Source organism: Nicotiana tomentosiformis, chromosome 12 (assembly GCF_000390325.3).
Source record: "Nicotiana tomentosiformis chromosome 12, ASM39032v3, whole genome shotgun sequence".
In the NCBI taxonomy this organism is placed as follows: Eukaryota; Viridiplantae; Streptophyta; class Magnoliopsida; order Solanales; family Solanaceae; genus Nicotiana; species Nicotiana tomentosiformis.
The window spans coordinates 71480446-71552534 of record NC_090823.1 but is presented as its reverse complement, the minus strand read 5'-3'; the positions used below and the strand labels follow the sequence as shown (position 1 = coordinate 71552534).

The 72089-nt window shown below is 38.2% G+C and overlaps 1 protein-coding gene across 4 annotated transcripts; it reads left to right on the top strand.

Moving 5' to 3' along the window:
* The first annotated feature begins 33770 nt into the window (after nucleotides 1–33770).
* On the top strand, nucleotides 33771–54446 carry LOC104096302 (vacuolar sorting protein 3). 4 transcript variants are annotated; one of them, XM_009602660.4, is made up of 14 exons: nucleotides 33771–34844; nucleotides 35363–35638; nucleotides 39329–39525; nucleotides 40729–40870; nucleotides 41382–41654; nucleotides 41730–41802; nucleotides 48078–48126; nucleotides 49631–49919; nucleotides 50044–50099; nucleotides 50373–50441; nucleotides 50530–50641; nucleotides 52386–52475; nucleotides 53227–53397; nucleotides 53698–54446. In XM_009602660.4, the coding sequence occupies exons 1-14, from the start codon at nucleotides 33795–33797 to the stop codon at nucleotides 53788–53790; spliced, it is 2940 nt and encodes a 979-aa protein (XP_009600955.1). In that variant the 5' UTR covers nucleotides 33771–33794; the 3' UTR covers nucleotides 53791–54446. The 4 variants fall into 4 exon arrangements, 3 of the variants coding, with proteins under 3 accessions (XP_009600955.1, XP_070048158.1, XP_070048159.1); XR_011412964.1 differs by lacking the exon at nucleotides 53698–54446 and having other exon boundaries at nucleotides 50373–50419; nucleotides 53227–53274; XM_070192057.1 differs by lacking the exons at nucleotides 50530–50641; nucleotides 53698–54446 and having other exon boundaries at nucleotides 50373–50419; nucleotides 53227–53369.
* Nucleotides 54447–72089: the final 17643 nt, after the last annotated feature.

The window sequence follows — 72089 nt, the reverse complement described above, 5'->3', positions numbered from 1 at the left end:
GCTGGAAATAGCCCTGCCTGAGTCATCGAATCCATGAACCGCAGCATACGCCCCATGACCTCCTGAAATCCCGGTGCAGTCATAAAATTCGCCGGGGCGGCTCAGCTGCAAGCGCCACATCCTACTCCTCAATAACAGGATCCTCCGCTGGAGAGTTGTGGCCCTCCCTCGGCCTCTAACAACCTGGAGAGTAGCCCCTCTGCCACTAGGTACAGTCGGAGCGCGCATTCTCACCATATGTAAGAGAATAAGAGAAAGATACTTAGCACAACATCAACTGCACGATGGAAGATGAAGAAAGGGAAGTTTCCTAACACCCTATAGCCTCTCGAAAATAAGTACGTACGTCTACGCACTTATCCGCAAGACTCTACTAGGCCTGCTCATGACTCGTGAGACCTATGTGAACCTAGTGCTCTGATACCAAACTGTCACTGATACCAAGCTGTCATTGATACCAAGTTGTCACAACCTTAAACCCACTATAGGCCATGATGGCGCCCAACGACGCCGTTAGGCAAGGCAACAGTGAACTATCAAATTAATTATTTATTTTATTAATTTTGAAATCATAATTATTAATTTTTATATATATATATATATATATATATATATATATATATATATATATATATATATACACGTGTGTAGTCAATTATTTATACAAAACAACAAATTAAATCTTTAAAGAATTATATAAAAATAAAAAGATTAGCAATCAACATCTTATTTAGCTAATCGATATATTCATTTCTATTAGCTAAGATAACTCTTTCAGATATGTATTTTGTACAACCTACATTTTTATTTAGTGATGAAAATATATCTTTCATTAAAAAAAATCTTCATCACTATTATTACCATTGGACTTGAATGCCAATTGATTTGAAAAAAGACCAAGTCATCTCTAATTGTATGCTCATCTCTATAGAAGCACTAAATTCATTGGATGTTTAATTTGTTCTTGCTCGCATATTTTTTTTTGTTAACCGTTTATTTAATACCACAAATTTAATTTTATAAATCTAGCATTTAGAGTCTATATTTTTATCAATTTTGGAACTACTAGTAGTATTTAATGAAAATCACCTTCAAAAAGCATTTCTTGATTAAATGGTTCATCAACGTACGTTATATTCATAAAGCTCATGACAATTGTTTTGATCATCTAATATTTCACTATTGGTTCTTCAACCCAAATTATTAACTTTGCTTTTCTTGTTAATTTAGTATTATCACTTTGCTTTTACATATTTATGATGGTGTCTCAGCTATTTAAAAAGAAGTGTCAAATTTTGAATGAGTCGTATAACCCCTGATAAAATCGCTATTGCTACATTACTTGTTGATATTGCTAAGGCTATCATGCCTCCTGATTTTGCAACTAAAGCAAGATGTAGGAATATTTTCTAGTTCCTTCAAGTTAGTTGACAAAGAATAATCATACTCTGCCACATTCAACTTTTTGTATTATAATCTTGAAAACTTACTTTTTGATAAGAGTTTAATTTGATAGTGCGTTGAAAATTTTTACATGTAAATTTTTTTATATTCTAATGGAACATTATCATCTAGCACCTGATCAAGTTTAGGTGTATCATATTTTTCTACACTCTTATTGTACTCTCTAAGAAATAACTAATGCTTTTCACCACGCATTAAGTTATAGTTAATTATTATATGAGTCGTATTTTTCTAACTTCTAAAGTCGTTTGGCATGTTTGCCTATGATGTTCCTACAACTTTCTAATATCAGTTGAATTACGGCACCAACATAGTCGCAGAAAAATTTTGGAGAGTTTATAATATTTTGAAAGATCGAGGTTCTGCCTCACGTAAGTATCCAGAAATGCTATTATCTAATTCTAATAATCATCTTTTCTTTGCATTTTTTTTTAAGTTTTGAAAAACTCTTCCATATACTCATTGAACATGGTTCGATTTATATTTTGTGATGTCAAATAATTTATCAAAATTTTCTTTTATAGTAGTACAGTTGTAACTATAGATATTTTGTTTGAATTATATATTTGTTACTTAATAAGTAATATAATAAAATTAACTATTAAATATAAATATTTTACTCAATTGTTGATTCAATCTCAAGATTTTTAAGATTTTATGACTACATAAAAATAATATTTCAAGATTTTATAATGAAAAACTAATATTGAAATATTGCACTATATTTGAACGGTCTTGGTAAGAGGATTCTTCATTTTGTAATTTCAATCTTTTCCTTTTATTTCCTTAAAAATTAAAAGCAATAATCTATTGGTGGTTTTAAATAACTAAAAAAAGTTATGAGTAATTGATATTTATCTCTTTTTTTTGTTCGTTCATTTTTCTCATTTCCCTTCGTGAAGTGCTAAGTAACAATCTCATAGCAAATCTACTGTTACTTTTCTTTTCTAAACATCTCTAGACACCACAACATCTAAAAAGAAATAAGATAAATCTAGGGGACACTTACCTCTAGTTTTTCCCCTAATTAAAAGAATAAAAGTAAAATAATAGCCTTTTAAATCTAAAACAATAATGCCATTGTCACGACCCGAAATCCCCACCTTCGGACCATGATGGCGCCTAACATTTCACTTGCTAGGCAAGCCAACATTAGAATAATATTAATTAATTTTTAAATAATTTTTAAATTATTAATAATCAAAGAAACAAATACGGAAGCAAAGTTTGAAATATAGTGAATAATCCATAAAAACAACAGTGTCTAAATATCATTCCAGAATTGGTGTCACAAGTGCACCACCTTCTAGAATAATATAAATAAAGTTCTGAATAAAATGAAGATGTCTGGAAATAAACACACGACTAAAGTAAAATAGACGGGGACTTCAGAACTGCGGACGCCATGCAGTTATACCTCAAGTCTCCTCAGAGTAGTTGAAATCTGAGAAAGTCTATGGCACGCCGCTGGGACCAACTCTGAAATCTACACAAGAAGTGCAGAGTGTAGTATCAGTACAACAGACCCCATGTATTGGTAAGTGATGAGCCTAACCTCGACGAAGTAGTGACGAGGCTAAGACGGTTCACTTACATTAACTTGTACGCAATATTAGTAATAACACCAATAATAGAAATAAATCAGGTAACTCATTTATAATGATTGAAGCCAACTCAGCAGTTATAACCAATTATCATTTCCATCAATTCTGTTGCAGCATGCAACCCGCTCTCACAATATATTCACATTCAATTCTGTTGCAGCGTGCAACCCGCTCTCACAATATATTTATTTTAATCAAGTCTGTTGTGGCGTGCAACTTGATCCACCAATATATATATATGTATGTCGACTTTTAAATAAGTCTGTTGCGGCGTGCAACCCGATCCTCCAATATGGACTTTTAATAAGCCTGTTGCGGCGTGCAACCCGATCCTCCAATATGGACTTTTAATAAGTCTGTTGCGGCGTACAACCCGATCCTCCAATGTGGACTTTTTAATAAGTCTGTTGCGACGTGCAACCCGATCCTCTAATGTGGACTTTTTAATAAGTCTGTTGCGGCGTGCAACTCGATCCTCCAATATGGACTTTTAATAAGTCTGTTGCGGCGTGCAACCCGATCCTCCAATATGGACTTTTAATAAGTCTGTTGCGGCGTGTAACTCGATCCTCCAATGTGAACTTTCTAATAAGTCTGTTGCGGCGTGCAACCCGATCCTCCAATGTGGACTTTTTAATAAGTCTGTTATGGCGTGCAACCCGATCCTCCAATATGAACTTTTAATAAGTTTGTTGTAGCGTACAACCCGATCCTCCAATATGGACTTTAAATAAGTCGGTTGCGGCGTGCAACCCGATCCTCCAATATATTCATTTCAATCAATTCTGTTGCGGTGTGCAACCCACTCCTCGAGTATATTCATTTACCAATTCTTATAGAAGGAATTTCCCCAATAAATGCAATAATTAATATGAAATTATAAGACAACAAGCATACAATAATTATGATTTAATCATGAACCAGACAATGTCAAATAGCAAATTGTTATAGAAATTAGGGCGAAAATAGGCAGTTTAATATTTAATATGCTAAATGTCAAATAACAATTAAGACACATAATTCAAGTAGTATGTAACAATTAATGCAGGAATTCAAGAATTAATATTTGACAAAGAATAGGAGAGAAATAATTATTATAATAATTAATTCATGATTTAAAATAATTTATGATTTTTCAAGTAATTATACAAATAATTAATTTGACGATGTATAGACACTCGCCACCTCGCCTATACGTCGTTCACATGCATTTCACATAACAAATAATTTAAGGGTTCTATTCCCTCAAGTCAAGGTTAACCACGACACTTACCTCGCTTTGCAAATTCCAATCAATTACTCAACCATAACTTTTCCTTTTAAATTTGTCTCCGAAAGATTTAAATCTATTCACAAACAATTAAATATACTCAATACGAATCATAGGAATTAATTCCATATGAATTTACTAATTTTTCGGATAAAATTCGAAATTCAATAAAATATTCAGCAGTGGGACCCACATATCGAATCTCGGAAAAACTTACGAAATCTGAACACCCATTCCGAGACGAGTCTGGATATACAATTGGTTTTGGAATCCGACCTCAATTCGAGGTCTAAATTCCCAAATTTCAAAATTCCTAAAGTTCTACCCAAAAATCCTAATTTCACCATAAAAATTCTAGATTCTAGGTTGAAATCTTGTTATAAGATGTAAAAGATTGAAAGAGACTAGTTTAGAATCACTTACCTATGGTTTGGGGAAGGAATGGTCTTTGAAAAATCGCCTCTTAAGGTTTAGGGTTTTGAAAATATGAAGAATGAATAAAAAATCTTGTCTAAGCCCCTTTTACTCAACTGTAGGTGTCGCAATTGCGACCTAAATGCGAAGCTCGCAATTGCGAAGGAACAATCGCAATTGCGATGCCCTTCAATATCCCGCTGCCTTCGCAAATGCGAGGAAAGTGTCGCATTTGCGACCAGTGAACCTCGCAAATGCGAGTAAATGTTCGCATTTGCGAACCTGCCCTTCCCAGACTCCCTTCGCAATTGCGAAGGTAACCTCACAAATGCGAGAACTGCTGGCCCAGCCTTCTGATCACAATTGCGATGAAAGCCTCGCAATTGCGGACCCTGTTATGTTCGCATTTGCGATGCCTGATCTCGAAATTGCGAGATCAGAAGCCTGCAACAGGTTCAATTATAAAGCAAAATTTCTAAGTTCAAAACATTCCGTGGCCTATTCGAAACTCACCCGAGCCCGCGGGGCTTCAAACCAAACATGCACACAAGTTTACAAACATCATACGAACTTACTCGCGTGATCAAATCGCCAAAATAACACCTAAAACTACGAATTTAGTACCAAATCAAATGAAATTCTCAAGAACACTTTAAAATTCATATCTTCTCAATTGAACGTCCGAATCACGTCAAATCAACTCCGTTTCTCACTAAATTTCACAGACAAGTCTTAAATATCATAATGAACATGTATCGGGCTCCAGAACCAAAATAAGGACCCGATACTAACAATGCCAAATATCAATCAATTCTTAAAAATAAATAATTTCCAGACTCTTAATTTTCATCAAAAATTCATAACTAAAGCTAGGGACCTACGAATTCAATTTCGGGCATACGCTCAGGTCCCATAATTCGATACGGACCTACCGGGATCGTTAAAGTACGGATCCGGACCCGTTTACCAAAAATATTAACCGAAGTCAACAAAAATTAACTTTTAAGGTAAAAATTCTTATTTTCATTAATTTTTAATATAAAAGCTTTCCGAAAACCTGCCCGGACTACGCACGTAAATCGAGAAGGATAAAAATGAGATTTTTAAGGTTTAAGAGCGCAGATTCGAGTTCTAAAATATAAGATGACCTTTTGGGTCATCACAGCCATGTTCGGAGTTGCCACGTAAGTCTAGGGGAAAGTTGTATATTATACTAAATGTCACCATTGTAGTCAAATAACAAATTTTTAGTTGATTATTAGTTGAATTAAAGGTCCTTGAGTAAAATCTGAATTATTATAATTTTATTCAACATGAAATTAATCTTTAATTAAATAAAACTTTATTATAAATTTCAGTATAAATTCTTAAAAACTTTGTTATTAGTTAACTTTAAAGCTTTAAATGTTATAATTTTATCCTACATGAAGTTATTTATATAGAAAATACTTTAGCTTTCGAAGATTATAAAATTAGTTGGTTACAATTTTGACTTGACAGAAATAATAAATTATTTTACTTTGCTATATTTTCTTTGATCATTTTATTATTTTAGTTATCAGATTATTTTTTGCTTTATCAAAAATAAAAACAAATAAACGTAAACCTAAAATAACACTAAACAAATTAGGGGGGGAAATACTAAACAAAGCACCGGAAAGACCTAACTCACGGCTAAACCAATTTTGATAAGAAGTCTATTTCATCCGGAACTATTTATTTTGTTAGAATTTGATTTTTATTCTTTTGACAAAACAACAACAACAACAACAATCCAGTATAATCCCACTAGTGAGGTCTGGGGAGGGTAGTGTGTACGCAGACCTTACCCCTACCATGAGGTAGAGAGGCTATTTCCAATAGACCCTCGGCATCCTTCCCTTCAAGACTCCCTAGCTTGCTCTTGGGGTGACTCGAACTATTGTAACCTATAAATCTATTGTCAAGAATAATGTTAAAAGGAATATTTTTGTCCATCAACATTATATTCGTGCTTTTATAATAATACTAGTATCTATGAACGTGCGTTGCTTGTTGTATTAGATGATTGTTGTATTATTATACATAAAATTTCTCTCATTAATTAAATTTTGTTGCTCCTTCATATAAATAAATATTTAAATCATCATGTGCTTTTATAATAATACTAGTATTTATGAACGTGCGTTGCACGTTAATAATAGCACATGATGATTTAAATATTTATTTATATGAAGGAGCAACAAAATTTAATTAATGAGAGAAATTTTATGTATAATAATACAACAATCATCTAATTGCCGAAAATTATTATTACATTAGCATAATACATAAATTTAAAATAAAAGGACATTATCAAAACTTACACAAATAATCAATTTTGTCATGTCAGTTGGATAATTATGTGTTATAGTTTAAAAGTATTTAATGTGATGGTATCTTAACGAACACTTCTTTGTGGATAATATTTTTTTGTGTATGTTTTCACCTAATGCTTTGGTCACTCTGTCTTAACCGGAACTCTTGTTGTCGATCTTGATATCTCTCTTCAAAGTGCAACATACAGTTGTACATGCAAGAAAATACATTGTGGTAAATATAGTCCAATAATTAGGATGTTTGTCCTTGTGCTTTATTTATTATATCTACAAAACATAAACATACTAAAAATTATTTTCACACAAATTTAAAAGGACATTCCTTAGTTTCGGAAGACGAAAGTTGAATTCAGGGATAAGAATATACTTAGAATCACATTGACCAGTATCATAATCTTTGTATGTATGACGTTATTGTCAAAACTTTTATATACCATTTGTGTGCTATTACATAAACTATTCGAGGTATCTAAGTTTTTCAGTAGCATGACGAGCATATTTTTCTTCAAAATCAACTTATATACAATGGAAGATCAATTTTAACTTAGTCTATTATCTAAACGGTGACACTAACATACATAAGAAATAATAAATTGACAACAAACATGTTTGGTAGAAGGTCATTTGGTATTAAAGTATTTAAGTATTCTTCTTTAGTAGTAATTATTTGTATCATTTTCTGGTGAGTCAAAAATAGAAAAATATTTTATTTTTACTATAAAATTTTGCAATCAACCTTTTATTTAGTTGATCAACATATTTATTTCTGCTAGCTAAGATATCTTTTTAATTCTATCATGCGATTTGCACAAATTGCATTTTAACTAATGATAGAAATATTTCTCTTATTAAATGCACTACTATTACTATTGGGATTGATAATCAAGTGTTTAGGAAGAACCAAATCATCTTTTATTGGATGCTCTTCTTCGTTTCTGACGCGAAGCAAGAAGACACTGAATACTGAATTTGTTCTTACTTTATATTTCTTGTTAGTTGAATCTATTTCATTTGAGGCTAGAAGTATAACTTTTACAAGCTAGCTTTTACAGTCTCTGCTTTTGTCGATTTTTGGAACTACTGGTAGTACTCGACATAAATCACATCCCAAATAATTTTTCATCAAATGGTTCATTAATATCCAATATATCTCTAGAACTCCAGGCAATTATTTCGATCGTTTGACACTTAGCCATAAGTGTTTCATCTCATATTATCAATTTTGTTTTCTTTATAAATTTAGCACTATTGCTCTGCTTTGATATATTTGTGATGGTTATTCAAGTTGTTTGAAGAGGTATATCAAATCTATAGTGACCTCACAATAAAATCATTGTTGGTATACCACTTGCTATTATTGCTAACAGTGCAATGCCTCTTGATATGATATTTACAAGTAATGTGTGACATAGAAATATTATTTTGATTCGCCGGAGGCATTTACAAAGAATAATCCCGTTATAGGAGAGTCGACTCTTTATAATATAGTCTTGAAAGCTTGTTCTTGTTTTTAGCTTTGATTATGCTTCCTCAGACATTTGTATGGCATTTTGATTCTTAATAAAATACTAACATTTTTACTTTGTGTTCTAACACTCTTTTTATGGAATAAATTTATGTAACATAATAATATTTTTTTAACTTGAATAAGAATTTTACTCATATGATGAATTTAAAAATTAATTGAATTGGATTCTCTTGCTAGATAATTAATTAAAAGATTTAATTATTTGATTTTAACATAAAAAATAATTTATTCTATATTGATTCTGTCACGACCCCAAATTCCCTCCGTAGGAGGTCGTGATGGCACCTAGTCTCTAAGACTAGGTAAGCTTATCAATGCGGAATAATTATAAATATCTGAAATAAAGAAATTATAATTCAAATAATTACAACTCCCAAAATCCGGTAGAAATAAGTCACAAGTTTCTAAAATTTTATTCTCAATATTTCTATGTATCAAGGTCTAAAGAAGAATAAGGAAGCAACATAAAATGATAGAAGGGGACTCCGGAGTCTGCGGATGCTGGCAGATATACCTCAAAGTCTCTGTGCGCAGGTAACTCACTGACGTCTAGACTGGTAAGATGTACCTGGATCTGCACAAAAAGATGTGCAGAAGCGTAGTATGAGTATACCACAGCGGTACCCAGTAAGTGCCAAGCTTATCCTCGGTAGAGTAGTGACGAGGTCAGGTCAGGCCCTACTGGAGAATAGATAATGACATGAAAAAATATTTAAACAATTTAATAAGATAAAATGAATATGGAAATGAATTAAATATTATATCACATTTAATGACACCAAATAATTGCAAATAATATCTCGTGGAATCAAAACAGAATTCCTTTCAACTTTATGAAAATCACAATAATTAATCGAATGCAACTATGGCCATAAATCAATATCAACAAGGGCACTACCGAGGTACCGCCTCGTAGTCCCAAATCATAAATAAATTCACAATATCTCATTTTCTTATCTCACCGCGGGAGCCTTCACAATTTATTTTAAAGAAAATATTTTTTCCGCAATAGCATCTCGCGTTTTAGCCATCCTTATCACACCGCATGACTTCTAGTAGTTCCCCCTACTAGCCACGCATATCAAGCCACTCTTATCTCACCGTATGCGTTTCAATACCCAGACCTTATACCACCGCATGTGTATCAATATCACAATTTGCACATCAAGTGCCCAAATATTTCAATTTGCCAAAATAAATCAACAATGTTTTCTACAATAAAGAGCTCACGGCTCATGCCAACATAAATCATCAATAATATTTTTTTTACAATAAAGAGCCCACGACTCCATCATAATGAGTACAAAAATCTTACAAAAATATTCAGGAATAAATAATTTAGCAAAATAATATTTCAAAATCTTTAATACGTTGCTTCAATACCAAATTTAAAATGTCAAATACTTCATATTAATAATATTTAATTTAAAGAAAATCAATTTCAAATAATGCACAGAATAAAAGAAACCAAGTTTCAACCAAATAGGTAAAACAATTTTCAGGAAAAGGTCAAGCAAATTTAAAGTATACAAATCAAATCAATGATGGAGAATATAACAAGATTTAATAAATTAATTAATATGCAACAGTGATCTTCACAATTTAAAAATATAATCCTTCACATTTAATCCGTGTACACACTCGTAACCTCGTGTACACGACTTTCATCACATTACAATTAATATCAATTCTAGAAAAAGTTTCCCCCACACAAGGTTAGACAAGTCACTTACCTCGACTTGCTTCAATTTAACCTAGTATGTTTTTTCCTCAATTTTTCGATTCCGGTCGACTCGTATCTAGTCATAATTAATTTGATAAAGTCAACAAAAATTATAGAATTAATTCTGTAAGAAAATACTACATTTTTTAATAAAAATCTGAAATTAACTCAAAAATGGTCGGAACTCGACAAAAGTTACAAAATGCGAAAGCCCATTCAACCACGAGTCTAACCATACCAATTTTATCAAAATCCGACCTCAACTCGACCCTCAAAGCTTCAAATCTTATTTTCAAATCCCTAAGTTTCAACCCCCGATTTACACCTCAAAAACATGTAATCTAGTCAGATTATTTGATGATAATTCAATATTATGGAGTAGAAATGATCACAAGGGACTTACCTCAAGTTTTCCCGTGAAAACCTTGCTAAAAATCGCCGAACCCGAGCTTGAAATGCCCAAAAAATGGCAAAAGCTCGGAACCCCTCTGTTTTTTGTATTGTCCAGGGATTTTCGCATCTGCGGCAACTTGGCCGCTTCTGCGCCAACCGCATGTGCAGAAAAAGTCCCGCATCTGCGCCTTTGCCCGCATCTGCGCGCCTGTTTACACTCCTGCGCAGGCCATTTCTGTGCGCGTCCCTCCGCATCTGCGCTCACGCAGGTGCGGAATTTCCTCGCACATGCGACCATTGCCCCATAGTCCATTTGCACATCTGCGCTTGCTAGGCTCGCTTCTACGAGCTCGCACCTGCGATAGAATTTCCGCAGGTGTGGATGCAATAGAGGGAAGAAACTTCAGCTATTTCTTCTAAGTCCGAATTTGATCCGTTAACCATCCGAAACTCAACCGAGGCCCCCGGTACCTCAACCAAATGTATCAACAAGTCCTAAAACATCATACGAACTTAGTCGAGCCTTCAAATCACATCCAACAACACTAAAACACGAATCACACATAGATTCAAGCCTAATGAACTTTGAAATTTCTAATTTCTACAAATGACTCAGGAACCTATCAAATCACGTCTGATTTACCTCGAATTTTGCGCACAAGTCATAAATGACATAACGGAGGTACTCAAATTTTCATAATCGGATTTTGACCCCTATATCAAAAAGCCAACCCCTCGGTCAAACTTCCCAAAAATTTAACTTTCGGTATTTTAAGCCTAATTCCACTACGGACTTTCAAATAAAATTTTGATCACGCTCCTAAGTCCAAAATCACCATACGGAGATGTTGGAATCATCAAAATTCTATTCCGGGGTTGTTTGCACATAATTCAACATCCGCTCACTATTTGAACTTAAACTTTTAATTTTTCATCAAAATTCCATATCTCGGGCTAGGGACCTTAGAATTTGATTCCGGGCATACACCCAAGTCCCAATTCACGATACAAATCTACCGAAATTGTCAAAACACTGATCCGAGTCCGTTTGCTCAAAATATTGACCAAAGTCAACTCAGTTGAGTTTTAAAGCTTTAATTCATATTTTAATCCATTTTTCACATAAAAACTTTCTAGAAAATTTTACAGACTGCGCACGCAAGTTGAGGAAAGATAAATAGCATTTTTTGAGGTCTTAGAATATAGAATTAATTATTAAATTTAAAGATGATATTTTGAGTCATCGCATTCTCCACCTCTAAAACAAACGTTTGTCCTCGAACGGAGTTAGAAAAAGTACCTGAGCTGGTGAATAAGTGCGGATAACGGCTACGTATATCGTGCTCGGTCTCCCAAGTCGCCTCCTCGACCGGATGACCCCTCCACTGAACCTTCACGAAAGCAATATTCTTTGACCTCAGCTTTCGAACCTGCCTATCTAAAATAGCCGCTAGTTCCTCAACATAAGATATATCCTTGTCCAACTGAACCGAACTGAAGTCTAACACATGAGACGGATCGCCGTGATATTTCCGAAGCATAGAAACATGGAATACCGGATGAACTGCAGAGAGACTAGGTGGTAGCGCAAGTCTGTAATCCACCTCTCCAACTCTTTCAAGAATGTCAAAATGCCCAATATATCTAGGGCTCAACTTGCCCTTCTTCCCGAACCTCATCACACCCTTCATAGGCGAAACCCGGAGCAATACCCGCTCACCAACCATGAATGCAACATCACGAACCTTCCGATCTACATAACTCTTCTGTCTAGATTGGGCTGTACGAAGTCGATCCTGAATCAACTTAACCTTTTCCAAGGCATCCTAGACCAAGTCTATACCCAATAGTCTAGCCTCGCCACGTTCGAACCAACCCACTGGAGACCGGCACCGCCTACCATACAAAGCCTCATACGGAGCCATCTAAATGCTTGACTGGTAACTATTATTGTAAGAAAACTCCGCAAGTGGTAAGAACTGATCCCAAGCACTCCTAAAATCTATCACACACACATGAAGCATATTCTCCAGTATCTGAATAGTGCGTTCGGACTACCCATCCGTCTGAGGGTGAAATGTTGTACTCAACTCTACCCGAGTACCCAACTCATGCTATACTGTCCTCCAAAACCGTGAGGTAAACTGTGTACCCCGGTCAGAGATGATAGATACCGGTACACCGTGAAGTCTGACAATCTCGCGAATATATACCTGAGCCAGCTGCTCTGAAAAGTAAGTAGTAATCACAGGAATGAAATGAGCTGATTTGGTCAGCCTATCCACAATCACCCAAACTGCATCAAACTTTCGCTGAGTCCGTGGGAGCCTAATAACGAAATCCATAGTGATCCGCTCCCATTTCTATTCTGGAATCTCTAACTTCTGAAGTAATCCACCCGGTCGTTGATGCTCATTTTTCACCTGTTGACAATTTAGACACCGAGATACATACCCCACTATGTCTTTCTTTATCCATCTCCACCAATAGTGCTGTCTCAAGTCCTGATACATCTTTGCAGCACCCGGATGAATGGAGTACCACGAACTGTGAGCCTCCTGGAGAATCAACTCACGCAAACCGTCTACATTAGGCACACATAGCCTGCCATGCATCTGTAATACATTGTCATCTCCAATAGTGACTTCCTTGGCATCACCGTGCTGAACTGTATCCTTAAGGACAAGCAGATGGGGGTCATCATACTAACGTTCCCTGATACGATCATAAAGAGAAAGCTGAGAAACCACACAAGCCAAAACTCGACTCGGCTCGAAAACATCCAGTCTAACAAACTGGTTGGCCTGGGCGTGAACATCCAAGGCTACCGGTAAATATGTTAAGTTACTCAAACTCTCTGACTTACAACTCAAGGCATCGGCCACCACATTGGCCTTCCCAGGATGATAGAGAATGGTGATATCATAATCCTTAAACAACTCCAACCATCTCCACTGCCGCAAATTAAGATCCTTCTGTTTAAACAGATGTTGTAGACTTCGGTGATCGATGTAGATCTCACAATGGACACCGTACAAATAATGCCGCCAAATTCTTAAGGCATGAACAATAGCTGCTAACTCCAGGTCATGTACATGATAATTCTTCTCATGCACCTTTAACTGGCTGGACGCATAGGCAATCACCCTACCATCTTGCATCAACACTGCGCCGAGACCAATACGCGATGCGTCACAATACACAGTATAAGATCTTGTACCTATAGGTAATACCAATACTGGGGATGTAGTCAAAGCTGTCTTGAGCTTTTGGAAGCTCTCCTCACATTCCTCGGTCCATCTGAACGGAGCACCCTTCTAGGTCAATTTGGTCATAGATGCAGCAATAGAAGAGAAACCCTTTACAAATCGGTGATAATACCCAGCCAAACCAAGGAAACTCCGGATTTCCGTAACTGAGGACGGTTTGGACCAACTCTGCACTGCTTTAATCTTCTTTGGATCTACCTTGATCCCCTTGAACGAAACTATATGACCCAAAAATCCTACTGAATCAAGCCAGAATTCACACTTTAAAATTTTTGCATATAACTTCCTTTCTTACAAAATCTGAAGCACAGTCCTCAGGTGTTGTTCATGATCTTCCCGACTCCGGGAATATACCAGAATATCATCAATATACACAATGACGAAGGAATCAAGATAGGGCTGAAATACATTATTCATTAAGTGCATAAATGCTGTTGGGGCGTTGGTCGGCCCAAAAGACATCACAAGAAACTCGTAATGACCGTACCGAGTCCTGAAAGCAGTTTTCGGGATATCTCGCTCCCGAATATTCAATTGATGATAGCCTGAACATAAGTCGATCTTAAAGAATACTCTGGCACCCTGAAGCTGATCAAATAGGTCATCAATACATGGCAATGGATACCTGTTCTTCACGGTAACCTTGTTCAGCTGGCGGTAATCAATACACATCCGCATAGAACCATCCTTCTTCTTTACAAATAAGACAGGAGCACCCCAAGGCGATACACTGGGCCGAATAAAACCCTTATCAAGCAACCCCTGTAACTGTTCTTTTAATTCTTTCAACTCTACTGGGGTCATACGGTATGGTGGAATAGAAATGGGCTGAGTGCCCGGTAACAAATCAATGCCAAAGTCAACATCTCTGTCGGGTGGCATACCCGAAAGATCCGCTGGAAATACATCAGGAAAATCCCTTACTACAGGAACTGACTCTACAGTAGGAGTATCAATACTAACATCTCTCACATAGTCCAGATACGCATCACACCCCTTCTCAACCATTCGTTGAGCTTTAAGAAATGAAACAACCCTGCTAGGAACATGATCCGAGGTAACTCTCCACTCTATCCACGGTAGACCTGGCATAGCCAACATCACCGTCTTGGTGTAACAATCAAGAATAGCGTGATAGGGTGACAACCAGTCCATGCCCAAAATAATATCGAAATCCACCATAATGAGTAATAATAAATCAGCTCTGGTCTCAAAACCACTGATAACAATTAAATACGACCAATACACACGATCCACAATAATAGATTCACCCACGGGTGTAGATACATAAACAGAAGAACTCAAGGAATCACGTGATACGCCTAAATACGGGGCAAAATAAGATGACACATAATAATAAGTGGAGCCTGGATCAAATAAGACTGACACATCTCTATGACAGACCAGAATAATACCTATGATAACAGAATCAGATGCAACAACATCTGTCCTAGCAGGAAGGGCATAATATCTGGCCTGGCTTCCCCCTCTAGGGCGACCTCTACCTGCCCGACCTCCACCTCTAGCTGGATATGTAGGTGGAGCGGCAACTGGTGCAATAATCATGGCCTGAGAAGCCTGAGGACCCTGTGGAATAGGTGGGGCCTGAGAAATCCGTGGAGGTGCACCCCTCCTAAGTGTGGGGAAATCCCTCATGATATGACGAGTGTCACCACACTCAAAACAAGCCCTCGGAGGAAGTGGCTGCTGGGACTGGCTCGGGCCTGATCGACTATACTGTTCGCTGAAAGCACCCCGTGCAGGAGGTACAGAAGACACTGGTGGTGCATAATATGGAACATGAGGTCTGGGAGTAGTCGGAATACCATTGGAAGCGGGAAGTGCTAAAAGAATAGAACGGCTCAAATAACTTCTACCATGACGGGCTGCAACTGGGGCACGAGAATTATTATATGTGCCAGAATCTCGGGGTCTCTTAGCTTCCCTCTCTTCCCTCTCCCGAGTCCGCATACCTTCTAATCTCCTAGCAATTGACACCACATGTTGGTATGTGATGTCCATCTCTAGCTCTCAGGCCATACTGTATCTGATACTAGGGTGAAGACCCTCAATAAATCTGTGAACCCGCTCTCGAACAGTAGCAACTAAGGTTGGTGCATGCCTAGCCAAATCATTGAATTGGACCACATACTCTGACACGGTCATAGAACCCTGGTGCAACCGCTCAAACTCTGGGCGCCATGCATTCCTAAGACTCTGAGGAACATACTCCCTTAAGAACATATCTGAAAATTGAGTCCAAGTGAGTGAAGATGCCTCAGCGGGACTATCCAACTCATATGCCTGCCACAACTGGTAGGCTGCTCCTCTAAACTGGAATGCCGTAAAAGAAACCCCACTGGAATCCATAATACCCATAGTACGAAGGATACGATGACATTCCTCCAGAAAACCCTGAGCATCCTCTGAAGCTAAACCGCTGAAAGTGGGAGGGTGGTACTTCTTATACCTCTCGAGCCTGAGCTGCTCCCCTCTGAAACTGTTGTCCTAATCTCAGGCCGAACTGGGATAACTGGCTGCACTGGTATAACCTCTGGGGCATGGTCAACTTGGGCCCGTGGTTCTGGAGTACAGGCGGCGGGAGTCTGTGCTCCTTCCCCGACCTGAGATGTGGCAGGAGCAAGTGGAATTAACCCTGCCTGAGCTAGAGTGCCAAACATGCTCAAAAACTGGGCAAGAGTCTCCTGAAGTGCAGGAGTAGCAACAGGCGTCTCAGGTACCTGTTCTCCAACTGGAGCTACTGGTGGCTCTGGTGCAGCAGCTCGTGCAGGTACTCTGGCTGCACCACGTAGTCTTCCTTGGCCTCTGGCTCAGCCTCTGCCCCGACCCCGGCCTCTTGCGGCTCCAATAGGGGGCATGGGTGTCTAATCATCAGATCCAGTTGTGCGTGTCCTCACCATCTGTGAGAGAATAGAAAGACAATTGTTTAGAACTTTGAAATCAACAAAGGCGCACGATAAGGAATCAAAGAAGTGAATATTTCCTAACAGTTCTATAGCCTCTTGAAGATAAGTACAGACGTCTCTGTACCGATCCGCAAGACTCTACTAAACCTGCTTGTGACTTATAACACCTATGAACCTAGTGCTCTGATACCAACTTGTCACGACCCCAAATTCCCTCTGTAGGAGGTCGTGATGGCACCTAGTCTCTAAGACTAGGTAAGCTTATCAATGCGGAATAATCATAAATATCTGAAATAAATAAACTACAATTCAAATAATTACAACTCCTAAAACCCGGTAGAAATAAGTCACAAGCTTCTAAAAATTTATTCTCAATGTTTCTATATATCAAGGTCTAAAGAAGAATAAGGAAGCAACATAAAATGATAGAAGGGGACTCTGGAGTCTGCGGACGCTGGCAGATATACCTCGAAGTCTCCGTGCACAGGTAACTCACTAACGTCTAAACTGGTAAGATGTACCTGGATCTGCACAAAAAGATGTGCAGAAGCGTAGTATGAGTACACCACAGCGATACCCAGTAAGTGTCAAGCCTAACCTCGGTAGAGTAGTGACGAGGTCAGGTCAGGCCCTACTGGAGAATAGATAATGACATGGAAAAATATTTAAATAATTTAATAAGATAAAATGACTATGAAAATGAATCAAATAGTATGTTACATTTAATGACACCAAATAATTGCAAATAATATCCCGTAGACTCTAAACAGAATTCCTTTCAACTTTATGAAAATCACAACAATTAATCGAAGGCAACTATGGCCATAAATCAATATCAATAAGGGCACTACCGAGGTACTGCCTCGTAGTCCCAAATCATAAATAAATTCACAATATCTCATTTCCTTATCTTACCGCGGGAGCCTTCACAATTTATTTTAAAGAAAATATTTTTCCCTAAATAGCATCCCGCGTTTTAGCCATCCTTATCACACCGCATGACTTCTAGTAGTTCCCCCTACTAGCCACGCGTATCAAGCCACCCTTATCTCACCGCATGTGTTTCAATACCCAGACCTTATACCACCGCATGCGTATCAATATCACAATTTGCACATCAAGTGCCCAAATATTTTAATTTGCCAAAATAAATCAATGATATTTTCCACAATAAAGAGCTCACGGCTCATGCCAACATAAATCATCAATAATATTTTTTTACAATAAAGAGCCCACGGCTCCATCACAATGAGTACAAAAATCTTACAAAAATATTCAGGAATAAATAATTTAGCAAAATAATATTTCAAAATCTTTAATACATTGCTTCAATACCAAATTTAAAATGTCAAATACTTCATATTAATAATATTTAATTTAAAGAAAATCAATTTCAAATAATGCACAGAATAAAAGAAACCAAGTTTCAACCAAACAAGTAAAACAATTTTCACGAAAAGGTCAAGCAAATTTAAAGTATACAAATCAAATCAATGATGGAAAATATAACAAGATTTAATAAATTAATTAATATGCAACAGTGATCTTCACAATTTAAAAACATAATCCTTCACATTTAGTCCGTGTACACACTCGTCACCTCGTGTACACGACTTTCATCACATTACAATTAATACCAATCCTAGAAAAAATTTCTCCCACACAAGGTTAGACAAGTCACTTACCTCGACTTGCTCCAATTTAACCAAGTAATATGCTTTTTCCTTGATTTTCCGATTCCGGTCGACTCGTATTTAGTCATAATTAATTCGATACAGTCAACAAAAATTATAGAATTAATTCTGTAAGAAAATATTACATTTTTCAATAAAAATCCAAAATTAACTCAAAAATGGTCGGAACTCGACAAAAGTTACAAAATCCTAAAGCTCATTCAACCACGAGTCTAACCATACCAAATTTATCAAAATCCGACCTCAACTCGACCCTCAAAGCTTCAAATTTTATTTTTAAATACCTAAGTTCCAACCCCCGATTTACACCTCAAAAACATATAATCTAGTCAGAATTTTTTATGATAATTCAATATTATGGAGTAGAAATGATCACAAGGGACTTACCTCAAGTTTTCCCGTGAAAACCTTGCTCAAAATCGCCCAACCCGAGCTTGAAATGCCCAAAAAATGGCAAAAGCTCGGAACCCCTCTATTTTTTGTACTGTCCAGGGATATTTGCATCTGCGGCAACTTGGCCGTTTCTGCGCCAACCGGGATCGTTTGTACATAATTCGACATCCAGTCACTATTTGAACTTAAACTTTTAATTTTTCATTAAAATTCCATATCTCGAGTTAGGGACCTCGGAATTTGATTCTAGGCATACACCCAAATCCCAATTCACGATACAGACCTATCGGAACTGTCAAAATACTGATCCGAGCTCGTTTGCTCAAAATGTTGACCAAATTCAACTCAGTTGAGATTTAAAGCTCTAATTCATATTTTAATCCATTTTTCACATAAAAACTTTTCAGAAAATTTTACAAACTGTGCACGCAAGTCGAGGAATGATAAAATAGTGCTTTTCGAGGTCTTAGAACACTGAATTAATTATTAAATTTAAAGATGATATTTTGGGTCATCACAGATTCAGATCTTAATATTAATGGTATTGACTCTTACCAACCATTTCTTTTTTATTTCTCACACATTTATATTCTTAAATATTTTCTTAGTTTTGTTTAATAATTGGGTATATTTCAATATTACACGAAAAATTGATTTAAAAAACTATTATTTTAGTAAGAAAATATTTTAAATATAATATAAAAACATATTATCGTGGGGGTATTTTTTTTCTCAATTTCAACTCTTTATGCAGTTTATTTAATATTACTTTTTTTTGGTATTGGACATTATAGAGTGATAATTTATTGCCAATACAGAGAATTCTTATGAAATTGATTTTATTAAACCTTTCTACATATTTTTAATAAGAGTTTAATAGACAAATTTTATTAATTTTAAAATCTTAAATATTAAAAATTGGCATAGAATGTATTGTAGTCCAAAAAATAGGTTATTGCAGTTATGTCATCTTCCTATGAGTTCTTCCGTTTAATAATTTAGGTCTATTTTGGTATATTAATATCGTATTTATGATTTTATAAAAATACAGGCTTTCCTTTTTCTAAATGAATTTGGACAATATAATACATTCACAAATTAAATTAGTAATAGGACACTATAATACGTCTTCCATTTAAATCAGTAATAGAAATTTTTAAGAATTATATCCTGAAAGTAATAGAATTACATAACTAAAGATATTTACTTGTTCAATTTTATATGAATTAGACAGTCCAAAAGTAATTATACTAATAGGATTCCTAAAGGTAATCATGTAGGATTTCTAACATGTGGTATTATATCCTAAAACTAATAAGATTATTGTAACGACCCGGCCGGTCGTTTTGAGAGTTAGAGCCCTAAACCCTATTAACTGCTTTTCCCATATCTATTTCTGCTATTGTCACATGCCGGGATGATTGATTTTGAGTTTCGGAGCGTTTTGGGACACTTAGTCCCTAAATGAGAGCTTAAGTCTTAAAATTTGGACCGTAGTCAGAACTGTGTGAAGACGATTCCGGAATGGAATTCTGTCGGTTCCATTAGCTCCGTTAGGTAATTTTGGACTTAGGGGCATGTTCGGATTGTGTTTTGGAGGTCCGTAGCTTATTTAGGCTTGAATTGGCGAAAATCGAATTTTTGGAGTTTTGGATCGGTAGTTGAAATTTTGATATCGGGGTCGGATTCCGATTTCGAAAGTTGGAGTAGGTCCGTAATGTTGAATATGACTTGTTTGTAAAATATGGGGACATTCGGACGTGGTTTGATAGGTTTCGGCATCAGTTGTAGGAATTTTAAGTTTTAAGTTCTTTAAGTTTGAATTGGAGGGTGATTCGTGATTTTAGCGTTAGTTGATGTGATGTGTGGGCTTGACTAAGTTCGCATGGTATTTTAGGATTGGTTGGTATGTTTGGTTGAGGTCCCGGGGGGCCTCGGGTGAGTTTCGAGTGCTTAACGGATCAAACGTTGGATTTGAGTTGCTGTTGAAGTCTTCAGGCATCTGTCATTTTCGCACCTGCGGTGGAGAGACCGCAGGTGCGTGATCACACGTGCGGAGAGGCAAGCGCAGAAGCGAAAAAGTGGGGGAGTGCCAGGGGTCGCAGGTGCGAGGTGAATTCCGCATCTGCAATGCCCGCAGATGGTCAGGGTCATCGCAGGTGCGCAATGTCCGCAGAAGCAGAAGGGATTCCTACATGCGCGCACGCGCAAGTGCGGCCCTTTCATCGCAGGTGCGAAGGCAGAGGGGGTAAGTAATTTGTGCAGATGCGCACATTTTTCCGCAAAAGCGCACCCACAGGTGCAAGCCCAGGCTCCGCAAGTGTGGAAATACCTATGCAGTGGTTAAAATCGAAGAGCTTCACGATTTTTGTCATTTTTGGACTTTGCAACTCGGTTTAGGGCGATGTTTGAGAGCATTTTCGAGAGATTTCTTGAGGTAAGTCCCTTGTGCTTATTTTTGATCAATAATCTTGCTTCCCCGTGTATTTTTCCACCTAGTTAGTGTGTATTTAAGGTAAAAATTGGGAATTGGAGGCTAGAGATTTGGAAGTTTGATTTGTGGATTTGGAGGACCATTTGGTGTCGGATTTTAGTAAATTTGATATGGTTAGACTCGTGAGTAAACGGGCTTTCGTATTTTATGACTTTTACTTGATTCTGAGACATGGGCCCCATAGGCGATTTTTGAGTTAATTTCGAAATTTTCGTTAAAATGTTGATTTCGTTAATTAGATGAGTCTATTATTGTTGTATTTATGATATGTAATTGCTTTTGGCTAGATTTGGGCCATTCGGAGCCGGATATTCGTGGAAAAGGTATTGTGACCATTGATTGAGCTTGGTTCGAGGTAAGTGGCTTGCCTAACTTTGTGTGAGGGAAATCCCCTTAAGATTTGGAACTATTGTGATATGTGAGTGCCATGTATGTGAGGTGACGAGTACATACACGGGTCACGGGCTAGTTGTGGTAAAACTCGATTTTCTTACTGAGCAGCAACATGTTTTCCTGTTATTTTGAGTTATACCATTTTAGTGAGTACTAATCTATTTTCATTATTAATTGAGTTATTCAAATATGTGTAGCTATCATGTTTAGTCTAATACAACATGTCTACGTGTCTTAATTGTTTATGTGAATTATGTGCAACATGCTTAGTGAATTTCCTGCTTCTTCCCTGACTAGTACTTAGTATAAATTGTAAGAACTTCGTGATGTAGTTGTATTTCTATCATTTGCACTGCATATTTATTTTGGGACTACGGAACGGTATTCCGGGAGATCCCCCTATACTGCATATTTACTTTGAGACTACAGAATGGTATTCCGGGAGATCCCCCTGTCTTGCATATTTACATTGGGACTACGGAATGGTATTCCGGGAGATCCCCCTACATATTTACTTTAAGACTACGAAACAGTATTCCGGGATATCCCCCTGCACATTTACGTTTGGGACTACGAGACGGTATCTCGGGAGATCCCTTGTTGTGTTTCTGTGTACTAAACTGTTACCTTCTATGATTTCATTGTTGTTAAATTTTAGCCTTTATTGCGGTATTACACATTATATTGTTTTATTATATATATTTACCAGTAGGGCCTTGACCTGACCTCGTCACTACTCGACCGAGGTTAGGCTTGGCACTTACTGGGTACCGATTGTGGTGTACTCATGCTACTCTCTGCACATGTTTTTCGTGTGCAGATCCAGGTGCACCTTATCAGCCGCACTATCAGTGAGCCTGGACAACTTTGGAGACTTCAAGGTATATCTGCCGCGTCCGCAGACCTCGGAGTCCCCTTCTACTCTTTCTCATGTCCATTATCTTCTGTATTTTTTCTTGTTAGATTCTGATGTATAGGGACACTAGATTTTTCCTTCTGTAGTTTGTGATTCACGATGTTCCATTTTTTGGGATTTGTTGCGTATTTTTGAATAGTTGGTTAAATTTATATTTTTATTTCATTATTTCGCAAATATTTTAGGCTTACCTAGTTGTAGAGACTAGGTGCCGTCACGACGTCACACGGAGGGGAAATTGGGTCGTGATAAGTTGGTATCATAGCTCTAGGTTCGTAGGTGTCGTGAGTCACAAACCGATTTATTAGAGTCTCGCGGATCGGTACGGAGACGTCTGTACTTATCTTCGGGAGGCTATGGAACTGTTAGAAAAATTTCACTACTTTGATTCCTTGTCGTGCGAAAATTGTTGACTTCAGGGATTCTAAATTCTGTATTATATTCTCTCACAGATGGTGAGGACACGTACAAGCGGATCTGATAAACATGCACCCGCGCCCCCTGCTAGAACCGCGAGAGGCCGGGGCCGGGGTAGAGGTCGAGTACGTCCACGTGGTGCAACCAGAGAACCCCGCACGAGCTGCTACAGAGGAGCCCCCAGTAGCTCAAGCTGGAGGGCAGACACCTGAGATACCTGTTGTTGCACCAGCCCTCCAGGAGACTCTAGCCCAGTTTATGAGCATGTTCAGTACCTTAGCTTAGGCTGGATTGATTCCACTTGCTCCTGCCACATCTCAGGCCGGGGGAGGAGCATAGACTTCCGTCACCGGTACTCCAGAGCAACGGGTTCAGGTCGACCAGGTTCCAGAGATTGTACCAATGCAGCCGGTAGCTCCAACTCAGCCCGAGGTTAGGGCAGCAGCTTCTGAGGCGGAGTAGCTCAGACTTGAGAGGTACAGGAAGTACCACCCACCTACTTTCAGCAGATTGGCTATAGATGATGCTCAGAGTTTTCTGGAGGAGTGTCATCGTATTCTCCGTACTGTGGGCGTAGCAGAGACGAGCGGGGTTTCTTTTACCACATTCCAGCTTAGAGGAGCAGCCTATCAGTGGTGGCGTGCTTATGAGTTGAGTAGTCCAGTTGAGGCAGCTTCACTTACATGGACTCAGTTCTCGGACATGATTTTGAGAGAGTATGTCCCTCAGAGCCTCAGAGACTCATAGCATGCGGAGATTGAGCAGTTGCGCTAAGGTGCTATGAATGTGTCAGAGTATGCAGTTCGTTTCACTGATTTGGCCTGACATGCACCGGCCTTAGTTGCCACAGTTCGAGAGAGGGTTTGACGGTTTATTGAAGGTCTCCATCCTAGCATCCAGAGTAGTATGGCTAGGGAATTAGAGATGGATATTTCTTATCAATAAGTTATGGGTATTGCCAGGAGATTCAAGGGCATGTTTGCCCGAGCTGGTTAATATTCTGGAGCTCATGCCCCAGCAGCTCGCCATGGTTGGGGTTATGTGAGCCGCCCCGTTCATTCAGCTCTTCTAGCCTCCAGCGGTGTTCCAGCTCCTTCTAGACCCCAGGAGCCTTATTATGCACCGCCAGTATCTAGTGTGCCTCCTGCACTGGGTGTTCCTAGCGGCCAGTCCAGCAGACCTGGCCCGAGCCAGTCACAGCAGCCACGCCCTCCTAGAGCTTGTTTTGAGTGTGGCGACACTCTCCACATGGTGAGGGATTGTCCCAGGATTAGGAGGGGTGCACCTCCATAGACTTTTCAGCCACAACATGCTCTACCGGGTCCTCAAGCTATGATTACAGCATCAGCTGCTACCCCACTTGCTCAACCAGCTCGAGGTGGAGGTCGGAGAGGTAGAGGTCGCCCTAGAGGGAGAGGCCAGGCTAGATATTATGCACTTTCTGCTCGTACAGAGGCAGTTGCTTCTGATTCTATCATTACAGGTATTGTTCCGGTCTTTCATAGAGATGAGTCGGTATTATTTGACCCAGGCTCTACATATTCTTATGTGTCCTTTTATTTTGCTCCGTATTTGGGCGTATCTCGGTATTCTTTGAATTCCCCTATTTATGTATCTACTCCTGTGGGAGATTCTCTTGTTGTGGACCGCGTGTATCGGTCGTGTTTGATTGCTCTTAGTGGTTTTGAGACCAGAGTCGTTTTACTATTGCTCAACATGGTAGACTTTGATATTATTTTGGACATGGACTGGTTGTTGCCCTATTATGCTATTCTTGATTGTCACGCTAAAACCGTGACTATGGCTATGCCAGGTTTACCACGATTAGAGTAGAGAGGTACCTTAGAGTATACTCCCAGCAGAGTTATTTCTTTTCTTAAAGCTCAACGAATGGTTGAGAAGGGGTGTGACGCGTATCTAGCTTATGTGAGAGATGTCAGTATTGATACCCCTACAGTTGAGTCAGTTCCTGTAGTGAGGGACTTTCCAAATGTGTTTCCAACTGATCTTCCGGGCATGCCGCCCGACAGAGATATTGATTTTAGCATTGATTTGTTGCCGGGCACTCAGCCCATCTTTATTCCTCCATATCGTATGGCTCTTCCTGAATTGAATGAGTTGAAAGAGCAGTTACAAGAATTGCTTAATAAAGGCTTCACTTGGCCAGTGTGTCACCTTGGGGTGCTCCTGTCTTATGTGAAGAAGAAAGATGATTCTATGCGGATGTGTAATGATTACCGCCAGTTGAACAAAGTCACAGTGAAGAACATGTATCCATTGCCTCGTATTGATGACTTATTTGATTAGTTACAGGGTGCCAGAGTGTTTTTCAAGATTGACTTACGTTCAGGTTATCATCAGTTGAAGATTCCGGAGCCGGATATCCTGAAGACTGCTTTCAGGACCAGATATGGTCACTATGAGTTTCTTGTGATGTCTTTTGGGCTGACATATGCCTCAGCAGCTTTTATGCACTTGATGCACAGTGTGTTCCGGCCCTATCTTGACTCATTCGTCATTGTGTTTATTGATGACATTCTGGTATACTTTCGTAGTTGGGAGGATCATGAGCAGCACCTGAGGACTGCACTTCAGACCTTGAGAGAAAAGAAGTTATATGCAAAATTTTCAAAATGTGAGTTTTGGCTAGACTCAATGGCATTATTGGGTCATATAGTATCGAGTGACGGGATCCAGGTGGATCCAAAGAAGATTGAAGCAGTGCAGAGTTGGCCCAGACCGTCCTCAGCTACAGAGATCCGGAGTTTTCTTGGTTTGGCGGGGTATTACCGTCGCTTTGTAGAGGGATTCTCATCTATTGCAGCATCTATGACCAGGCTGACCCAGAATGGTGCTCCGTTCAGGTGGATAGAGGAATGTGAGGAGAGCTTTCAGAAGCTCAAGACAACTTTGACTACAGCTCCAGTATTGGTATTACCTACATGTTTAGGGTCTTATATTGTATATTGTGATGCATCACGGATTGGTCTCGGCGCGGTGTTGATGCAGGATGGTAGGGTGATTGCCTACGCATTCAGACAACTGAAGGTGCATGAAAAGAACTATCTTATCCACGACCTTGAGTTAGCAGCTATTGTTCATGCCTTGAAGATATGGCGGCATTATTTGTACGGTGTTCCTTGTGACATTTGCACCGATCATCGGAGTTTGCAGCATCTGTTTAAGCAGAAAGATCTTAACTTACGTCAGCGGAGGTGGTTGGAGCTACTTAAGGATTATGATATCACTATTTTGTACCACCTTGGGAAGGCCAATGTGGTGGCCGATGCTTTGAGTCGCCGGGCAGAGAGTTTGGAGAGTTTAGCATATCTATGAGCAGGAGAAAGGCCATTGGCGTTGGATGTTCAGGCCTTAGCTAGCCAGTTTATGAGATTGGATATTTCTGAGCCGAATCGAGTATTGGCTTATGTGGTCTCTCGGTCTTCTCTTTATGATCGTATAAGGGAGCGTCAGTATGATGACCCTCATCTGCTTGTCCTTAAGGACACGGTCCAGCATGGTGATGCTAAGGAGGTCACCATTGGAGATGATGGTGTATTGAGGATGCAGGGTAGGCTCTGTGTGCCCAATGTAGATGGTTTGCGTGAGTTGATTCTCCAGGAGGCTCACAGTTCGTGGTACTCTATTCATCCGGGTGTCTCAAAGATGTATCAGGACTTGAAACAACATTACTGGTGGAGGAAAATAAAGAAGAACATAGTAGAGTATGTTGCTCGATGTCTGAATTACCAGCAGGTAAAATATGAGCATCAGCGACCAGGTGGATTGCTTCAGAAGTTAGAGATTCCGAAGTGGAAATAGGAGCGGATCACTATGGATTTCGTTGTTGGACTTCCATGGACTCAGCGGAGGTTTGATGCGGTTTGGGTGATTGTGGATAGGTTTACCAAGTCGGCTCATTTCATTCCTATGATGACTACCTATTCTTCCGAGCAGCTAGCTCGAATCTACATCCGTGAGATCGTCAGGCTTCATGGCGTACCGGTATCTATTATCTCTGACTAGGGTACGCAGTTTACATCACGGTTCTGGAGAGCTGTACAACATGAGTTGGGTACTAGGGTTGAGTTGAGCACAACATTTCACCCTCAGACGGACGGGCAGTCCGAGCGCACTATTCAGATATTAGAGGATATGCTCCATGCATGTGTGATAGACTTTGGGGGTGCTTGGGACCAGTTCTTGCCACTTGCGGAGTTTGCTTACAATAACAGTTATCAGTCCAGCATTCAGATAGCACCGTATGAGGCTCTATACGGTAGGCGGTGTCGGTCCCTAGTGGGTTGGTTCGAACCCGGTGAGGCCAGATTATCGGGTACGGACTTGGTTCAGGATGCCTTGGAAAAAGTAAAGGTGATTCAGGATAGACTTCACACAGCTCAGTCCAGACATAAGAGGTTATGCGGACCGGAAGGTTCACGATGTGTCATTCATGGTTGGAGAGCGAGTCTTGCTCCGGGTTTCGCCTATGAATGACGTTATGAGGTTTGGAAAGAAAGGCAAGCTGAGCCTAAGGTTCATTGGTCCATTTGAGGTGTTGCGTCGAGTTGGGGAGGTTGCTTATGAGCTTGCCTTACCTCCCAGTCTAGCAGGAGTTCATCCGGTATTCCATGTTTCTATGCTCCAAAAGTATCACGGCGATCCGTCTCATGTGTTGGATTTCAGCTCAGATCAATTGGACAAGGATCTATCCTATGTTAAGGAGTCAGTGGCTATTTTAGACAGGCAGGCCAGAAAGCTAAGATTAAAGAACATTGCTTCCGTGAAGGTTCATTGGAGAGTACAACCGGTCAAGGAGGCTACTTGGGAGACCGAGCAGGATATGCGCAACCGTTATTCTCATCTTTTCACCACTTCAGGTATGTCTCTATGCTCGTTCGAGGACGAACAATTATTTTAAGAGGGGGAGGATGTAACGACCCGGCCGGTCATTTTAAGAGTTAAAGTCCCGAACCCCTATTAATTATTTTCCCCATATCTATTTCTCCTATTGTGACTTGTCGGGATGATTGGTTTTGAGTTTCGGAGTGTTTTGGGACACTTAGTCCCTAAATGAGAGCTTAAGTCTTAGAATTTGGACCGTAGTTGGAACTATGTGAAGACAGTTCCGGAATGGAATTCTGTCGGTTCCGTTAGCTCCGTTAGGTAATTTTGGACTTAGGGGCGTATCCGGATTGTGTTTTGGACGTCCGTAGCTTATTTAGGCTTGAATTGGCAAAAATCAAATTTTTGGAGTTTTGGACCGGTAGTAGAAATTTTGATATCGGGGTCGGATTCCCATTCCGAAAGTTGGTGTAGGTCCGTATTGTTGAATATGACTTGTGTGCAAAATTTGGGGACATTCGGACGTGGTTTGATAGGTTTCGGCATCGGTTGTAGGAATTTGAAGTTTCAAGTTCTTTAAGTTTGAATTGGAGGGTGATTCGTGATTTTAGCGTTAGTTGATGTGATATGTGGGCTCGACTAAGTTCGTATGGTATTTTAGGATTGGTTGGTATGTTTGGTTGAGGTCCCGGGAGGGCCTTGGGTGAGTTTCGAGTGCTTAACGGATCAAAAGTTGGATTTGAGTTGCTGCTGAAGTCTTCAAGCATCTGTCATTTTCGCACCTGCTGTGGAGAGACCGCATGTGCGTGATCGCACGTGCGGAGAGGCAAGCGCAGAAGCAGAAAAGTGGAGGAGTGCCAGGGGTTGTAGGTGCGAGGTGAATTCCGCATCTGCGATGCCCGCAGATGCATCAGGGTCATCGCAGGTGCGCAATGTCTGCAGAAGCGGAAGGGATTTTCGCATGCGCGCACGTGTAGGTGCGGCACTTTCATCGCATGTGCGAAGGCAGTGGGGGTAAGTGATTTGTGCAGATGCGCACATTTTGCCGCACAAGCGCACCCGCAGGTGCGGAAATACCTGGGCAGTGGTTAAAACCGAAGGGCTTCGCGATTTTTGTCATTTTTGGACTTTGCAACTCGCTTTAGGGCGATTTTTGAGAGCATTTTCGAGAGATTTTTTGAGGTAAGTCCCTTATGCTTATTTTTTATTAATAATCTTGCTTCCCCATGTATTTTTCCACCTAGTTAGTATGTATTTAAGTTAGAAATTGGGAATTGGAGGCTAGAGATTTGGAAGTTTGATTTGTGGATTTGGAGGACCATTTGGTGTCGGATTTTAGTAAATTTGATATGGTTAGACTCGTGAGTAAACGGGCTTTCGTATTTTATGACTTTTACTTGATTCCGAGATGTGGGCCCCACAGGCGATTTTTGAGTTAATTTCCGAATTTTAATTAAAATGTTGATTTCGTTAATTAGATGAGTCTATTATTGTTGTATTTATGATATGTAATTGTTTTTGGCTAGATTTGGGCCATTTAAAGCCGGATATTCGTGGGAAAGGCATTGTGACCGATTGATTGAGCTTGGTTCAAGGTAAGTGGCTTGCCTAACTTTGTGTGGGGGAAATCCCCTTAAGATTTGGAACTATTGTGATATGTGAGCACCGTGTACGTGATGTGACGAGTACGTACACAGACTAGTTGTGGTAAAACCCGATTTTCTTATTGAGCAGCAACATGTCTTCCTATTATTTTGAGTTTTACCATTTTAGTGAGTATTAATCTATTTTCATTCTTAATTGAGTTATTCCAATATGTGTATCTATCATGTTTAGTCTAATATAACATGTCTACGTGTCTTAATTATTTATGTAAATTATGTGCAACATGCTTAGTGAATTTTCTGCTTCTTCCCTGACTGGTACTTAGTCTAAATTGTAATAACTTCGTGATGTAGTTGTATTTCTATCATTCGTGCTGCATATTTACTTTGGGAGTACGGAACGGTATTCCGGGAGATCGCCCTATACTGCATATTTACTTTGGGACTACAGAACGGTATTCCGGGAGATCCCCTTGTCTTGCATATTTACTTTGGGATTACGGAACGGTATTCTGGGAGATCCCCCTGCACATTTACTTTGGGACTACGGAACGGTATTCCGGGAGATCCTCCTACACATTTACGTTTGGGACTACGAGACGATATCTCGGGAGATCCCCTGTTGTGTTTCTGTGTACTAAACTGTTACCTTCTATGATTTTATTATTGTTAAATTTCAGCCTTTATTTTATTGCGGTATTACCAGTAGGGCCTTGACCTGACCTCGTCACTACTCGACCGAGGTTAGGCATGGCACTTACTGGGTATCGATTGTGGTGTACTCATGCTACTCTCTGCACATATTTTTCGTGTGCAGATCCAGGTGCACCTTATCAGCCGCACTATCAGTGAGTCGGGACAGCTTTGGAGACTTCAAGGTATATCTGCCGTGTCCGCAGACCTCAGAGTCCCCTTCTACTCTTTCTCGTGTCCATTATCTTATGTATTTTTCCTTGTTAGATTCTGATGTATAGGGACACTAGATTTTTCCTTCTGTAGTTTGTGATTCACGATATTCTGATTTTTGGGATTTGTTGTGTATTTTTGAATAGTTGGTTAAATTTATATTTTTATTTTATTATTCCGCAAAAATGTTAGTCTTACCTAGTTGTAGAGACTAGGTGCCGTCACGACGTCACACAGAGGGGAAATTGGGTCGTGACAATTATAAGACTAATATTTAGAATTCCGATTATGTCCTTTTATTATGAGTTATTATACTTAATATTATAAGGTTATTTTTGTAAACCGACATTGTATTCGTACTTTTATAATAATATAGATAGATAGATATAGATATAGATAGATATAGATATAAGACATAAAAATAAAATGGTAATAATATTAGGCAAAACCATAAACTTCTACTAGAAATTCCCAAAATTCAGTGTCACAAGTGCACGAGCAATCTAGTAGAATATACAAAATCCCTACACCTACTGTCTGAAATAGAATAGACAGAAATAGTAAATACAACAAGAGAAGATTCCGGGTCCTGTCGATCGAAGCATGAGAAGCAGCTCACCACTAGGTCTCTGGATGATGCTGATGCGCGGCCGAATGGGTACGAGATGTACCTGCCTCAGTACCTGCACAATTTGTGCAAAAGTGCAGCATTAGTACGTAAATCAACGTGTACCCTGTAAGTATCTAATATAACCTCGAAGAAGTAGTGACGAGGGGCCGACATCGACACTTACTAGTGGTCAATAAATAAAGTACATGAAGTTTAAATAGGCATGAAATACAACAGTGACAATAGAGTAAGAAACAGAAAATGGCGTGATCCTTTAATCATGATATCAATTTAAATCCCCAAATATCACATGCCATCTCAACAAATAAAAACCATCAATTAATTATCAAATCTCAAGTCATGAAGAAAATATCATGTATATTCTGACTCTTAATAATATTACGCACGAGTTACTCCGTGGTCGTACGGTCCGATTCATAATAATCGTGTACACAGCCGAAGGTCGACCAGCACGAACCATAGATAAATCTCAAATATACTGCCGAGGCATTCGGCCCGATCCATAGGAATAGAGAAACTCTGCGAACTACGGTCAATGACTACAACACATGAATGGTACTCAAAGAAGGCATAATTTCCACCAACAATCAAGTATTTCGCCAAAACTCAAGATAATGAAGCTCGATCTAATAAAATCCCAAATCCAATGTAAATTATAAATTCAAGTAATTAAACTAACAAATTGAGTTCAAACAATACAAATATTGCATGATAAAGTACTAAGTCTACCTGGACATAAACACGCTTTTAGCTACGTACGGACTCTAGTCACCTCGCGCGTATGCAACACCCATAATTAGTAGCACATAACAATTTAATTACCTACAGGGATAAATTCCCTCTTACAAGATTAAGCAAGAGACTTACCTCACTTCAAAGTTCACTAGCCGGCTCTTCAATCACACTAATTGCCTCAAATTGGTGCCGAGCAATTCGAAACTAGCCAAAGGTCGTACAAACTAAATAATATATGCTCAAAAGTTCATAATTCATCTATTAAAGTAATTACCCAACACAAATCGGAAAGTTCCTAAAAGTCACCCCCGGGCCCACGTGCCCGGATTTTGAAAATTTTCGTAGAATAATGTTACCCATGACCCTATGAAGTCAAATAAATAATTTCTACTAAATTCCATAATCATTTTCGTGGTCTAGTCCATTTTTACTAAACCCTAGATTTTTCAACAAAAATCCCATAATTTTTACAAATTTCTATATTAAAATATACCCATAATCTATATATTAAACTCACATTATGTAGAAATTACTTACATTGAGATGCTAGGTGAAAATCCCTCTCCAAGGAGCTCTAAAATCGGCCAAGAGTCGAGAGAAATGAAGAAAATGAGCCTAAGTCCCGTGTTTTAAAATGCTTCTGCCCAGTGATCTTTCTTCGCGATTGCGACAATGCCCTCGTGATCGCGAAGGCAAAACTGCAAAGGCCCTCAAAAACCTCTTCGCGATCTTGACAAGATCCACATGATCGCAAAGGCTAGCCCCACCAATCATCGCGAACGCGAAGGGCATCTACTTGATGAGCCCCAAACCCAGACCATTCTACGCAAACGCGACCCAACAATCGTGAACGCGGAGGCGAGTGTCTCAAAGCTTCGCGATCGCGACCCCGCATTCATGACGCGTATAACAAAAGTCCTCAGCCCCAATTCATTCATCGCGAACACGAGGTTTTCTCCGCATTCGCGAAGAAGGAAACCAACAGCAGGATTTCTGCAATTTTTTACTTAACTCCGAGTGGTCGAAAACACACCCGAGCCACCCGGGTCCCCGTCCAAATGCACCAACAAGTCCATAAACATAATACGGACCTACTCGAAGTCTCGGAACACGTAAAACAACATTAGAAGCAAGAATCACACCCTAATACAAAATTAATCAACTTATGAACTTCAAACTTCTTCAACTAGCTCCGAACACGACGAATCATACTTAGACAACTCGGAATGACGCTAAATTTTACGCACAAGTCACAAATCACCATACGAACCTATTCACAGGCTCGGAATCCCAAACGGACATCAATAATACCAAAGTCTACTTCAAACAAAATTTAAGAACCTCTTAAACCTTCAAGGCGCCAACTTTCAACAATAAGCGCCGAAACGCTTTCGATTCACCGAACTCGATCCGAACACACAGACAAAATGTTGACTCAAGTCAAACTTGGCTATCTTATGCCACTATTATGGAATTAAGTGTTTCGAATTCAACCCGAACTCTTCCAAAACCAAACTATCATCCTCGCAAATCATAAAACAACAAAAGCACATACGGAAAGTACTAAATAGGGAAACGAGGATCTAGAAAGCAAAATGACTGGTCGGGTTGTTACATGATGTATATTCTTTGATTTTGTGTAGATTTTATTATATTTTTGTATACCATATTAAATAATAAAATACAACTAATATTTATCAAAATAATATAATATATTAGATCATAATTTTATAAGATTAATATTTTGTCAAAATAATATAATAACACTAGTCATTTGAAAAAAAAGAAAGGAAAGAGATGTTCTGTTGTCATTCTATATGCCTTGCTTTACAGTGGAGCCATGGTTGAGTTTAGTAAGTGATCGCTCCTCGGCTTCTCCAATGGCGAATTCGAAACCCAAACCCGGATCCGAACCCAAATCTCATTCCCAGAACGTTCTAGAACTTCTCGCCGGCTTAAACCCTTCCATTCCTCCAATTCCTCCGGTTCGTTCTTTAGCGATCACCACAATCTCCGATTCCCAAACCCTAGTTTTTATAGGAACAGTCTCCGGTGACGTCATTTCACTATCCCTGAACCCTAACACCGGTCTATCATTCCACCTGCGGCTGAACATCATCGGCAAACCTGTGAGTTCGATCCTCATTGTTAGTCATATCGGAAAACTCATTGTTCTCTCCGACGGTTTTATTTATTTGCTTGACTTGAATTCACTAGAACCGGTTCGAAAATTGAGTCTGTTGAAGAATGTTAATGCTGTAAGTAAGAGATTTTTAAGTAGAAATTACAGTATAAACCCTATTTCAAATGGGGTTAAAGGAAAAGAAGATGGTTGTTTTTTCGCGGTTGCGATGGGGAAGAAGTTGATGCTAGTTGAGCTGGTTTTGAGTGGTTCTCCTGTAATTTTGAAGGAAGTTCAGGGTGATTTTACTGACGGGATAATGTGTATATCATGGGTAGATGATTCTGTTATTGTAGGAACTAGTAGTGGTTACTATTTGTATTCATATGCAAGTGGGCTGTCTGGTGTGATATTCTCCTTGCCTGATTCGTCCGTGCCGCCAAGGATGAAGTTTTTAGCAAAAGAGTGCAAGGTGATGTTAATGGTGGACAATGTGGGTGTTATTGTGGACAATGAAGGGCAGCCTGTGGGTGGTAGTTTAGTTTTCGGTGAAGCTTCGGAGACCATGGGGGAAATAGGGGCATATATTGTGGTGGTAAGGAATGGGAAGTTGGAGCTGTATCATAAGAAGTCGGGGAATTGCGTTCAGCAAGTGTCGTTTCCTGGTGAAGTAGGTAGTCCTTGTGTTGTGGCTGATGAGGAGGATGGAAGAGGAAAGCTTGTCGCTGTAGCGGCAGGCTCAAAGGTAATACTTGATCACTTTAACTGTAAAAGGTCTACACTTTGATGCTTTCTGGGTTAGGTTTTAGTCTTTAAGAATTTATACGCTCCAATGGTTAAGGGGTACTTAAACCTTTGCTTGTGCTGAATCATCCCATGCATAACTTAATTCTCCGTGAGGGCCTGCAGAGTTGTGAACGTACTTATAGAGACTTGTCTAAGCTAGAGTATCAAGGTGATCTTTTTGATAATTCATTATTTTGACCTTAACAAAAAGGTAAAAAAAGGAAATAGAACATAGCTTCAACTATTTTGCTGAGGCATCTGATGAAGTTATGAAAATAAATTCTGCTTACTCACTGGAAGGCCTCGTGAATTATTCTTGTAGATGCATGGTCCCTTAGCTTCGTCGGGTTCTCTCTGTCATTGGATTCTTTATTATGTCTTAGAAGCACAGTGATTGTTTGGAAAAAGAGAAAAGAACATTGTAAAATTGCCCGTTTACAGTAATTAAATTCATGTCTAATTGTGTTCTGGTGGCAGATTATGTGTTATCGGAAGGTGCCTTGTGAAGAACAAATAAAAGATCTATTGCGAAAGAAGAACTTTAGGGAAGCAATCTCACTGGTTGAAGAGCTTCAAAATGAAGGTGAAATGACAAGAGAGACGCTCTCTTTTGTCCATGCTCAAGTGGGATTCCTTTTACTGTTTGACCTACACTTTGAGGAAGCAGTTGATCATTTCTTGCTTTCTGAAATAATGGAGCCTTCAGAACTTTTCCCGTTTATCACACGAGACCCAAATCGGTGGTCATTGCTGGTACGTGCTGGTGTATCAGTTATTGTCCTGTGCATGCATTTATGTTTTAATGCATGGATCTCTAGCTATTATGATGGTATATGTGCTGATAAATCTACAACATGATTTTCGCATCTGTTATATGAGTCAAGTTAGTTTCAGTTAGTCCATCCAGTCTTACTAAGTAAATCTGTTCTTTTTCTTGAATCTTTTTCGTATCTGGTCTCCGATTCACCGTCATTGGGCCCCAGTCTAGTCATTTGGTGCCAAAGAGTGTGTCTATATGTTTTATGTAGGAAAAAAGAGCGTGTCATACCATACTTATTATCCTAATATATGTATCAGTCTACCCTTTTTTTTCTTGCTGTGTAGGAAAGGACCAACTAGGTGCAGTCCATTCTTCTTCTACTTCTTTCTTTTTCTTCTTTGCTGCATTTTAGTCCTGCTTATGCCACTTCTTTTGCTACTTTTACAACTTGCCATAAATTGATTGAATCTTTTGCTTTACCTATAAAAAAAGGGAATCTTTTATTTCAAACTTACTGCATAAGTTAACTAGGGCAATGCTAATATTCTGCAGCAGTTCCTAATATTTGTCCCTCATAAAGGGTGACAACGAGGACTGAGCTAGTCATGTTGGGGTTGTATGCTGGCATTCCTATCAACATGGGCTGCTTTTAGGATATGCAGGATTTTCGTATATTAGGAAATTTAAAGCTAAATGCTTTGCCCCTGCTTGGACCATAGATAATTTTGATCTGAAATACAACTCAACTAAGTGATTATTTCAACCCTTATTTCTTTTTTTCATTAAAAAGGTAAAGTCTATTGATATGAGGAAGAAACTTGTGTACGGGATCTGTAGAAAATTTCACTAAAAAACATGATTCTTTACAAAGAGCACCTAATTTTCTATACTAATTAGTATCTAATGAGTGCTCCATTTTCTCGGTTGCTCCTACTGCGCTTTGATTTCGTTCGTTCAATATGGTCCACATAAATGCCAAGTGAGATACTTCATTAAAAAAAATGCCAAGTGAGACACCTCCTATACTCTTTTTCTCTGTCTCTTTTTCCGAAGATTTCGATCCTAATGACATGCTTTAACACTGAGCAATAATCGATACTCAATATACCTCCAAACAGTGTAGCAATAGCTGAATCACATCTTTTCTAGCGCACCTACACATGATGCACCAACTGATGTAGACTTTTCTTCTTCTTTCTTATTGTCCATCTGTCATAATTGCCTTCCCACCAACCATGCAAAAAACTAACCTTCGGTCTCTTTCTCCAGATTCTAAAGTAAAACTGATCTTACAGTAAATATGCCATTACTTCCTTGTATTATTTCGTTCCTACTTGAGAACAACCTTTGAAGCTCTCCTTTCCCTCACTCAAGTCCCATAATGGTCTACCTTCTTGTTCCTTGTGTATCCGAGCGTTGTCTTCCCTCTGTTAGGGGCATGTATAATGTAATGGGACATGTTTGCAGCATATCTGATTCTAGAACCGGATTGTGACTCCATTTCCCTCTTTTCCAGCTTTCAATAGCCTCAATAAATTATTTCAACCATTCATTTGGATTCATTATTTATGACAAACGACATGTTAAATCTGAAAACTTGAGACCCCCTCTTAATTCTTAAATCGAAATATCTCCATCCAAACCAACTCTAACAGTAATTCACCAAAAATATGATACTCGCCTGGACGCCACCGTCTTAAAAAAAGATACTCCAGCACAATCACATGTGTTGGCCCTTGGAGTCTCTCGCTAGATGTGTGACTCTCTTTCTTTCTCTGCCGAGGAGGCTCTTCTTATCCAACTTTCTCTTTAGGCAGAATAGGCTGAGAGACACTTCTACTCGTTCGGTTTTGACATCACGGTCCTCCTACTTCACGAAGTTTCAAACACTTGTAGTTGTTCAAAATCAAAGTTTTAAACCGCTTTGATCATTGGCCGAGTATATGTGGCAGCTTGACAACGAATTGGACAAAATATGTGTATTTCACACGTATATGGAGCGTAAATATAAATATTTAAACTAGGAGATGATTAAACTAATAAAAAAAAGCAAAAGAAAAAAGAAAGGAAAAAGACAAAAAATTAAATACAAAAAGAAAATAAAAGTCAAAGAGTGGTTTCTCTTTCACGTTTTCCCCACCTCTCCCTCCCCCATTTTTCTTTCTCCCCCTCCATTCTTCCCTTTATTACCTCTCCCCCATTTTAACCCCAAATCCAACAGCAGCACTCCCAGATTGGTAGCAACTTTATGGGAGAAATTTCTTTTCGACCTCCCCCATTTTCTCCCCCCAACTTCTGAAGACGAGCTTTTGCAAGGAAATGAAATAGAAAAAGTGCAAGAAGATCACTAACAAACCGTTTTCCGGTAGAGGAATCTTAAACAAATTTGGGTGGAGTTTCCAGTGATGATGGTTTTTAGGAGTCGTTTCGGATCGATTATTTTTGGTGGTTGATTGGTGGTGCTATGGTGGAGTGTTGGCTGTGAAAAAGCTTTTTAGGTGAAGGGTGGTCGGAGAGGAATCACATGCATTGGTGGGCGATTTTTAAGAGTTGAGTTGAAAAAGAGAATTAGAAAAATGAAGAACAATGAGAGAGTGGTCACCGGTGGGAGAAAAAATGAAGAGTGAAAGAGTGATCACCAATGAGAAACAAAAGTTTGAATTCATTCTCTCATTGTTTGTATCATAACATTGTTACTTTGTGGGCTGTTTTGAAGGTGGTGGTAAATGGTGAATGGTGGAGAATAAGGATGATGAGAGAGGAGGAAGGTGATGGTGGCATGGAAAAGAAAAAAATATAATTTTTAAATAATATTAAAAATAAATTAAGCGGTACAAAACAATAAATATGATTGGCAAAAAGATATATATTAATTGTTGAAGAAATCATTATGAATAAAATTGTCACTCCTTTCTTGCATTACATATATTTTTTTTATTTTTTTCTTCGTTGCGCCTTTTTTAACTAAAGCCCACACTTTAATTGCGCTTTGCGCTTAAAGCCCCGATAGACTTGACTGCTTTTCGACGCTTTTCGCCTTTGATAATACTGGAATGAAAGAGTGGTCACCGATGGGAAAAAAATGAAGAGTGAAAGAGTGGTCACCGATGGGAAACAAGAGTTTGAATTCATTCTCTCATTGTTTGTATCAAAACATTGTTATTTTGTGGGCTGTTTTGAAGGTGGTGGTAAATGGTGAATGGTGGAGAATAAGGATGAGGAGAGAGGAGGAAGGTGATGGTGGAATGGAAAAGAAAAAAAATATAATTTTATATAATATTAAACAATAAATTAATCATGATGTGTTACAAGAAATCTGGTGTGGATACTAATGTGTCATCTACGTGAGGTCACAGTGGTTTAAAATACTGAGTTTGAACAACTATAAGTGTCGGGATGACTTTGTTGAGTACATGGGCCTGGATGACAAGCGCGAACAAGTACAAGTGTCTTTTAGGCTATTTTGCCTTTTCTTTAATCTCTTATTTTCCTTTGGTGCACTCACGAGGTTCCTGTAGGTATAGTAGATTGAGCGTCATTTATAGAAAACAATATCTTGTTGGAAGGTTTTTTACTTTTGGTGTACTTCTTGTATATGAGTGTTTTTGCCCATTGTTAATAAATTCTATACTTGATCAAAAAATATTTAAATCTTTCTTTAATGTGCTGGAATTCGTTCACAGGTTCCGAGGAATAGGTATTGGGGCTTGCACCCTCCTCCCTCACTTCTCGAAAAAGTTGTGGATGATGGCTTAACTGGTATTCAGAGAGCTATCTTCCTTAAGAAAGCAGGTGTAGAGACTGCAGTTGATGACGAGTTTCTTCTGAATCCACCAAGCAGAGCTGGTTTATTGGAGTCTGCAATTAAAAACATGACCAGGTTATCTATTGATAAGAGTGTGTGTTTACTACCAACTTCTTGTCCTAGTTCTGGCCTCATGTCTTCTGGGTTGAAACCTTCCAAAACCAAAACAATATTTGATTTTTCAAGAATATTTTTTTTTTAATTTTAAAATGACCAGTGTTCAATCCAACTTTGCACTCTCATGAATTTTGAGAATTTTTTTTAAACTGTTCCCACTTCCATTGTGGGGGAAAAGAGAGAAAAATGAGAAAGAGTGGATATGAATGTCTTCCTCAATATTGATAAGACTTACGAATGTTTAGCTTAAGATTCCTAGACAGAAAATTCATCAAGGGACATCATAATCACATCTACCAATGGAGGTTGTCAATATGGACGTTGCTCAAGTTTTATGAGATAATATTTAGATAAAAAGCTATATAAGTCACAATATTTTACAATTAAATATATTTTAGGAGTGAAAACATCATATTCAAAGAAAACCTGTTTAACTTCTGTCACATAAAATAGGACTGGGAGCAATTCATGAATGGAGCATAGATATATGAAATACTTACTTCGGGTGACTTAAGGATATATCACAGATAACTAGTGTAACTATTGTAAGACCATAATGGAAGGTAGAAATGATTTTATGCTTAGGCATGTAAGCTTGATAATTAGAGAAATTCTAGGTTGAGAGAGACCTGCCTTTCAGGTTTATGGGGTTGATATAAACATTGGCAAGGATTTAAGATAGAGAGAAAGCTGTGAACTGACCCTTTGAATTGTTTTTCCCTTCCTTCTCAGAGAAATTGTAGACTATATCGGTAATTCCTCTAGGCGATGTCTTAATTTTCTAGTGTAAGTTTCAGTTGAATTGCTATTGGTGTCTCGCTTGTACCTTTATTATCGTTTCATAAGTTGAGAACAGGAGGAATTGACCACAAAGCGTCAGTTATTGTACTAATATGTTACAACATGGTTTTGGTATCGTCTCTTTGGTGCTAACAGAGAAATTTAAGATGGGAAGAAAACTAATATAGTTCTCTGCCCTTTGTTTAACTTGCATTCATTTAATATATTTAGGCTGAGTATGTTTTTCAGTATTCAAAATTTGGTTTATTTTGTCGGATACTTATGAAGTTTGCTTGTTGAAAACTTTTATCTGGTGTTTTTTGTCCAATTTGGTTTTACTTGTCTATTCTGATCCTTAGTTTTTCCTCACTTTTATAACAGATTTTTAGAAGTATCACGACATAAAGATTTGACTCCTTCAGTGAGAGAGGGAGTTGACACACTTTTAATGTACCTCTACAGAGCTCTAAATCGTGTTGATGACATGGAAAGACTTGCCTCATCTGAGAACAGTTGCGTAGTGGTATGTCTATATAACCTTGTCCTATCTTGTCTAATGTATGATATGTAGGTTGCGTTTCTTTACAGTGTATCGCACACAGTTCTTGTATTGATCTGCTAGTGAATGTGCTATCAAACTCTTTTTTTGACAACGGTGGGTTTGGGCTAGCAAGGCTTAGGCAGGTAGAAAGAAATCACCTAGGGCTTTTTGCCTCTGCTGGAATTTAAGCCTTGATTTCTCATGGTGTTAACCCACTCCTTCACCCCTACGCCTCACCTTTAAGTGCTTATCAAACACTTATTTGTTATACAAACCATATCCAGCATACTTACTGAATATTTTTTTTTGGATTAGGTAAAGTTTATAGATCTTAGTGAAAGTTGATGTAGATAACATAGAAATGTTGTGTATGTAGACCTTAAGGTGTTGTAGGCTTGTAGCATCTTTCTTTGCTAGGAAACAGTTCAATCTTAAAGTTGAGATCTGGTATCTTCTCTGAAGGATAGCCATAAAAATTAAATGGACAGTGCAGGAGGAGTTGGAATCACTGCTGAGTGAATCTGGGCATTTGCGGACACTTGCTTTTCTGTATGCCAGTAAAGGGATGAGCTCAAAGTCTCTTTCAATCTGGCGTGTCCTGGCTCGAAATTATTCATCAAGCTACTTGAAAGATTCACATGGTGCAAATCATTTACAAGACACCACAAAAGACAATTCCTCTGATCAGCAGACTGCTGTAGCCGAGGCTTCAAGAATTCTTGAGGCATCATCTGATCAGGAGTTAGTACTGCAACATCTCGGATGGGTATGGCATTCTTTTTGGTTTTCAGGGGCTTTCTGCTTTCGACATGCTAATTGAGAGTATTAATTTCCATTTTAGATTGCAGACATCAATCAGGTGTTAGCTGTTCAAGTGCTCATATCGGAGAAAAGAACAGATCCTCTCCCACCAGGTATGTCTTACATGGTATCTAGTGATGTTCAAATTTCATACCAATCTGCAAAGATTGGCTTTTCTGTAGTAAAATTTAGCCTCACACCGACGTTTAAAGAACTGATATCTCTTTTGATAAGGTAAATAATTTCATTAAAAGGCAGCCCGGTGCACAAGGCATCTCGCGTTCATGAAGGGTCACGGGGAAGGGCATTTTTGTTATGGAAAGTGAAAGTCGTTTCGTTTAGTACGAGATCGCTTCACACCTCGCGGTACTTACACCTCTCGCTTATCGAAGTCTCGTTCAAAAATTCTCATAGGTGAAGCAAATCAAACCAATTTTCAGACAAAGAAGATAAAAAAAGAAAAGTATAGTGGCTAGGAAAGCTCCGGAGATTCTATGGGAAATTGAAAACGTCGAAGTAAGCTGTGGCTTATAAATAGGAAGATGAGGAGATAAGGGGCGAAGGATATTCATGATATTCGGAAAGATTTATGTTCATTCGCTCTGCTCGCAGAGCGGTATACCGAAAAAAAGAAGCGACTACCTTACTTAAGCAATTCTTCTTATTCTTATTCTTTCTTAGTTGAAGTTCCTATATTGGTTTTTTCTTTCTTTTATGAATGTTATAACTCCTAATTCTTTGGTAGCAGACAAATAATCCAAACGAGAAAATCATATCTTCAAAGCTCATCACTTCAATAAAGGCATTGAAGTTAGGAGGCCGACCCCGAAGTTTGTTCTAATGGATCCGCAATTACATTAAAGTTTCCCCTACTAGCCAGGGGAAGTTAATGCAAGTGCACCCCAAGGGGTGTGATGTAGACAGCCTACCCTAATGCATGCATTAGTAGCTACTTCCACGGCTCGAATCGTGGGGAATCTTTTTCTTTCAGTAAAGAAGGGTGGAGGGGCAGGCCGATCTCAAGCTGGATGAGAAGGCAAATAAAGACTACTAATTCTGAGAATAGTCATAATTCAATTTTTGGCCTTGAATTAATGGTTTACATAGACAGGTAGGTTAGACCATGCCCGCTTTTATTTACCTAAAATACCCCTGCTACTTTGCTAAACCATTGAAAAATCATGGATAATATTGTCATTTTATTCTACACATAAAAAGGAAAAGAGTTGTCCAGATCACGTCTTTTACTTTTCCAAGAATTAAGGCAATTTTGTAGCCCCTTTCTCCTCCATGGCGAGAGCAACAATTAACCTTTGTTTTTGGAAATTTTGCTCTTTTTTCATCACCAATAAAGAGTAGGAATATAATTACAGTTGGTGAAAATACAATTATTACAGTGGAAAATAAAATTAAAAATTATAAGTTCTTCAGGCCGAGGCGCGAGATAAGCGAATATCTCACTCTCTGTAAGGAAATTAGCCCAATGCTGTAAAATCTTCACCGGTCCAGCAGTAAAAATCTTGACTTGTCCCTTCCAGGACACAACGAACCAAAAATGTTGTATGATCCGAACAATCCGTGGACTAGTTTTTGAGTCTAAAGTTCCACCAATAAGAACACTTTCCTTCAACAAAGTAAAACTCTCTTTTGTAGTGAATAAGTTGAAGATTTATACCTTTTTCTTTTCTCACAACTCTTTTTTTTTCTTTCAAATACATTTCACTTTTGTTGCACATTACAACACTTTCCACACATCTTCACAAGGTAAGAAATACTACTATTTATAGGTGTAAGAATTCTTTCTTGGAATAAATTGGAAGGTAGTGAGGTAATTAAGTTATGTGAACATGAGAGATTAATGGCTAGTTTAGTGGGTCAATGATATGATAGAACATGAGATAGTGGTTATGGAGAATTGTGGCCACTTTTTAGATCATGGAATAGTGAATTTATAAGAGTTATGATCACTTTCTCCACTTAATAGCTATGACAGATAATACAATTTTAAAAAGTACAATTATGTGAGCATGTTGTAACTCCTTTGATTTAACTGTTCGCTTGCTTTCTATGCAAAGTGAGAATGATGTGATATATCAAAAGGAGTATGCTAGCTTAGATGGAAATTTGAGATGTGACTAATTGCACTAGGCATGATGATATTGCATATGCAACATGAGTACTTAGCAAGTTTACAAGCAAGCCAGGTAATGAACATTGGCATTCCATATGAGAGTTATATTTACTTGGTGTCAAATACCTATGGCATGTATTACAAAAGATATCATGTTGTACACACAAGAATTTTCATATTCAGAATGGAACACTTCATCTGGTGATTCCTATTATGCTACTGGTTGTATTTACTTTGGGAGGTGGTGCTTTGTTGGAAATCGAAAAAGCAAACTATTATTGCCGACTCTATCGTGGAAGCTGAGCTTATTGCTTTAGCTTCAGCTACTGAAGAAGCGAATTGGTTGAGAGATTTATTATTTCAACTACCTTTGAAAAACCAATTCCTCCAATTTTATTTTCTTGAGATAGTACCGTTACTATTGATAGAGTGCAAAATAGTTATTACAACGATATATCCAGACCCATATTAGGTGTTATCGGATGCGAAAAACGCAAAACAACTCGAATGTCCTTTGGGACTTTAAGCACTAAGTGCAAATAAAGCGTGGGTTTAACTGAAGAAAGATGCAAATGGAGAAAAAAAATACAAATATGTATGTGCAGTTCAAGACTAATAAATATACGCATGAATAACAAATATATGGACAAAGAAATTGAATAAAAATTATAATAAATGGAGTATCAATTGTTTTGTGTTGCCTCTTCAGGATTACGCCCATTGGCGAAGAAAAGTATGTCTTAGAGCCTTGATGATGACATTGAAGCACTTGCTAAGCGAGGCGAAGCGCTCAACATGTTGTGTGGCTCGCTTCAGGGCTTAAGTTCGCCTTAAGCGCACCTTTAAAAGCAATGGGTCCCACAAGGAGAAAAAAAGTATTGTGAGATTATGTTTGACAAGTGGTAGCATAAATGTTGATTATGTTAAATCTTGTGATAATCGTACAAATCCATTGACTATGGTCTTGGCAAGAGAAAAGGTTCGGAGCACATCGAGGGGAGGAGATTGAAACCTATAAATTTATGAGCATATATTTTGGGGACCCATTTTGGGGACTAGAGATTCGATAACTAGGTTCAATGGGAAGAAATGATCATATGATAGCTTATTTTGACATGCATTATTATATTTATGTTTTTGCCATCCTTATGGACTGAGTGCATTTATCCTGTAACGATTTGTGAAGGATGAGTCTATGAACTCTTAATGAAAATTTGTAGCTTGTTGAGTGGATGTTAGAGTTACAAAAGCACCCTTGGCAGATTTTACCTATATGAGTGTGGAAGTAAGTCACTTCCTATGGGAATTGGGCTTTTTAAAAAACACTCGTGAAATCGGGATGGCAGAATGCCGTAATGTGATGGCTAATAAAGATCATGTCAACAACTTGATTTTTATGTGTAAGTAGTGATACTTTATTTCCCTTAAAAGTCATCGTTCAAGTCTACGACCGCTACGTCTCTGGAGTAAAAATTGTTGTTTTACTTAACGGAGGATCAATGCAGAGCACACCTTCATTATGCATAATAGTCTCTATTGAACTGATATACTCTCTTATTTTAATAGTAAAATGAGTGGGATTGTTGGAGAATATTATATTTTAATATTAAAATAATAATATTAAATACACTATTTGTCATGACTATTAAGTGGAGAAAGTGGTCATAACTTCTTCTAATCCGCTATCCCATGATCTAGAAAGTGGTCATAATTTTTTGTAACCACTCCCGTGTTTTACCATGTCATCAACCCACTAAAGGCCAAATAACTAGCCATTAGTTCATATCTCATGTTCTCATAATTTATTATCCCACTACTTTATTCCAAGGAATAATTTCTATAACTATAAATAGTAGTACTTCTTACCTTGTGAAAAGTATTGCAGTGGGCACAAAAGTGAGGTGTATTTGTGATAAAAGAGAGCTGTAAGAAAAAAAAAGTGTAAGTTTTCCACTTATTCACTACAAAAGCGAGTATTATTTTGTCGAAGCCAGTGTTCTTGTTGGTGGAGCTTCCAGATGTTGTTCGGGTCATACGACATCGTCAGGTTGTTGTATTCTAGAGGGGACAAGTCAATGTTGTTACTACTGAACGGTGATGGTTCTATAGCAGTGGGTTTGAATCTCCTTAACGAGAGCAAAATATCTGTGCATCAACCTCTAATTTTTTTTAAAATTATTTTTCAACTGTACTTGTATTTTCACTAACAATGGCAGTGTATATGTGCGTGCATGTGGGTTTTGCTAGCCTACTACAATCAGAAGGTTAGACCATGGTGACTTTTATTTAACCATAATACCCCTGCCACTTCTCTAAACCATTGAAATAACATGGATAATATGTTCATTTTGTTCTCCACATGAAAAGGAAAAGAGTTGTCCGGATCATGTTTTTTACTTTTCAAATAATTGAGGCAATTCTGCAGCCCCTTTCTTCGCCATGGAGAGAGCAGCAACTGCCCTCTGTGTTTGGGTAATTTTGCTTTTTGTTCATCAACGAAAAAGAGTAGGAAAGAAGGAAAAATTGAACGCTTAAATTAATGACTGAATGCATGTAATTATTGTCTCTTTCCTAGCTAAAGCAAACTCTTAAACCCTAAAGTTTCTTTTCCAATCCCTGAAGTTCTTTGATTCCTCCTCCACAAAGACAACTGGCTTCTTTCTCCTTTTTGTTATCATCATCAGGCCTTGGAATATTCTCTACATTCATGACTTATATGAGCTGAGAAGTGAGTCGAGAAACATAAAGCCGTGAAGTTTCGTTGGAGCAACAGGGGAGGGGAGGAAAGAGAAAAAGAGGGGCGAAATATAGAGAGTTGGGTTTGATTTTGGTTTAGTTCTTGGTTGAAAAAACTAGAAAAGTACCTACTATTAATGAGATAGTAAGGACATTTTGTGTAAATAAAAACGGGTATTGATGTTAATCTACTACAGTACGCACACAACTTGTATTATGTTGTATTAGTGCACCAATGCGACAAAAGACTTTCATGCAGATTCGGCAGCTTTCTTCTTACATGGTTATTATTTTTCAGTTATGTTTAAGGTGCCGACATCAAAATGCAAGGATGAAGTTCAGCTACACCAAGTTCAATATTAGAATTTTACCCCCCACCCAAAAAAAAATAAAAAAAAGCCCAAAAGTGAAAAAGAAAACCTCAACAACAGAAATCGCAATTCTTGTCAACTAAGAGTGTATGCACAAACTAATGCAAGTTACCATTGTGGGAATTGTGTCAAAGTGTTGCGTATCCATGTAAGATAACAGTAGCTTATGCACATGGCTTGGTGCAATTGGTGGCACATTTTGGACAATGTGAATAAGATCTTTTTTGATAGGTTTGCTTAATTTTAGGAAAAATTTATCCAGATTTAAACGATAATGTCTGTGTGGGTGATACTGAGAAATTCCATGTGAATTAGCTGCCCCAGCCCCAGCCCCATTTGTTTGAAACTTGGAGGAGTATGTACCTACACCTCTGCCTGCTCTCACTTATATAGCAGATTTCAGTCAGGGGGATCTAACTTGTGACGTGTGCCAAACCCACACTTCACGTTCTGCGTGCTGAACTAGAGATACGGGGGCAAGCTGGCCTGATAATTAATTTCTCGAAAAGTAGATGTTTACTTTCTCAACTGTAAATTTTAAGCTCTTTTTAGCATACCTGATTGCCTAATAAATCAAAGAGGTGAATATACCAGTCACCCAATGCTAAATTGTATTATCTTTTAGTTTCAAATATATCAAAAGAGGTTGGGGGCAGTCATCCAAGTACAGGAGAAAATAAGAGAACCTCACAACATATGCTTTTAGAAACATGGTAGTTAAGTGGAGAAGGGTAGAGGGGCGGGCCCTTTCTCCAACCGTGCACCTACTGGCCTTCGGGAATTTCTCAGTTATTAAGAAAGAGGAAGTAGAAAGAAAAGTAGTTCTCTTTATAGGTAGTGCAACTATTATAGTTAGTGCAACTATTATCCGTCTTTTAGTCAGGTGGCCTTCGGGAATTTCTCAGTAATTAAGAAAGAGGAAGTAGAAAGAAAAGTAGTTCTCTTTATAGGTAGTGCAACTATTATCCGTCTTTTAGTCAGGTCTTTGAATGATAAAATTAAAATATTATATTACTCTCTTCACATACACCACTATCAGCTTATTTACTTTTTATGACTCTATTAGCTTTCATATCTTTTCTTTTGCTTGTTTTTAAAATGTAGTTTCTTCATTAAGTGGCATTCTTTTAATGCAAGTCTTCAATCACAGATGAAGTAATTGCCGCAATTGATCCCAGAAAAGTCGAAATTCTTCTAAGGTCAGTTGTTTTGCCTTGCCAACTCTTTTTCAAACTACATTCTGTCTCTTTCTCCTGAACTGGTGATTGGTGCCTGGGTTTTGTTTCTCCTTAGTTGTGTGGCTGGTGTGACATTTTTGCAACTTTTGACTGCACTGTCCCACTTTTTTGCTTCCATTTTGGAGATTGCTAACTTATCCGACAAGAAAAGTGTAGTTCTACCGTCTTTTTTTCCTGTTAACAAATTGTTTGAGTTACTGAGTGCTGTATCACATTGCGAATGATAAGCAGCTTTTTTTCGTCCCGCCCTGCTACCCCCTTGTTCTGATAGCAAGGGCATATTGTAGACCCAAATTGAGAACAGTCTGATTAAGAATTAGAATAGCTCATGTTTGCGGTTGAAAGGAAGCAGAAGATGAAGATGAATCTGGTGGGAGCTCCAGAAGATTAAGAGTTAAAATTTTACTGCCTTAAGAGTGGAGTCTAGTCAGTGCTTGACATTTGGCTATTTTCCAGACCTAACTCTGTTTTTGAACTGTGATTAAGTGTACTATTTTTTAGTCTTGTAACTTGCTAGCTTTATCTTACTCGCCAAACCAGTTAGAAAGCCAATTCTTTGAGTAGATCAATGTTCTTATAGTGTAAGCACATTTATTCAAAGCACCATGACCATAAAGCTGTTCCATACTGTGAAGAGGTTTTAAGATAATACATTCTTTTGAAAAAGATGGTACTTTAGTTTTGTTTTGATATTTAGCTAATTAAAACTTGGATTTTTTTAATGTTCTACATAATGTGACTGTAGTGTGGCTTGGGCTATTGTTAACTAAAATACGACCTTCTGAGTAAATCCGAAGGTGACACACATATGCACTAAACTTTATAGTTTACTGTTGACCTGGTATGTCCTTTTGTCTTCTTTGTCGACTTGCTACATAAATTCTAGATCTTTTTAGTACAAGAGATTTCTTCAGAGTCACTCCTTTCATCAACTAGCTATTAGGTAGCATAAGACTACTTGAAAATTTACAGCTGTATACTAATTGCATAGTAAGTACCAATACAAAAAGGATAAAATAGCTGGTAGAATAACCTTAAATTGCATTCAGTCACTCCTTAACCGGGTGGGAACTGAATAAAGCGAGTAGCATGTAGCGTGCCGAATTTTCTCTTTTTATTTCTTCTTAATTTGATCGATATTTTTATTAATATTAGTTTTTTTATTGGTGGTGTTCAATTATGTCATTGTATACCTGCTGTCTCCTGCCAATATGAGTATCTGTAATTCTGTTCACCAAGGTTTAGACGGAGGGGAACAAGTCACCTAAGCTGGTCTTGCCTCTATTGAATGTCAACCCTGGACTCCCATCGTTCTCATCCCGCTTCACTGACTTCTATACCACAGCCTTGGCCACCTGATTTGGTTTGATAATATATGCTTGTAAAGATGGTATCTAAATACTATTGAGGTATTTAGTTGTCTATATGTTTCTTTGAATTATAAACTGGAAGCTTTACCATGCAGATATCTCCAGTGGTTAATTGAAGATCAAGACTGTGATGACACACGGTTCCATACAACTTATGCGCTCTTGCTTTCAAAATCGGCACTTGATGCTAATGAAAAGGAACATGCTATACCAAATTCTGAAGGTGTAAACCAAAAGGAGACGAGTATGTCAGACCATGGAAACAACTCAATATTTGATACTCATGTCAGAGAGAGATTGCAAATTTTTTTGCAGTCCTCTGACTTGTATGATCCAGATGAGGTGCTTGACTTGGTTGAAGGATCCGAGTTATGGCTGGAGAAGGTCAGTAAAAAATTTAGGCTATTCATAGAAATAATGGTCTATGCATCTCTGCTGGTTAACAGTTTGAACCATCTGGTTCTCCTTGTGATTTGCGGTCCTTGTGTTCTTGATGGTTTTATTCCAGGCTATTCTTTACAGGAAGCTTGGTCAAGAAACATTAGTGCTTCAAATTCTTGCCTTGTAAGTTAATAAACCTTTGGTTATTGCTTTGAATAAATCACAACAAGCTTTATCATACTAATGAACAGCTAAAAAGATATACTGTTTCCCAAATGTGGGCAATGGATTGGTGACAATATTTATGGAAAGTCCTTCACTTAAACAGGCGAAAATATTTGAAAGCTTAGTACCCACATCATTGCGATATGAATGATATACTTGAACCTGCAATTACTCTGAATGAGATAGTTATAACTGTGGGATTTGTAATTTAAAGTTGTGTTCATCTGGCAGGAAGCTGGAAGACTGTGAAGCTGCAGAACAATATTGTGCCGAGATCGGTAGGCCAGATGCTTACATGCAGTTAGTACAGTATTCTCTCATTTGTTTCTTTAGCTTATTGGTTTAAAAGATGTTCTCTTAGCTTTTCCCCTTCCTGGTATCTTCTTAGGCTGCTTGAAATGTATTTGGAACCAATTAATGACAAAGAGCCTATGTTTAAAGCTGCTGTGCGTTTGCTGCACAATCATGGAGAAATGCTAGACCCTTTGCAGGTTTTGGAGGTACCAAAACTAACCTTCTTCCCGTCTATTACTTATATAATGGGCAATGAGGAGACAAAACCCTGGTACTGTTCCCAGGGCTTTAGTCTAGGTGGAAGAGTGCAGCGCGTGATGTGCTGGTTAGGCGCATGTCACGAGTTCGAACATTAACCCTACCGCAGACAAAAGCCCGGTATTTAAGTGGAGAAGGGCAGAGGGGCAGGCTCATTATCCACCGATTTCAAACCGTGCGCCAACTGACCCTTGGCATTTCTTGGTTATGGGAAAAAATAAATAATGGTCAATGAGGAGAGGAAATGTGAAGCTAGCTTGGGAAAAAAGTAGCTACATTTTACTCATTGGGATCTGTCACTTCAACATTTTATCTGCCATGGAACGTAGCCTCACTAATAGTTGTGTTGGTGCTTTGGAGGGAAGGGAACACGAGAGCATTCAAAGGGGTGGAATATGATCGTGCACAGTTTAAGACATCCCTTTTTGTCTCTGATTGTTTTGATGCACATACGAGATCCCTGGTAGTATAGACGATTGGATCTCTTTTGTGGGGAGCAATATTTTTGTGTAGCTTCTCTACCTCTTCGTATGCTTCTTACTTGTATGCATGGTGTCATTATCCCGAAACCTCAATAAAATTTAACTTATTAAAAAAAATACGATTATCCACCCTCTAATTTAAGTAACACGGTTCAACTGGGACGGAAGATTAAAATTCTGATTGACTTGCATACTGGTTTTTAGGTAGGAGAACTTGTCTCCAAAATTTTGAAAAACAAAAATGTGGTACAAGAGAAATAAGGTCATTGTTGAAACCTATTCACAGGAAAAACATCTCATCGAACTTTTAAGTAGAAGTTTTGATGTTCAATTTTTTCCTCTTGAAATCTTTGGATTTGTGGTCTTTGAAATTTTAGTAGTGTGTGAAACATTTGGGTTATCAAAACTGGGAATATGTTCTTTAAATTCGGAAGACTTGAGTGTATTCTTATTGGGAAAGTTGGAGTTTTCTCACCTTAATTTTAGCCATTGGTGTGTATTCAGTCACCTAGAACCTATGTTGCACGGACTCTTTATATTAGCTTATGCACCCCTATCGACACGACACTAGTACTAGTAAGGGTGTGAGATTCGTACCGGGTGTGGTCAATTGAGATTGGGTACTTTGACCACAATCCATGGTCAAATTTGAGGAAAAATGAAAAATGAAAGATTGTATTTTAGCTATTGCATGCTAGTGTGTATTGCCTACAATATAGACTAGAACTTATCAGATATTAAAAGTAGTCCACTTACTTCCTAACATATCTAGTCATGCGTCTTGTAACATTATTATACCATTCTTGGCTATCGTCTTTTATAATTGCCTTTGTTTGAAGTGAAAGATGAAGTTTGATTTTTTTATTATGGTGATCTTTAATTTCTAAAGGCTATTAAAAGAATTTTATCTGTCTCACATGGCTTGATAGGTCCACTTATGTTCTTGTTACTCTTTTTCTCAATTATTTGGGGAAATCAATGGTTATATTTTCATAGTTTCATTGGCCAAGTGTTGATGTTATTTGACTAATTCATTAACATAAATAAAAGATGCTATATTCATCTGGGATTTTTTCGTGCTGTTTGAAGGAAATCAGGTGATGAGAAGGCTAATAACCTAGAAAATAATCTAATTTGCTTAAGGCAATATATGCAAAGTCACGATAGATGTCAAAATGCTACTCATTCTTAGTTGAGTTTCACTTTGCAGAGATTGTCACCAGATATCCCCCTTCAGCTTGCTTCAGAGACAATATTAAGAATGTTGAGAGCTCGACTTCACCATCATCGTCAAGGCCAAGTATGTCCTAAACTATAGGTGTTGAAATTTCCATTGATCTTGAGCATTTATTAAAATATATTTTATTTATTATCTTAAGGGTGTACACTTTGTGTATGTTTTTTTATACAAAGTTTTGGCATAGAACATATGCTATGTCTATGTTATGCGAAACTTCAGCATGAATGTCACTGGAGACGAGAACTTACTGCTCTTGAGCAGTACTCAGCTTATGCCAATTTTCATGGCATCTTCTCCTTTGTGTTGAGTCATTATGGTATGTGATTTCATTTCCCTCTTGAACCGGGTACTATTAGATGCTTGGCTAAATAAGCCAGGCATTGCATGATATGGAGGTGCAACGCTGGTCAGACTGCTTCCTAAAGTGCAAAGCAACTTACCCACCTAGCTTCAGGCTTTAGTGCACCTTAAACATGCCTTTAACAGCACTGGCTTTCTGGATGACATCATATTTTTTCAGAGACAATTTTTTCCATGACTGAATCACAGAGTTGTCTTACAGATTCTTTCTCCAGTGACGAGACTGTTACTATTTTTCTTTTTCTTTTTTATAAGTTTGACTGCAAACTCTCGAATGCTTTTTCAGGTGCTGTATTAAAGTGTGACCTAATTGCATAGTTCTTTTATATCTTTGTCCTGGCTGCCTTGGGTCTACTATTTTGTTCTGTGGTCAAGTTGCAGTTCATAGAATAACACTATTTACAGCTAATCTACTTTTGCACATGGCATCTGATGATATTTGATGCTACAGATTGTCCATAGTCTATCTCGTGCTTTGGATATTGATGCAAGCTTAGCAAGATTTGAGGAAAGATCACGGCATGTTTTGATAAATGATGACAGTGTCTGTGACTCTTGCCACGCTCGACTTGGAACCAAACTGTTTGCAATGTATCCAGATGATACCATAGTCTGTTACAAGGTTTGTCATGTCTTCATTTATTTATGGCTTATTGTAATATCATGTTCTTGCTTGACATGATCTTTTAGCTTGATTGGGAAGTTCTGTTGCAGAAACATTATATATGCCTTCCTTGCCCCCCAAAAAAACATTTTATGTATTTTTCATCTGTGCTGACTTATTATTCCCCATTTTGACTTGCTGCCTGAAAGTTGCTTGGAAGGATTCTTTCTATATATATATATAGGGTGAATTGAAATTCTGCAAGGTTTATTGTGCTGAAATTTAGATGATGATATTGTGTAATGCTTTTATCTGCAGTGTTTTCGTCGTCAAGGTGAGTCAACCTCCGTGTCAGGTCGCGATTTTAAGAAAGATATGTTATATAAACCTGGTTGGTTAGTGACAAGGTGATGCTACTAAGGGGCATTGGGATGATCCAAACATTGAATGGCTTGGCATTAGTGCTTGCTGCTTATGTAGTTTAACTTTTAATATGTCCGCAGCTCATCTCAAAAGAACTCACTACACTCCCATAGTTGATTATGATAGTTTCTCTAATGTATATTTGCTTCAGTAGGAGACACAAAGGCATGCCCTTGATGGCTTCTTTATCCGTGCATAGCCATGAGCACACGGCATTTTGATTTCAAAAGTAGTCAGTAATGCACTCGTGCTCAAGAGCGAATTGTTTTGAATAAAACATAGCTGGTCTGTGGGGTTATGGTTGGTCGATTCAGCATCACCACTCAGTACTACAAGTTCTCTGTAAAACTCTAATATAGCAACTAGGCGCAAGATATCTGCTTACAGAGTTATTAATTGATCGGCAACTTTATATTCTGATGAAGAAGGTGGAAAGATGTCATTATCACTGAAATCTTGTGGGAGAATCTGGAGCCTTGGTGTTGATATGTAATGTTTATTATTTTTCTCCATAGATGTCATGTTTACAAGAGCAGGGTTTCGTGATCAGCTGTAGGAACAGATGTATATTATATCATTTTTCTTTTCAGATAAATGGTTTTTGTATATCGTCTTTTGGAAATTGAGTATTGCATCTTTTTGAAGTTCTTGAACATGAGACAGGAGAGCGTGAATATTTCAACCCTTTGCTTTTCTTTTAAAAGAAAAACATTATAGCCACCATTGTGGTGGGAGGTTAAAGCATGACCTCGACATGTATATTAATAATTAAACCAAAACATCATGGGGGATAGGGGCAGATAAAACTGTCCACTTCCTGGAATACAAAAAGATTTGCTAATAGAGGCCGTTTGCAAGAAGGGTAAGTCCTATACAAATGTGAGGATGTTATGACATCCTGGGAATTAAGTAATAACAATTCTTCACAAAAGCTGTACATTGAAATGGTTCTTCTTCAGTTTAATCCTAAACTTGGTCAGTTGGTCCCTTTTTTTTTTTTGATGAAGTAAGGGATATCAGTAATGGCATCAAGTAGATGCAATTAGTACAAAAGATGGCAAATGCAAAAGTGAGTTTGTTAGCTCAATTACAATGTGATCTATACTAAAGATAAGGAGCTAACAAAGTCCAAAAACTTATCAGTGGAGTTTACTCCAGCTATATAAAAATAAAAGACAATTAGCCTTGAGAGTGATTAGGAGGTTGATATTCCATCAAAAACATCTTCGGTTCCTTTTTGTCCAGATTCACCAAAAAATACAGGCAGGAATCATTTTCCAGTTCTTTCTGATGAACCTACCAACTTTCCAAGAACTCCAGCACATGAAGGCATCTTTAGTCCTCTCAGGCATTACCCAATTGAGTCCAAAAACTGAAAAGAACATGTTCCAGATATCTGTAGCAACTGGACAATAAAATAGGAGATGACTGTTGGTTTCTATGTTCGGATGACACATATAGCATCTGTTGACAATGTGTATGTTCCTTCTCCGGAGATTGTCTTGAGTCAAACATGCTTCATAGAGTGCTGTCCGCTAAAACAAATCACCTCAACGGGTAATATCGTTTTCCAGATTAATTTTCAAGGCCATTTATCCACCATCTCATTCTAGGCACAAAGAGTTGAATATCCTGCTTTAACAGAGTTTAAACCATCTGCTTTATCACCCCATCTTAGTCTATATGAAATCTGCTCATTGGTTATGCAGTTCCCCAATCTTTTAAGTAAGTTGAGTAGTTCTTCAAGCTCCCAATCCAACATGTTCCTTCTGAGTTGTGGGTCCCATGTATTGTCTGCTCTATTTTGTGAGATGGTGGAGTTTGGATTACTGGAGATCAGGAAGAGATTAGGATAATCAGTTTGCAAAGCTGAATTCCCCAACCACTTGTCTTTCCAAAACTTTATGTTTGTCCCATTACCAACCTGGAACCTGCAGTTCTGGTAAAATTCATCCCACAGTTTGGTTATGTTCTTCCACAAGCCTACACCATGTGGAGCTCTAGAGGTTTTGGTGCATGATGGTAGGCTATAATTGTGTGTTTTAGTTGCTTGTCACACTCTAATTTAATGCACTTTAATTGAGTTTGAGCCTTAATCGCTAGTGTTTTGTACTAATTATATGTTTAATGCCTTGTAGGAGTGATTCCGAGCTATGTAAATGTTATGAGATGAATTCACGATATTTTGGAGCTTTGAAGTCTGAGTAAAAGCTCAATGATTAAGTTGGAATCGAGTTCGGGGATCAACGGACACTAGTGAATTCAAAAAGAGAAACGAAGAACCGAGCCGGACGTCACCCAGGTGCACGACCACGCACTGGGCGCGCATGGGAGGCATAACACTAACGCAAAGTGCGCGGCCTAATGCGGGAGCACTATCCCAGGTTCGCGGCCGCGCACGTCCTGTCCGGGAAAAGTCCTACTTCGTGAAGGAGAAGGTGTGTTTGTTTGGGCCCGACCCTACTTGGTATATATACATAGAAAAACGGTATTTTGAGGACTTTTGGACATACTTTAGACCTAAGGATGCTAAGGAGAAGTGGGATAAGCAAGAGCACAAGGATTTCATCCTTCAATCCTGACTCAAGACAAGGGTTTGGATTGTTTTATGTTTTCCTTTAACTTAACTTTATTTGTGATGAATTTTTCCATATTTATGGAGTAATTCTTTATTAGGGATTGATGGATTTTGTGTTTTGAGAATTGTTTGTGGATATTAACTCTAGTTTTTATGTATTGAATCGTTTTGGGTGTTTTAATTGTTGCATATATATTCACACGTTTATGTAATCGAAAGAGGCGTAACTTGTGATGTTTTTGCATTATCTTGTTGGTTGAATTCATTGATTCTTCTTAGTAATCGAAAGAGGCTAGTTGAATTATTGTTTAGACCTAGTTAGGAGAATAATCGAAAGAGGTTCTCTTTCAAACCAATCCACTACGAATTCTTGCATATCTTCACCGAGCTTAACTTAGTTCATATTGTGAGGTTGAGACTTAATCGAGAGAGGAGTTTCTACTGAACATTCGAACTAATAATAGAGTGAATTCGAGAGACTCACTTGAACCTTAGAAGTAAATTAATTAGAGTTAAATCCCAGACAAGTATCTTGCACCTATCCAATTAACCCCTATTTTCTCACATTGATATCTTCTTTGCTTCTTGTTACAATTGTCATTAGCCAATAGTTTAGACTCTTAGTTAATTTTTTTTAATCACATAAATCTCAGTTGTTGATCATCTTGGATAGCAATCAAGCTATAAACTATGAAAATACTGTTTAACTCCAATCCCTGTGGATATGATATTATATTATATTATACTATATTCGACTAGCGAGCATATTTAAGTGTTTGTTTTGCGCTCGTCAAATTTTGGCGCTGTTGCCGGGGATTGGTAATTAATAGTGTTTGAAATAGTTTGTGGTGCTAATTCAGGAATTTTTCTTTTTATTTTATTTTTTTGTCTCTTTTTACGTTTGGTGTTCCTTGATTGTGCGCATGCTACATGTTAGATTGGTGCATGACTCGATCCTCTGGGAAAGAAGTGTTCCCATACGAACCACAAATCGAGAAACAACTGCGATAGTTGAGGAAGGAAAGAAATCTCCCCGAGAATACAGAGAATGTTGGGAAATCCTCAACCAAAGAAATTATGGCGGGAGATGATGATAATGTTGATTTGGCTGCAAGAGAGGCAGCCCAACAAAGAGAAAAAGCTGCACGAGATGCTGAGGAGGCAACTCTTCAAAATGCACAACTTGTCTTTGAGGAGGCTAGGGCTCGGAGAATGGCTCAGAATCAACCTTTGGATGCAGACCAATTCAAAAACATAGCTCCCGGTGCTGGGAGACCACTTGGCGATTATGCTAGACCGGTCTACAACCAAGGCTTATCAAGTGTGAGATCACCTCCAGTTACAACTAATAATTTTGAGCTAAAGCAAGGGTTGCTCCAAACTCTTCAAAACAACTGCGTTTTCATAGGAAAGATGAACGAAGATCCAAGCAATCATCTGATGGACTTCGAGGAGATTATGAACACCTTTCAATACAATGGTGTGTCATAAGATGCGGTTTACTTAAGGGCATTCCCCTTCACACTCAAATATGATGCAAAGCATTGGCTTCGAAGCTTGCCTAATGGGCCGATTAGAACATGGGATGATATGACCAGAAAATTTCTTGACAAATATTTCTCATCAGCTAAGATGGGAAAGTTTAGAAGAGAAATCTATAACTTCTATCAGAACGAGACTGAAACTATGTTTGAAGCTTGGAAGAGGTTTAAGGAGATAGTACGAAAGTGTCAACATAGTTGATTTGAACTCTGGATGCAACTCCAGGATTTTTGGGATGGGTTGACACCAGCCTCACGTGGAACATTGAGCAATGTAGCTGGAGGCCCATTGATGAAAAAGACTCTAGAGGAGATAGTCACAATTCTGAATGACTTATTTAAAGACGCAAATCAGTGGCCCTCTGAAATTGCTGAAAGAAGAAGATCAATTGGTGTTCACCAAGTTGACGCTAACACATCTGTGCAGGTATAACTTGATGCCATGGCCAAGGAAATAAGGAAGCTAACCTTAGACTCGATACACAGTGAGCCCCATGCAGTGTGTGATATATGTGGAAGAGGGCACCCTACTCATGAGTGTCAAGCCTCAATCGAGGAAGTTAATGCTGTTGGGAATTATAACTTCAATGCAATGGGTCAGAAGCACCTCTGTTTTTCATGGAGTTCACCTGGGGGTATTGCAAATACATGGCAAAAAATCAATCCCAGATTTCAAGGACAAGTAGCTCCTGGTTTTGTGAATCAGCCGAGGCCGCAGTTCCAGCCTCAACATTCCACTCAGCTTGGGCTAGAAAATCTAATGAAATCCTTCATTATCAAGACAGATGAGAGATTAGATGCTCATGGTTCAACTATCAAAGAACTTGGCACTGGTTTGCGAAATTTGGAGAAGCAAGTGGGACAAATTGCAACTGTATTATCTGAGAGAATCCCAGGTACTCTACCACCTGATACTGAAAGGAACCCCAAAGAAATAGTGAATGTTGTGACCTTGAGAAGCGGGCAAGTACTGAAAGATCCCACTCCAGTCCAAAAAGAGGTGGTACCTGAAAAAGAAAGTGAGGAGAAACTGAAAATTGAAGGTGATAAGAGGATGAAAGGTAAGAAGGGAGCTGGCAAAAAGAAGGAGGAGGACACTTCGAGAAAGGAATATTGGAATGAGAGCGAGCACATGCCTGCTCTACCCTTTCCCCAAAAGTTATATAGAAAAAAGCTAGACAAGCAGTTTGTGAAGTTTCTAGGGATGCTGAGACAGGTTAATGTAAACTTGCCATTCACAGAAGTGTTCTCACAAATGCCAGCTTATGCCAAATTCTTGAAGGAGATCCTTACAAAGAAGAGGAAGATAGAAGAGACCTCAGTGGTCAAACTCACAGAGCATTGCAGCGCAATCTTGCAAAACAAACTCCCACAAAAGTGTGGAGATCTAGGGAGTTTTACTATACCTTGCTCGTTAGGCACTCTTAACTTTGATAAATCTTTATGTGATTCTGGTGCCTCAATTAATTTAATGCCTTTGTCTATTTACAGGAAATTGGTGAATAAGCTTGGAGAGATAAGGTCTGTGCCAATATCTTTGCAGCTGGTAGACCAAACAACTATAATACCTGAGGAATAGTGGAAGATGTCTTAGTTCGGGTAGATAAGTTTGTATTTCCTGTAGATTTCATAGTGGTGAAGATGGAGGAGAATAAAGAGGTCCCCCTTATTTTAGGAAGACTATTCTTAGTGACGGGCAGAGCAATATTAAACATACATGATAGAAAGCTCATGCTTAGAGTGGGTGAGAAGACAGTGACTTTCGAGATGAATGTAGAGATGTGGGTGAGAAAGGGGAAGCCAGATGCAAGTATAGAGTGGAGAGTGAAAAGTTCGAAAGAGAAGGCTGAGATGAGTGAAAAAGACAAGTGTGGGGTGTACCCAAAGAGGGATGAGAAGAAGCTGTCCGCGTGGATGTGTGCACTAGTTCGGGCATGAAGAATGGAGCCCGACTTTGACTCAGACCCCGACTAGAGATTCAGGGAAGTTTCCTCTACTTTATGCTTTTTAATTGTGTGTCATGAGGACATGCCATAACTTAAAGTGTAGGGTGGGGGATATATTTGTATGTATGTTGTATGTATATTAAGTCTAGTTTCTTTTGGTTAGTTGTAGTAGTTTGATAGAAAATAATTTGGAAAACCATAAAAATTTTAATTTTTTTGATTTTTCCCGACGATGTATATCATTCGACGAGTTTCTTGAGGGATTAAAGTCGAAAGAAAAAGACAAAAAGCTTTTCTCTTGTTAGGTAGTGTATTGATTCTCCCTTGATTTTTCTTTGTGCCGCAGTTATTTTTTAAGTGTTTTATTTGAACCGGGTGTAGTTAGTGTTTATTTTTGGTTAGGAATAGGAAGCCTTGTGTTGAGAGCTGAATTGAAGACAATGGCTCTTAACTGTATTATACCTTGAGAATAGTGAGTGCTTTAGTTGTGACACTTAGGCTCAATTTTTGACTCTTGTATAAGTACCTTAAAGTGTATGACCTTAACCTTGCTTAACTGCTTTGACTAGAATGTCTTGAGAATCCAATCTTGAGTGAGTTATGTGCCATGTGTGTGTTAGTTTTCGTGTATTCTGTTCATTGAATTTGATGTCTAGAACTTGCCCCGTGTGTTTGCAAAGTGAAATAGTAGTTTTATTCAGTCTTGGAAGTGATATAGGCATTTCTTTGTTGAGCCAATTATATGCCTTATCCACCAAATTATTATGTATCGTAGTTAACCCCGTTGAGCCTGTAATCCTGTTTCTTTGGTAACCACATTACAAACCTTACCCATTTGTTTGAATTAACCATCTATTTGAGCCATTTCCATCTAGTGAGCACTTGAAATTGTATGAACTTTGTAAAAGTTGAAGTGTGGGGTGATTGGGTTGGTTTTTGAGTGGAGCTAATGAAATAAAGAGAAAGGTGCACTATTTTGAAAAAGTAAGATCCACTTAAATTGAAAAAGAAAAAAATTCATAGTGTATTGTTGTGAAGATTATTCATTGATAAGTGGTAACACTTGATGTATTTGTGCTTAAAGAAGTTGGGAGTTAATGTAAATTGATATGAAGGTGGAGTATTGGTTTGACATAAGTGTGGGGTTTTAACAATGAGATGTATGTATTAAAGTGCTTATGGAGGTGTAGTCACTCTTATATCTAAATGTATTCTACCCGTCCCGCAACTTACATTACAACCAATTAAAGTCCTACTTGATCCTTGACTGAATGAGCTCAATTAGTGGAGTAGTACACTACGGGCAAGCCTATGGTTCATCTTTTGTGGCATATGAATGTTGTTTCTGAGAGTGAGCGAATTCTTTCTATTTGAAGTTCCTAATTATGCTTAAATTTGATTGTGTGAGGAACTACTCTCTTTTGTTGTGAGGGCATGTGATTCATGAAGGAAAGGTAATGTTGTTGACCTCTATGTTAGAGAAAGTGAGCGAGTTGTAAATAATGCGTGGTGCTTTAGAGTCAAATCTTGAGGCGAGGATGTTACATAAGAGTGCTTAGTCTATTTTAAATATTCTTGGTATGATGAGTTATGAGAATTGTTTAAAAAGGTCGTGTAATTATAAAGTGTATTTTGATTGCTCGAGGACGAGCAATGGTTTAAGTGTGGGGTGTTGATGGTAGGCTATAATTTTAGTGTTTTAGTTGCTTGTCGCACTCTAATTTAATGCACTTTAATTGAGTTTGAGCCTTAATCGCTAGTGTTTTGCACTAATTATATGTTTAATGCCTTGTAGGAGTGATTCCGAGCTATATAGATGTTATGGGATGAATTCATGCTATTTTGAAGCTTTGAAGTCTGAGTAAAAGCCCAAGGATTAAGTTGGAATCGAGTTCGGGGATCAACGAACACTAGTGCATTCAAAAAGAGAAACGAAGAATCGAGCCGGAGCGCATGGGAGGCAGAACACTATGCAAAGTGCGCGGCCTAATGTGGGAGCACCATCCCAGGTGCGCGGCCGCCCAAGTCCTGTCCGGGAAAAGTCCTACTTCGTGAAGGAGAAGGTGTGTTTGTTTGTGTCCGACTCTACTTGGTATATATACATAGAAAAACGGTATTTTGAGGACTTCTGGACATAATTTAGACCTAAGGAGGCTAAGGAGAAGTGGGAAAAGCAAGAGCACAAGGATTTCATCCTTTAATCCTGACTCAAGACAAGGGTTTGGATTGTTTTATGTTTTCCTTTAACTTAACTTTATTTGTAATGAATTTCTCCATATCTATGGAGTAATTCTTTATTAGGGATTGATGTATTTGATGTTTTGAGAATTGTTTGTGGATATTAACTCTAGTTTTTATGTATTGAATCGTTTTGGGTGTTTTAATTGTTGCATATATATTCACACATTTATGTAATCGAAAGAGGCATAACTTGTGATGTTTTTGCATTATCTTGTTGGTTGAATTCATTGATTCTTCTTAGTAATCGAAAGAGGCTAGTTGAATTATTGTTTAGACCTAGTTAGGAGAATAATTTAAAGAGGTTCTCTTACAAACCAATCCACTACGAATTCTTGCATATCTTCACCAAGTTTAACTTAGTTCATATTGTGAGGTTGAGACTTAATCGAGAGAGGAGTTTCTACTGAACATTCGAACTAATTAGTAAATTCAGAGACTCACTTGGAACCTTAGAAGTGAATTAACTAGAGTTAACTCTAGTTAATTCACTTCTAAGGTTCAAGTGAGTCACTCGAATTCACTCTATTATTAGTTCGAATATTCAGTAGAAACCCCTCTCTAGATTAAGTCTCAACCTCACAATATGAACTAAGTTTAGCTCGGTAAAGATATGCAAGAATTCGTAGTGGATTGGTTTGTAAGAGAACCTCTTTCGATTATTCTCCTAACTAGGAATAAATAATAATTCAACTAGCCTCTTTTGATTACTAAGAAGAATCAATGAATTCAACCAATAAGATAATGCAAAAAAACATCACAAGTTACGCCTCTTTCGATTACATAAACATGTGAATATATATGCAACAATTAAAATACCCAAAACGATTCAATACGTAACAACTAGAGTTAATATCTACAAACAATTCTTAAAATACCAAATCCATCAATCCCTAATAAAGAATCACTCCATAGATATGGAGAAATTCATCACAAATAAAGTTAAGTTAAAGGAAAACATAAAACAATCCAAACCCTTGTTTTGAGTCAGGATTGAAGGATGAAATCCGTGTGCTCTTGCTTCTCCCACTTCTCCTTAGCCTCCTTAGGTCTAAAGTATGTCCAAAAGTCCTCAAAATACCATTTTTCTATGTATATATACCAGGTATGGTCGGACCCAAACAAGCACACCTTCTCCTTCATGAAGTAGGACTTTTCCCGGACAGGACGTGCGCGGCCGCGCACCTGGGATGGTGCTCGCGCATTAGGCCTCGCACTTTGCATAGTGTTCTGCCTCCCATGCACGCCCAGTGCGCGGTTGCGCACCTGAGTGGCGTCCGACTCGATTCTTCGTTTCTCTTTTTGGATGCACTATTGTCCGTTGATCCCCGAACTCGATTCCAACTTAATCCTTGGGTCTTTACTTAGACTTCAAAGCTCCAAAATAGCATGAATTCATCCCATAACATCTACATAGCTCAGAATCACTCCTACAAGGCATTAAACATATAATTAGTGCAAAACATTAGCGATTAAGGCTCAAACTCAATTAAAGTGCATTAAATTAGAGTACAATAAGCAACTAAAACACACAATTATAGCCTACCATCAGTACACCAGTGGCTCTGCACGCCATGCTTTGCAGCCACCACATCCTCCCAAAGAGCAGGTGATTCCAGACCATATCTCCAAAGCCATTTCATAAGCATGCATTTACCGTGAATGGCTAGGTCTTTTATGCCCATACCACCAAGGGATTTAGGTTGTGTGACTCTTTTTCATTTGACCAAATGAAACTTGTATGTTTCTCTGCTACCTTCCCAAAGGAAATTACTTCTTATCCTGTCCAGTTATTTTTTCACCTTGCATGGGATGGGGAATAATGACATAAAATATGTGGGAATGCTGTCCAAAACACTATTGATAAGTGTGAGTCTGCCACCCATTGAGAGATATTGCATCTGCCAAGTAGCTAACCTTTTTTCAAAATTTCCACTATACCATTCCAAATTTTAGTAGACCTGAATTTAGCGCCAAGTGGTAGCCCAAGGTATGTTGTTGAAAAAATACCAATGTTGCAACACAAGATGTCTACAGAGTCTCCAAATTCTGAACATCATTAACTAGATAAATGTATCTTTTCATCATATTAATGTGAAGCCCTGACATTGCCTAAAACATAAGCAGTGTAAGATTTAAGTGTAATACCTGGGACTCCTCTGCTCCACAAAAAATGAGGGTATAATCTGCATAAAGCATATGTGAGATTATCCATGAGTATGTGATTTGATATCCATTATTTGTATACATACATTCTTGTATATGTTTTCTGTGAGATGGGCTGGATTGACAGCACGTGAGTGGTCCGTGTAGGTTTTTATGATTATAGAAGGTGATTTATCTGTGTGATTGCTATGATTATGGCACGTGAGTTGTCCGCGCAACGAGTGGATAAGGATCCATCCTCCTAGAGTCGTCCTCTCATGTGTTCTCTTCTTGACGACGTACACACGGATTATGGAAAACTTATCAGTGTTTGGACTTTACGTATCTTCTCTATATGCAAACTCCTTGGATGTATATATGATTTTTACCACATATCTTCTCTATATGCTAGCTCCAGAATGTATACATACCTTTTATGCATATCTTCTGTATATGCTGCTTTGATTGATGAAATGTTTCACGGTACATATCTTCTCTATATGTCAATCTGCGTAATTTGACTTGTTTATTCATGTATATCTTCTCTATATGAAACTGTTGAGGAGTTATTTAATATCAAATGCATATCTTCTCTATATGCTGCTTTGATCGATGAAATAATGTGCAACACATATCTTCATTATATGTCAATATGTGTTACTTGACTTGTTTATTCATGCATATCTTCTCTATATGCAACTATTGATGAGTTATTTGATTATAAATGCATATCTTCTTTATATGCTGAGTTGTAGTTAGTTTACGATACTTGAACATATCTTCTCTATGTACACCGATAGCCTTACCTGTATTTCATGCTTAGATTTCGGTACTCTTATTATGTACATGTTTACGGTATTGAGCTATACATGTTAAGTAAAGTGAGTGTCTTTTGACTTAAAAACCTCGTCACTACTTCACTGAGGCTAGTCAAGATACTTACTGAGTACATGGGGTCGGTTTGTACTCATACTACACTGCTGCACCTTGCATGCAGATTTCGAAACTGAGCTGATATGGATGATGAAGGCTAGCATTGAGGATGTACCAATGTTCCAGCTGCAAGCTACCACCTTGTTCATGGTAGTTTAGGACTTATTTTTTTTTATATGTAAATTTCAAATAAATGATGTAAACTTTCTTTATATCAGGATTGTATTCTTATTATTAGTCGCACGTGGCCTATATTACCATTATTTGCGATAGTTGTATCGAATTTCGCATTCTTATACTATTATTTATTTTATGATTTCCAATTTAGATAGAGGTTATATGTTAGTTGGCTTACCTAGCAGGTTGGGTTAGGTGCTATCATGACTTAGTGGATTTTAGATCGTGACAAGTTGGTATCAAAGCTCTAAGTTCATAGGTTCTACGAGTCAGGGAAAAGTATCTAGTAGAGCCTTGTGGGTCAGTAGGATGACGTCCATACTTATCTTTGAGAGGCTATAAGGCATCTAGGAAACTTCTCTTTCTTTATCATCCTTATTGTGCGACTTTGATTCAGCTTGAAAGCCTAAATCTTCAGTTTCTTTCTCTAGATCCGTATGCGATGTCTTCAAGGCAAGTTAAGAGGAATCTTAAGAAGTTGGTCAGTTTAGCAGTGGCTTGGATCAGCATGGTAAAAGAAATGACTGGTTCCTTTGGTATGATAGAGCTTTACAGGTGTTTTGTGGCAATACTTTTGGGTTTGGCAATCTGTGTAACTTAGTTGATTTAGAGGGATTATGTTCTGATGGCTTAGTTATGTGCAAATGAGTTTCGAAGAGGTTACAATGGGTTTGACCAAGACTTAAGGCTGATGTCTTTTACGGGTATGGAAAGTTTGTTGCATGTTGTGATTCTCTCCTGAATTGAGTTAAGTGGAAGGTTTTTGGTTGATGAAGTGTTTATGAGGAGGACCATCCTACTTATGATTCAAAGTTGATAATTGGGTTCTCGTATTTTCATATAATAACATGTTAGATGCGGTGAACTGTGTGGCATTGGGACTAAATGATCAAGATTGTGGTTCTGTTTTGAAAGAAAGGTCATGAGTTCTATACTGCATGAGATATTTCAGATGTTTAAGAAAATGCTAGTACTATCTGGTATCGCCTGAGAAGGGTGCGTGTTGTAGAAAACGCATTGTGAATTGATTTGTGGATGCTTGACTAGTACTGCAGAAATTGCATTATTGATGATTGTTGAGGTTCAGGTTTGCTACTTGATGCGAAATATTTATGGAAGTATTTCTCATGAGGTGATTGTGTATGCATAACGTGGCAATCATTTGAGTGGAAAAGTCAGATATCAGGTATGGAGATTCTCGTATTCTTGAATTATAGATATTAGATTCTCTTAGAGGCAGACTATCCCTTTGGTTGCGGACTGTGAAAATTTGTTAAAAGTTAGGCTGTTACTTTTTTATGCTATGATGGGTGGTGAGACTACTTGATTATCCACACACATGTTGTGATCCTGTTTAGGTCTTGTGGCAACGTATGAGCGAGGTGACTCTTTAGATATTAATCTACTGATTGTACCTTAGTCGTGCATACCTTTACCTATGGTGTATTATGCTATTCGCCTCCCCTGGTTATAGTTATGCACTATACGTGCTTGTCATTATTGGTCACATTCGAGTTGTTGCTTGTTTGGTGCACAGATTGCGTCATATGTGGTTCTAGGTGGCATTTGGTGTGGCCTATTGGTCGAGCATCTTATATTGGGTAAGACAAGATTATTAGACTTGGAAATAGTGCAATTAGATTTGGATAAGGTATGTTTGGAAGAAGAATGTCATTAGTCAGCTCAAATTGGCGATGGTCCTTATCGGGCGAGAGAACTCCACGACTTATTGATTATATTGGGTGGCTATGAGTTTCTACATGTTTCTTTCATCATTAGCAGTATTGCAAAGGTTTAGAATAAGGTTTTATTTGATATGAGGTATATTATCAGTCCCGGGTTTGATAATAAGCAACTATTGTGGTCGAGGATATTGCTATGAGTAAATGAGCCATGTGGTACATCGTGTGGTTATATCTTGGGAGTATATTTAAAACTTGATGCAGCTTGTGGGTTTTGGCACAATGTATATATACAATAATTAGATCCGGGGGGGGGGATTCGAAAGTTGGAATTTGGTTCTAAGGATTGTAAGTGTCACAATCTAAAATTCCACCTAGTTGTGATGGCACATAACCCAACCCGTTGGGTAAGCCAAACAATATATAACAACTCGAACGAAAAATCATCAATAACCAATAAATAGGTTGCGAGAAATCTATACAACTATCCCAAGGGCTGATAGTCAAGTTATGAGCCACTAAGATTATGAATAAGAATTCAACGCTAATTTGAAGAAAGATTACGCTATCTATATGAAATTTACGTAAATAGAAATATTAGTCATAAACTATTATGAATAAGGTGGTAGCTTACAACTGGAATACTGGTACATCAATAATGCTAGCCTTCATCATCTGTAACAACTCGACTCCAAAATTTGCACGCAAGATACATAAGTTTAGTATGAGTACAACCAACCACATATACTCAGTACGTATCAAGACTAACCTCAATGAAGTAGTAACGTGGTTTGGTAAATAAAAAACTCACTTTACATAATCTGTGCAACTTAATAGCATATACAATAACAAAGAAATATCCAACTAAAACAACTGTAGAACAACTGATATCAGTAATAAGGTGCACAATTCCAGAAGAAGGTAATACACATGCTTTTCAAATAACCAGATCAAAAGCATATACTAGGTACCAAGTCCGCGTGTCAACAACGTGTATGCTAAGCAACTTAACTCAAGTACTTTTTACATGATCACAAAGGGACAATGTATGATAAGGATCCCTTTTTCTCAATAATTTTCAATGGCTTTTATACGAATGCTCTAACATGAGACAAAGTATCGATGCATGATAAAGTCTCAACAAATATATCAAACTCGACACTCTCCAAGTGCCCAACGATCCGTTAGCAAGTCCCATGCATATGAAAAATGCATGAATGTACGTATGTCAATGATAGGTATGAATGTGTCTACACGAGTCTAGGGTGTCAATGCATGCTCAAGACTCGATCCACTCCACTAAATCAACAACAATACACACACTCACACACATACACACTTCACACACTGTGCTCACAGGGCCCGAAGTAACATTAGTAATAACCCAACTCCAGAGGGATAGATCTATATCTAACTGCTATTGCAGCGTGCCACCTGATACAAAGCACACTGATCCAAACATAATACCGTTGCAGCGTGCAACCTGATCTAAACATAATAATATTGCAGCGTGCAACCTAATCCAAACATAATACCGTTGTAGCATCTAACCCGATACAAACATAATAACTCACACGGGCAACTCACGTGCAATAACAACTCAATCCCCTCACAAGTCTCAATGTGTCCAAGTACCTCACAGTATCAAAATCATATCAACTCGCATGGTATGTGCCATCATGCCCTAACTCCGCTCATAGCACTGTATCCGTATGTAGGGTTATATGCATGTGCGCGTGAGATAATATATGAATGGTGCACAAGGAGATAAGGAGTAAATATGCGAATGTATATTCATGAAGGTAAGGTACGACTAAGGCTAGATCAATTAGCTCAACATATCCAGAATGAATCTTCATGTCCAAATAAAGAATCGTAAGCCTATACAAGATCCCTAGCATGAATAAGGATGCCCATATAGTCATACAATAGAAAAAATATGTCATGGTTAGAGCATGTAAATGACGTGTCAAAATAGCAGTCATGATCAACAAAGCACATCGAGCCTAAACATATATGCTAGCACGATTAAGAGAGCTCATGTAGTCGTACCAATAATTTAAGGCGTATCACAAGAATAACATGTTTGAATGTGCATTCATAAAATAATGTGTGACTATGACCAAATCAAGTATATCAACAAATCTCAAGAATAGCTCATCGCCTCAAATAACACATCACAAGTTGAAACATAATCTCTAAGCATGAGTAATTGTTCCATGAAGTCATAAAGATCAAAAGGAGCATAAGTCAAGAAGAATACATGTCCATTCAGGGCATAACAATGTCTCGATTCTATCCCCATCATGGTACAACCTCGGTATCCACTTATGCACTCGTCACCTTGCATATACGTCACCCCCAAAATACATAACACATAACAAATAATTCTATTTTTAGAAAATATTCTATCAAGTCGAGGTTAAGCAATATACTTACCTTTTGCAAACCAAACCAATCTTTTAAAACTGTCTTTCATTTAGAAATCACCTCCAATCGGCTCAAATCAGGACAAATAATACTCAATAAGGTCAAATGAAGCTATAAAAATTAACCCCAAACGATAAAGCTTCAATGTTTAATCAATTCCGAAAAAGTGAACAAAAGACAATAAAAGTCGACCTGGGCCCACTTCGTCAAACCTCGAAATTGGAACTGCATCCCGATTACCCAAGAGTCATGGAACCCAAATCTATAATCAATATTTCATTTTCATGGCATTAGCATGTTTAAATCAACAATTCTCCATTTCTAGGTTTTCTCCCATTTCCTGCTTGATTTCTCCCAAATTCTTGATTTCATGTTTAAAATAAATGATAGATCCTTAGCTTGATAATAAAAGTGAGTTAGAATCACTTACCCCAACGTGGTTGATGAATAAATAGGTCAAAACCCCTTAAAATCGAGCTTCCATGCTCCAAAATTGAAGAAAAATACCAAAACCACAAAATGATCTCTATTTATAGTTAAAGAACCATTTGCTAGTAAATATGCACTGCCACGACGCCTCATGCGTCACCCCCGCGTCACGGTAGTGCTATAACCTATAACACTCTACTAACCAAAAATTGCTCTGCCGCCCTTCAGTAAACAACCATAACTTCATGCTCAGATGTCAACAATTTGGACCACAAAAAACTAGACTCAAAGAGATACAATCCCACCAAAACCTCATCCAATGCTTTTCTGAAGTCAGGTCATCTGCAGAAAAGCCCTATTTCAGCAACTCAATTATTGGAACCAAAATCAGCCATACCCGCAAGTCATAAAACAAGGTAAATATATTTGTGCCTTGAATAAAGAATCTTGTGGATGGCCAAAGAGCTAAGGAAGTATTGTTGTTGTGATTGGTTGCAAATAATAGTGGAGGTTTATAAAATGTAAAAAATGATAAGGTAAATATATTTGTGCTTTTGTTTCCCTTGTGTGAAAATCAAAAATATTTTGGGAGTATTATTAGTAAACCGAGGAAGGGTGGGTCATAAGGCCCATACCCGAAACTACACTTGCTGGTGTAGGAGTGGATTGTGATTATTCCCCTTATTTGGAATGTGATTGATGGATTGATATTATTCCCCTTAATTGGGATAAAACTGATAATAGTTGTGAATTGGAATAGTCAACCCACACGTCATATGTGGGAAGGCGGCCTAGCTGATCGGGTGGAGATCAGATGCCATGTTGCGCACATGGTGGTACTACTCTTGGTAACACCTTTTTTTCGCATCACATGTCAAACCACATTGTTCGTGGGGAGATGGCCTAGCCGATCGGGCGTGATCGGACTCCGTGCTAAAAATACAGTGGTATATTGGTGCTAATGATCTCCCAACCAAAAATATATATTATTTTCGTATTTTTAAAATTGTTATATTTTAACTGGGCATTTGGATATTGTTGATTGTGACTTGTTGCTTCTATGGTTTCCCCTTTCTTATATGGGCATTCTATTTTGAAAGAGGACAGTTAGCTTTACATACTAGTACTATTCCATATGTACTAACGTCCCTTTTGCTGGGGGCGCTGCATCTTCCATGGATGCAGGTGGTTCATCAGCTAGCAACTTTGGTCCTCGTTAGTAGTTACTCCCTATTCACTCGGTTGAACGCCAGTCGTGCTCCCCTAGTTCGGGGCGTGACACCCTTCCTCGGTGACTAACGGTACTCCCAGAGTGTTTATTTATTTAAAGGATTGAAAATTCATTGCATTATCTTTTGTATATCGGTCATTTCATTGGCGCCAATGGCCATAACACAATGTCACTCTTGGCACGTTGGCCGTATTTCACATTTCATGTTCATCTCTTTCACTTTAAAATATCATCACGGATCATCAACAACAAAGCATTTCTATTCAAGACTTTAAGTCCACATATGAGCAAATAAGAATGTTAAGCACATTGGGATTTCTTACACAATTTGGCATAATAGCATTCATTTGAATCACAACCTGAAGTTATAACATTTAGATATGCAACCCATGCTCCGAGCACATTTTAAAATAGAACATAAAACAACAAGAACATTGGAATACATATTGAACATATATCTTATGACACAAGGCTTATTTGGAATAATCAATTTATAATGAACAACTCGGGACTTACAAGGATATTGTGGGATTCAATTCTAAGAGAGAAGTTTAGCCAACATACCTCGCCTTGAGCTTTCCTTAAATTACTACAATGTTCCGGAAATCTTAGCCACTTCGATCTATTAAGAGATATAGCAAAATTGAACACAAATTAGGAAGGAATTCATAGTTCTAGCTCATTTGAGCATTTTATCAAACACTAGGTGTGCATTAAGGTTTCAAGGTCCTCATATGGTGGATTCCTTCATTCCACTACCCAAAGTCTATCCAATTTAGCTCAACAATCTTCCCCTAAACCTTGATAGTACATGCATGCATAATGGACAACTCCCACACCCAAGAATGGCTTTTCTCATTACTTATTTTCAGTTAAATCCGAAATTGAAGGCTAGGGAGTAGAATCTTACCTTTAGGATGAAAGCCTAGTGAGGTTTTCCTTGCTAATTCTCCAAGA

What these genes read in the sequence shown, in the direction of transcription:
- LOC104096302 (XM_009602660.4), top strand. Translation starts at nt 33,795, where the DNA reads ATGCCTTGCTTTACAGTGGAGCCATGGTTGAGTTTAGTAAGTGATCGC. An exon ending in CCGAGTTATGGCTGGAGAAG is followed by an intron (nt 49,920 to 50,043) that starts GTCAGTAAAAAA and finishes GTTTTATTCCAG; the next exon opens with GCTATTCTTTACAGGAAGCT. An exon ending in ACCCTTTGCAGGTTTTGGAG is followed by an intron (nt 50,642 to 52,385) that starts GTACCAAAACTA and finishes TTCACTTTGCAG; the next exon opens with AGATTGTCACCAGATATCCC.